At 42.0% G+C, this 60948-nt stretch overlaps 1 protein-coding gene across 1 annotated transcript; it reads right to left on the bottom strand.

Moving 5' to 3' along the window:
* Positions 1-1294: 1294 nt before the first annotated feature.
* fgf11b (fibroblast growth factor 11b) lies at positions 1295-29211 on the bottom strand. Its single transcript, XM_070843420.1, has 5 exons — positions 29019-29211; positions 12103-12213; positions 10810-10913; positions 1537-1735; positions 1295-1431 (listed from the first exon to the last, which is right to left on the bottom strand). The coding sequence occupies exons 1-5, from the start codon at positions 29209-29211 to the stop codon at positions 1295-1297; spliced, it is 744 nt and encodes a 247-aa protein (XP_070699521.1).
* Between the last annotated feature and the right edge of the window lie 31737 nt (positions 29212-60948).

Genomic DNA, 60948 nt, shown 5'->3' with positions numbered 1-60948 from the left:
GAAGTGTACGCTATACAGCTCTTTTTTTTTTTCAGGTTGGCTGAGTTCAGACCCACCTTGGATTTAAAACACGACCCAGTTGTTCATTTGTAGCCTTTAACGAGCTAGTGCAGGTAGAGAAGAGAGGCTGGAGAACTTTTATTGTCTTCACTGAGAATTATCTTCTGGCTTGGTGGTACAAATATTGCTTAGGAGTTGTGATCCTATCCACAAGAGTCTTGTGTTAAAAACTCTTGTAATTTATGCTCCATTTTATGGCTCTTTTTTCCAGGAAGAACAGTTGCTTTATTTAATTTTTTCATATGACACTTGTGCAAGCGGTGACTCTCTAGTGAGCTTCATAACATTTCTATTAAACTTGTCCTCTGGAATTCTGAATTTCAGATCTTGTCATAAACATCAAGACTCACCATCATCTTCAACCATCAATGGCTTGCTATTGTTTTGATCTTGTGTTTTGGGCACTGTTAACATCTCAAACATCTTTTACAGACAGAGTTTCCATGTCTATGTTCATTTCCGTCTGAGCTTTCATGAATTCAAATTTTTATCACAGGACTGGTTGAAACGTTTACAAAAAAAACGAACAATATTGCTTTTAGTTTTAATGCCACTGCTCTTTAAATGTAGCTGCAATGTTGTCCACACATTTTCTCATATGCTCTTCTTGCTCGGCTGACCTGACCTGACCCTGGATTCCTGCAGATATCATTCCTCTCTGAGCTGTTTCATCTCACTTTGAGCTTTAGTTGACCTTGGTGATTAGCTGAGCTGGTCGGCAGATGGTGGGTGGAAAGCTGGCTGAGCCACACTGGCCACCAACTTTAGGGCTCAAGAGTGGGCTCAGGGGTGAGGATTAGGATGCCGAGTCAGCGTCGGAAAAATGCACGAGTGATGAATATACAGTAGCGCAGACGGCGGTCAGGCGTGGGAGAGAAAACTGTGAGTGGGACAAAGAAGCTTGAGCGTGTTAGAGAAGTGAAGGAGACTCTGCATTAGGGAGTCACAGGAGGCAGAGGAAGAGACAAACAGTGGAAGGGGGAGGTGGTGGTGGTGGTGGTTGTGGCTCCGGGCTCTCTCTCTTTGCGGTGACAGGTGAGGGGGGGGGGACTCCTCTCTCGCGCGTTCCCGGCTCCTGATGGACTGCTGACCCTTTTGTCCCTCAGCATCTCGTAGTGCACTTCTGGAATGTGGTGGCCAGCGAGGGCCACTCCCTCAGCCGCCCTCAGTGCATAATGGGCGACTGTGTTCCCAGTGTCACTGCTGCCCTTTGTCCCACCCTCAGTCTCCTGTGCTATGAGGCATCAGCCTTGGGAGCTTCTTTCCGTCCATTCTTCAGGGACGGTGAATCTGACGTCTTCACTGTCTTCCGAGGAGGACTCACCGGTTCGTTGGCGAGCTCATGTAGCGATGGCTCCTTATACATCGCAACTGTGTGACAAAGATAGAAGCCGCTGGTTAGTAATTAAGGTGGTGATGACGTTAAATTAAAGAAACTGATTTGAATTGTGTTAAAGTGGCAGAAAGGACACACACCCTCTATAACTTTAGGCAGGAAGTGTGCAGCTCCTTTGGTCTTCTTGACCCGGTTGCCCTTCATGATCTGGCCATCACGGTTGATACCGATATACCAGGAGCGGCCAGACTGGGTCTGGCGATAGAGCATGGAGGAGTATGTAACGTAGTAGTTCTCGAACACACTCTCCTTGAACTTACACTCCGGAGTGAAGTGCTCCTGAGAAGACGTATATGCAAAAGAGGAAAGGGGGAGAGGTGCCTTCATGTTAGCAAACAAAGCAAGAGAGGAAAAATAATAATGTGCAAATGTCATCAGAAAACTGCAACATTTTTATAAGTCTTTGATCATGAACTCCAGAGCATGTAAGACTGCACGCTTGAAAAAAGAAAATACATGGACACAGGCAGTGAAATACATTAATTAGGTGACTGATCCCTCAGGGAATAATGGATAGAATTATATCTGGACTTGTGTATCTTTGAAAGCTTGAACATTGTGCTCCTTTGGGACCAGCAAGACAAGGATGCACGCTTCATGTAGATAAATAGCATTAACATCTCTGCTAAACATAACACATTCCCAAAGGAAAAGAGTGCAGAGGATGAAAAGCACCGAAACATTGACACCTACAACAATACGATAACAAATTCAATCTATACATTATATACTGTGCACATAGATTACTAATTCCGACATCAAATTGCCGTGACGGCTTCAGAGGCATCCCGAGTTCAGAGAACCAAACTTTCCTAGCCAATAATACCCAAGATCCTAGATAATGGGGTTGGATTTGTATTAAGCATTTCTACATTTGCTGCATTTAAAATAGTGATTTAAGTGAATACTGACATTACATCGTGCACCATGGGTAGTCCAGCTACCAATCTTTTTATTTTTTTTTTGCATTGCCTAGTTTTGAGAGAAGCTTTATTTGATCCCATAGACATTGGCGTATTGAGCCCACCATTCAACATACATTTCACATGTTTGACTCAAACAATTTTATCAAATGGCACAATTTGAGACGCCTAGTGGGGACAGGAAAGACGATGTTCTTCGGGCGCTATTAGGCAGAGCGAGGAGAGAAGTATTATTAGAAGTAGGGCTGCAACTAATGATTCTTTAAATACAGATTCATTTCTGTGTTAATCAATGAATTGGCCAGTCTATACAATGTCAGAAACGTATTCAGTTGTTTGTTTTGCTCAACCAGCATAGCGAAAACCAAAGATATTGATTTTTTTATTATATAGTGAGAAAACCAGCTACACATTGATTATAGTACTTTTTGCATTTTGGTTTAAGAATGTAGTCGCTGATTTGTTTCGATTAACTGACCAGTTATCTCCGCTGTAACTGAAAGGATAAAACACAGAGTGAAAAAAGTTTTTAAAAAACAGTTTAGTTGAGTGGAGAAACTCACAACTCATAGCCATTTAATACCTGTGATTAGGGGTTGTAAATAGACGCTGCTTTATTTAAACGGCCCACAATCCAAAAAGATTGGTACGTTTTTTATTCTCTGGGTATGTAGAAATAATTGTCAAATTCATCCTCTTTCATTTCCCCTGAAAAGAATTATCCCCTTGATATAGGCTGCTCTCATATACAGTCAATTGTCCGTGACTGGCCGAATCTGAGCAGACATTTCAAAATCAAATTAGAAAAACTTGGATCAAATCCAACAATATAGCCAGTCGTTGTAAATGATCATGTTCCAGCAGCACTTCCCTCCCTCTCTGTCCTCAACATAAGGACTACTGAACCCTGCATAATGTTGACTGGTGATATTAACCAATAGCGACAGATATACATCTCTCTTAGTCTCCATCAGGGTCTTGACAGGGTCCTTCCCCTGTCAGAGAGCAAAGCCAATCTGCTGGATTGATTAAGTGAGAGCAGCAGGGCAGAAATGGCTGAGTGGAGAAATTCTCTGAGACTCCGGACGACAGAAGAGGGTCAAAGGATCACAACTTGGCATAGATGCGCTTTAAAAAAGAGCCAAAAGTAGATTGACAGGGTACGAGAGACCTCCAGCTTCATGCTTATCACAGATCATCACCTTTCTCCTTCACAGGGAGGCTTTAGCTGAGAAGGCAGTTCAAGACTTCGTTCACTCCTGCCCGGCTGCTCCGCCACAGTTTATGTCCTTTTAACTAGTGTTGTCTCACCATTAAAAACAATCCCCCACTCTTACTTACACAAACTCTCCCACTACCACCAGCAGCACATCGCAGAGCTATTTTAAGATCCTCTGACAGGTTTGATATCTTCTGCTGTGCTAACACAAAGAGGATGGGATCGATAGATGATCTGCTTCATTCATTATTAATCAGGCCAGAGAGCGAGAGGGGTGGGAAGTGCGGGAGACAGAAGGGGAAAGGTAGGGGAGACAGGAAAGTGAGCAGAAGATCACTCGGAGAGGACAGAGGGGTTGCTGGGTAATAAAGGAGATTAAGAAGAGAGGGAGAAAGGGAGAGACCTGCTTCTTTTGCATCTCCCCCAGGACCAAAGCTGGAACGCTGGTCTGACGAGGGCTTTAGTCGCCAGCACCCCATGATCTGACACCCGTGTCCCTCTGGAAAGAGAACCCCATCACTCCAACAAAATCCCCTTCACTTCAACCTCTGAAATGACATCAGTGATAACCCCTCTCCCAAGCCATCCTATAATTACCCTTCATAATCAGTCCCCTGAAATTAGCCTAATGTTAAAACGCACTTCTTCTGTATTTCATTCAAGTAGTCTCTAAAGAAAAAAGAAAATGCTGATAGAAGAGACAAGACAATATAATGAATTTCCTGAGAATTCATGCCTATAAAGTGATTTTTCACAATAACCTACCACAATGGCCAATATGCCCGTCTGTAACCGAATCAAATTTGTTGCTGTAGTGATCCCCATCTCTGAAGCTCACCTTGAGGTAACCTCCAGACCCCCCAGGGTGTACTGACTCAAGATATCCCTCAAACCACCAGATTTACCGGTGCAGATGAATAATTGTTGAGGAAGTGTTGAGGGTTGCACATTTCTAAGAGCGATGGGGGAGTATTTCCATCTAAATGGTGGGTGCTCGGACTAGAAAATTAAATAAAAACCTCTTTCTTCAACCGTGACTTATTGAGAGGACTTGGGTAGCTTCCCTTCCATGTGTCTCAAGCCAAAAAGGAATTTAAATGAAAGCAGACGAGAAAAGGTAATATGTAGCATCCGTGATGAGAATCCCCAAGATGGGAAGAACCTTTTTATGATGCAGAGCAGCGCCCCGATCCCCCAGCCCCACAACCCCACCCACCCGCCCACACACACCACCTCCTTCCTCATCTCTCGTGTCTGATTACATCGATTCTACCTGCTTCAGGAAGCTTAACTCTCCATGCCAACATACACTGGGACTGCACTTAACACCAAATAAGGGCAGTGAAGTACTAATAATACACACTCATAGGGCAGAGTTCCTTAAATCTGACTAACCTCTTTCCCAGCATATAATTAGGATAGCAGTTATGACTAAAAAGCTAGTGAATCCATGAATAATATTTAATATCTTGTTTACTTTCATTTCATCATGCACCCACAAGCATGAAATCAGAACTAACTCCCCTGAAAATGTAGCTCCACTTCTGGAATTCAAAACATGTTGTAGCGTCTCTGACGTGCAATTATTTGCAGTCCCCTATTTAGACAGCAGGGGTCACAATGTCATAGAGGCTTCCTGCATTTATTGACTGTCCCATCAGCTCCCAGTCTAATCTATGGGAAACTGGAAAATATGCCCAGCTGCAGTAATCCCACCATATTACCACAGCACTGCAGCAAACCCACTAACATGACAATGTCAAAAATGTAAAGCTCATTCACAACAACCCCCTGCTACATGCACACAAGCATGTGTATATAATCTGTGTGTGTGTGTGTGCGTGCATATTCAACGCAGCACACCCCCGGCAGGGCACGTTGCTGATGTTGTTGTCGAGGCCAGATGTGGATGCACCATGCCACGTTACGTAAGTCAATAGAGCACAGACGTGCTTATTAAGAGGAATTTACAGGGGATGAGACTGGCAGTTAATACTGTCTAGCACCACACATGTATGGTCTGTCTCTAATGCTTTACAACAGCCCGGGGAGGCATGATGCTCGCATGACAACACCAGAGTGGATTGTAATGTGCAGGGACTCATGCCTCCGCAGTGCTGACTGACAGCTGGAAGGCACCTGTCAATATAATGCAGCAGAGAGAGAAGAGCTGGCTGACATTCCCTCTTTGACCCTCAGTGACAGAGGTGCCCCGCTCCACGCCGCCTGCTGCCTTTGTCAGAAGTCACCCTTGCTTTTAATTTTCTCGCTGAGATAGGACACAAAATTTGGCGGATGATTGTGTATCATTGTCATCACCATAGGACTACATCCAGGAGAGAATTTTGGAAGAAGAGCACAGTTACACGGTTTATCACGAGTCAATCAGAAAGAATAGGTTCTGCCTTCACTAAGTGCTCTTAATTGGCTGCCTGGCAAAGTGTCTGACTTTATCATTGCATTTCTGCACTTCATCTCTTTTCTCTTGCTCTGGCCAATTATTCCCTCTGCTACTTTTTTTCTAATGTCCACGTTTTATCCTGTCCTGTGATAAAAAAGCGATGCTATCTCGCTGCTGGTGTTGTCCTGCATCTCAATGCGATCCTCCCACGAAAAGAATAGAAAGGACGGAGCTTTTCATCAATAGGTCTCACGCTCTTGCTCTTTTTTCATCCCTCCGCTGTGTTTATCTGCCTGTCCTTGTCACACCCTGCATCACAGACAAGTATCACAGGCCGACACAGATCACAAACAATAGAACTGTCTGTGCTGTTGTGGTTAAAGGACTCCTTTAATGGATTAAAGGCCCGTGTTGTGTAATTGTGTGCTGTCGCAGACGAGAGTTTCACGACTATAAGGACAAACGTGCTGAAAGCGGTCCTGGATTTCATTGTGAGTCACATCCACAACAGTCTCTTCAAAGCTCTGGCAACCAAAGACAGCCTGAGACCAAATTCTGACAATGTGACTGCTGCTAAAACTAACCCTAACCCATATAAAACCACTCTGAATAAGGCATTAAGGCGAGAGCAGCACACATGGATGGATGAAGTTGTTGACATGTCTGCTTGCATATGTATTTTACTATTTACATATTTCTATGCATTCTAAGTAGGGACTGATCAAGTTTTTAAGGTTCATTTATTCGACTTTCTTCAACACAGGATTGCACAACGAAATGCAAGCCCCAGTCCCTTCATGCTACACAAAAAACTATTATTTATGCTGGAGTGCGGCGGATGAATTAAGGAGTCTTAGAGCCTGAGGAAAGAAGCTGCTCTGTAGTCGGGGAGTACGACAGCGGATACCTTTGTATCACTTGTATGTTTCTTGGGCGGGTGTTGTCTCTTAGTATCCTTTGGGCTCTGCGTAGGCACGTCACCTCACAGATATCACTGATGCTCAGTAGACAGGTACCAATGAGGGGTTTTAATCACCTGCTGCAGAGCCCACCTGTCCTGGGAATCCCATGCTGTGCACATCTGGCATGCTCTGTTGGCCCAGATCCTGATGAAGTCCAATATTTACATTTACCTAAATGTTGATTAAATATGTATCTGCTTCACTGAAGTTGCAGCTGTAGCTTACTAGATTTGACATACCTTGTTTTTCACAAGGTAATTGATCTGTATACCTTATTCAATCCTTCTAAGTATATAAGCAGAAAGTAGTGATCTGATATATATGAAGTTTAACAGCGGCGTAACAGAGTGGAGGGTCTTCCCTCACAAACAGAGACCACTTTAACTAGACAACAGACAAGTTTGAGTCTGGCCTGCCATGAACGTACCCACGGAATTAACATTAAATGGCAACAACGACCTGCCGCCAGCGTCTCTTATCGTTTTAATCAGTGAGAGAGACAGACAGCTAAAAATAAGAAGCTGCTACCTGAATGTTATAAAATCAAAAGCATGAAAGACTGTTAAGCGTCTGAGTTTAGTGAATCCAGGTACTCACTGGTGTGGCCAAATCTTTTTCACACACACTAATTTTCACTCAGATATGCAGCAGAATGCTCGCACTATAGAGCCAGCTGAGGTTATGTAGAGCAGCACTGCGACACTAGCCTGCTGAGGTGAACACAACACAATACAGTTCAGAGAAGAAAAAACTGGAGTCTGATTAGCTTTATTTTTGGCCGATCCTGCCCCTTAGGATCGGCTCGGGACATCGCCTAATCGAATGCCTCAAAATCGATGTCATACAGTCTGACACAACAAAGATTTGAGCCTTTGTGTGCAGGGAACTTTAAAATGATAAATGTGCATAAACATCTGCATGAAGGCACCTAATATTTACAATAAGAGTCAAAGCCCATGCCTAAATCTTGACTGGCACAAAAACTGCTTCTGTCAAAACTTGCCTGTCAACAGTCATGTCAGCCTCCTTCAACACAAGCTCCTCTCTCTCCCTCTCGCTCTCCCTCTGTCTATGAGTCTATGAGGAGTTTTCCAGAGCACATAGATTATAAAATGGGGCACGAATGAGCCAAGCTCTATTTTTATATCAGGATCAGCCATTTCCTGTTGTCACCTACAGGTAGTGAGACTGAGATTTATGTCTGAGACAAGGCAGCGATGGGCCTTCCTCTGCTTGTTATGGAGCCTATGGAGCCCCTCAACCTGACCGCTGCCTGTGTGCAAGGGGGCATGAGAGAAGGATTCAAGGCAGAACTCCGGGATATTCAGGAGAAAACAACATAATTACCATCAGCAAGCAGCAGAGGAGGCAGTATGTACAAGAAGATGAGAAAATAGCTGGAAGGAAGTGACTAGTCACTCTGTCAGTCACCTCGGCTCTCCTCAGAGTGACAGTGATGAGCTTATTTATCGTAAATGAAAACATTCCTCGTCGGTGTCACACACTCTCTTGGCATGCTGTTAAATGTAAAAGCAAATGTGAGCATGCGCGTAGTGCACAGATATATGCATAAAGGGCCATATCATGCCACCTGCACTCCCTCCTACACCAGTAAATGAGTACATCATGTACACAATAGCGAGGAACAGGGGGTCATAAAATCAAACATGCATGATATTATTCAATGAGACAGCTGGTCTATTGTGCAGCACCTATATCAACCCATTCTTGAACTGTGTGTGTGTGTCTGAGAGAGAGAGAGAGGAAATTCTCTGAAAGAGGTCAGTGTGGGATGCAGTGCGTCTATTGACTGGTGCCGAGGAAATCCCTTCTCCTTTCTGTTCACAGAGGCAAGGCATCAAAGTCTATGGCATGCTAATCAGGGGCTCAGATGATAATGGGAGATGGCATATGTGTCATGATTCAAGACTTAACTCTCACACGTACGGATGTCGCTCTCCTCCTATATCTCGTGTGCATAAAACCGCTCTTGCATTCACTGCTGTCGCATAAAATTTCCTGTTGGAACCGACGCACAGATGACTACCAAAGAGAAATACTTTTTAGAAATAATTTGTACATAAGCATCCAGTAAACTGCACAATAATAACATCCTCTGTGATATTTCATTTGTATTGACGTAAATGGCCCCAATGACTGTCTGGTGACAGTGTAAAGATATTTCACAGACTGGTCACTGTTATTAATAGCAGCACAAGTAAAGCTCTATTGCTATCTTGCTGTCATCTCATACAGAACTGGACAGTGCAGATAACAGCCACAAAAAGGGGGAAAATAGTCAAAATTATGAGCACTGTCCAGGGTGCTGATCACTCATGAGCTGAAATTAAGTATGTCCAGCGTGCTGATCAACATGGCCTACCTGACAGACTGACCAGCTGCAGAGATGGACTTCCAAGGAGCTGATCATAATACATTTACTGAACTAAATGAAGCCCGTTTGGCTACTTGCTTGACTCTTTATCAGAAACAGTTGAAATGATACTGAAGAGACTGATTCAGACAAAACAAGTGGTGATGCTAACACAAGTCTGGGTATTGCCCTTCAAAGAGTCTCTCACTTCATCCTCCTGCTACTGCTTCACACGTTTTTGCTTCCTACATTCGTAATATGATATCCTAGACTGGAAAGCCGCATGGAACTGGTTTAGCGCAGGTTAATGTCATAAATGAGTCAGACCATTCTTTTTAACCTGCAACTGATTCCTGGTTGTATTTTCCTCTTTATGTCAGCATGCTTGCAAGCATTCAGTCTTACTTTACCTACACATTAGCAACAATGTCTATTAAAAGTTTAAACAGTTAAAGGTCTTTAAATGGTACTTTAAAGTAGTAAACAACAATAAAAACCCTGAATGGGTCCAAGTTTATTGTGTTCAGTTCCTGCTCTCAATAGACCCCAGATTCTCAGACAATAGTTTTACACCCTCCCTATCTCAACTGCTCGCTCCCTGTCTTTCCAAAACTAATTGGAGCACTCAAGCAGGCACTTTACCAGGTAGTCAACCTATCTTTCGCTCCCCGTCTCTCTTTGTCTTTTGGCTTTTCTCTCTCTCATTCATTCATGCACACTTTAGCACACACAGCTACCACACACGACTCATTTATCTGTCTCTGAAGATCCTTAACTATGGCACTGCTTACGGTAAAGCTTCCACCTGTCGCAGTAATGCTCAACACTGGCTAACTGTTGTGTCTAGTTAAGCAGATCTCTAATGCCCGGATGTGAGCAAATTGGGACTGCACGACCACTCAACCGGAGCAACGCCGAACCACATCCAGCACAGTAGTAGCCAACATGATATCGTTTCTTACTTTTAGACTACTCAGCTAGTCTAGATTTTTCCATTTAATCCACAGAAAACTTCGCTAAGAACATTCCGATAATGCATACACAAGTATGCATACCTACCCAGCACACATACACATGCATTACGTACTGCATAGCTCCTGCTAAACTGGTAAAGTACTACATTGTACTGGAAGCTGATGATACAGTCAATAATACCTCTGTAGTTTCTGACACTTAAGTCCTTACACTGTACTTGTGCTTGTTATCCATATTATCCTGAATTATAGGAGACACTAAACTGAAGTCAAACTGACAGACAGCTAAATCTCAAAATCCAAAATGACAGTGGATGATAAAGCCCTGGCTGATTTTCTCCCTCTTGAATTTCATCATGTCAGTGATGTGGACAGTTAACAGCTTTTCACTGAGATTTTGTGTCACAGCAACATATTTTTTTCATAGGGTGGTTGCGATATGTGAGCAAATGGAAATGTCCTCTATGTGTGCACATTACTGACCCGTACGGCCTACTTACCGAGGTATAGAGGTATCCGTCACTATTCATGGCCAGGTATAACCCTGTCTTTGCTCCCTGGATTGCGACAATCCGCAGTCCCACTGGAATTAAGTTGAACTGCGCTAAATTGGGGGAAAAAAGCAAGAGAGATAGGAAACAATAATGAGAGAGCGAAAAAAAAATGGAAAGACAGGCAAGATTGTGCGATCAAACTACTATACTGCAAGCACCGGAGTCTACTTTTCTGTCTTTGCAGGCTATTGTTTTAAGCTGAGTGGCCGCAATGTCGTTGCCGCATGGTATATCTCTCTTAAGCCCAAATGCTGTGACCTCTCAGAGTTTATGTTTATACACCACCATGTCACCTTCATTACGCTGTACACTGCCTCTAAACCTGGATGACAGTGGAGATGTTCTGCCACACCAAACGGAGCTTAGAGCAAAGACAGTCAGAAGTGGATGGATAGGATTGCTGAAACTACCCTATAAATCAAAGTCTCATCTCAACACGAACAAATAAGGTAGATTGTTGAAAAAATATACAACCTACACAATCAAACCTACAGTCTGAAAAGCCCACGTCTGAGTCTGGAAGGTCAAATAGGCAAATACAGAGAAATGATGCTAAGATGGAAACACTGCATAGTTTCTGGTCTGAAAATTCAGACTGCTAAAGGTCAGGACGAACATTCACGTCGTCTCAACAGTGGCAGAATGCCTCCTAGAAGCACTTTGAACAGCAGCACACTGATGCGGATAAAATACTGAGTTGCAGATCAAATCAGAATCTGCATCTGCGATCTGAAACAGCGTAGATAGCTTTTAAGGATGAACATGTAGGCCAAACATTTCTGCATATGAGCAAGGACACATTAAATCGCCACGGTTTGACAGGGAGTCTGTTGTGGTGTTCCTTTCTATTAAAAGGCAAAAATAACTGTAAGGACAGTAACAAATTTGACAGATGAGCTGACAGAATCCTAACTTTTGCCCTCACACAACCCCTATAGCACAGTGTGGCATCTGCTGGGGTTCTGTTTAGCTCAGGGCGCACAGTGCAGCATTAACTTTGTCAAAGTTGGAGATTTGGCTCCCACTGAGGGTGTGAGCTGCTCCTTGTGAGCTGCTTGAGCTATTTGATGGTGAAAACTGCAGGTGTTACTTGCATTTACTACAGTATGGCTTCTACCCTGTTCCTCTAGCTGGTGCTAGAGACTAGACTGTGAATAATGTGTTTAAAATTACACAACATGACCACAAGCAAAGACATGTAGGCCAAAGACAGAAACGCACACACACACACACACTCACAAAATGAGCTGCTTTCATCCCTTGTGCTGTCCATGGTGCCGTCAGGCTGCATCTGCAGGTAGTACCCGTGTTGGCTGTATAGCCGAGTAACAATGCCCTTCAGCTGTGGCTCTGCAAGAGAGCACAGGGAAACAACATCGTATTAGACAGGTGCAGCCGCTAGAGGTCGAGAGCAGAAATGACATTCAGTGATTTACAGAACCTGAAAAAGAAAAGGGTTAGTCAAATATGTATGAGATATGTCAGAGTTTAAAGAAACTCAACACTGAGTTTGTATTTGATTGATGTTCTACAACGCAGATTGAATCACAGTTTGATTCCTGCTTGTTTCAATAGGAGACCTTAGCAAGACAGAAGTTAGATCGCAGGGGTTTAAGGGGTCTGCATAGAAAACATCGCAGGGAGATACTCAGGCCGAAGAGGCGAAGGCTATAAAAGGTTTCTTTAATAAGAAGTTGAGAAAAGCCAACATGGTTGGTTTGTTTATGAGGAAACAAGCCAGTCCAAGCTCTATTCGTTATGTCGTCAATATGCTTCGGATGCTGATAACAGTAGTAATAATGTCGTCATCATCACTGGGGTTTAAAAACCTGCATTGGAAGCCATAAAAGACCACAAGTCATCTAAATGTCACATCCAGGCAGGAAAGATAGTACAGGGAAAATAGGTATGAGTGCGTGTCTGTGTGTGTGTGTGTGTACAATGTGTGTGAATCAGAGAGAGAAAATGTCAGTACTTTCCTTAAGAGTTTAAATATTTACCTCAAAATAAATAAAATAAAAATAACCTATTTTCCAAAATAATCATGCTTGAATGTAGTAGATCTTGTTTTATTATTGTTCACATGCAGTTTCTCACAGCTGGTTGGAAGTAGAAAGTGTCTGGTAGCAAACAGCCACAGTGACAGGTGAACAGAAAAGTTACTATTGTTTAGTTCTGTTGCATGTGTACATGCTAATGCTGCCGTTTAACTCAAAGTGCTGCAGTGCCTACGTACATCCCCTTAGAGCTGCTAGCATGGCTTAGACTCTATCATACCATCATGCATGTCAAACTGGCCAAGAAGACGTTACACACAAGACTGTGAACTCATTCAGTGTCAGTCAGGTATTAGGTTATATGTAATATCGTAGGTTCTGCTCCTCCATTTCAGTATACAAAAAACAAAAGCGCAAACCGCCTTAATAATTACTTTCTCGTATTACCTCATTTAAAAAACTCAGTCATGTGGAAGGCCTGTGGGGCATCTGTGTAACGAGTTTCACAAAGGAGGGAAGATGTCTGGCAGAACAGATGCTGATTGATCTCCGGCATCATTACCATAATAGAGGAACACTTGTCCAACCTTAAAACACTTCACAGAAATGAAAGCAGGTATTTATGTTGAAATGTATCTTCCTTAGAAGTTAAAGATTACACTCTAGATGAGAGAAAATAGAAGAATATTCACCACAACAAAGTGAATTTAAGCTTTCAGCATTCAATGAGGATTTCTTAGTTAATTTTTGACTAACTGGCCTAACGCTGGGCGTGAGAATCATGCAGTGAAACTGAATTTCTGTAGCAGCAAGTAATTCAACTAAGTGATGAATAAAATGATTTTATAGCTAAAGCTTAAGCATCACTGTCCACTGTCTCCGCTGTCCTGCCACCAGTGGTATTTTTAGCGAGAGCTGGGGCCATCAGAAGATGAAGTCAAGTGAGAGAGTTAGTCTGTCTCCCGCTAAATAAAAGATATATAATCAAGGGCGCTGGGTGGTGGAGCAGAGGATGGAGGGTGAATAGAGAGGTTGAATGTTTCATGAGTGGAGTCCCTGCAGCCTACTTTGCGTTCATTTAAGAAACAGACAGAATCTTTGCAGCAGCTCTCAGTGCCCCCTCCCTTCCCCCCTTTTAGTTACACGAAGCACTCTCTGTGTTGTACAAATCTAAGTTGTCTCCTGAGCTCGGCACCTCGCTGCCTCAGCCAGCCTGCTCCAACTGCAAGGAGAACCCGGCAGGTCCCCCTGCCGTAGCTTAAAGCTCCGTCATGTAGTCTGGTCAGTGAACTCACCGGTCTCCTTCAATGCAGGATTAATGAGGGACATGAAACATGGATGAGGGAGCAGTTCATGACGGAGCCTCTCGGAGGACCGAGCTCCCCCTCTGCTAAACTTTGCCCGTGCCCTCACACACAGTCCCCAGGGAGGGACCCAGGGCACTGCGCAATCTGCCCGTCTTCTTCGGACTGGCACAGGGAGCAAGAGAGTGGCAGAGGATGCAGGGATGAGATCTGTATTTCCCGAGGGAAGCGTGCCAGGGCTGAGGCGTCAGTGAAACTACGACCTGCTCCCATTGTTACATGCGAGCATCTGCAGCAGCACTCCCCATCCTCTCTCTTTCAAAGCAGCCTGTCAAAACATTTCAGGATCCCTGCTCCTGCACTTTCTTCTTCTTCTTTCACCCCTTTTCCATTTCATAGCCTTTGAGTTATGTATGCTTTCATCCCACCTAATAACTTCATACATCACCCAATCAGAGCAGGGAAGCTGTTCATTACTTGTGTCCCCACAGATGCAAAACAGAGGGAGAAAGAGAGAGAGGGGGAGGATCAGGGAGGAAAGTGACTGAGATGACACTGTCATTTCATTAAGAGTGACGGCTCGTAGTGCTCGAGAAAAGGCACGTTTAGGCAGAAATTCAATAGACAGCTTTTGCAATATGGCTGCAATCAAAACTTCCACGCTTTGGTGTCAGGGGCACTAAAACTAATGTTTCACTTAGAGGAGCTGGCTCCAACTTCAAAATTCTCATCCTCCAACACCAACGCACAATAAATTCTGATCCAGTGTAATAAAAGCATGCTCCTAGCAACAACTATCACCGTCGTGTTTTACTGCAACTGCAAGAAATTCATAGATGATAAAACAAAACAAAAAAAACTGCTCCAGTGGACCCTTGCCGCCTTATTATCATACAAATATTGTAACTTTAAACTGCTTACAGCAGGCTCGAAGCTCTGGAAGTGTTTGTGATTTTGTGTATTGGAAGATGTCAAAAATAATTAAACTGTTTTTGTGTTTTCTGTTATCACTCTGATCAACAGCTGTATTTGCCCATACAACAAACAGTGCATGTGAACTCTCTTGGATTTCCCATAAATTTGCCTGAGAAGATGATGATGTCCCAGTTATAATAGCACATCATTCTTGATTTTGGTCCCAATTTATTCTTCTTTTTATAGAGACAGTCCAGTAATCCTGTCCTCTAGACCCCCCCCCCCCCAAACATCTGTGAAAAATCTAAGACTTTTACATTACAAGCCAACGTCAGCCCCCACCCCTTAAGCTGGCATACGGATACAGATACAGTATGAAAGACTGAGAGCGTGCATCTGAGAGGAGCAGTTGTAGAAATACTGCACAGGTAGAAATACCGCAGTTACTACTAGTAGCAAGAAAGTAATTCGCAGCGTTGACCAGTTACAGTTGTTGTAACTTCTATCATCCTCTGCAGCATCTGCTGAAGCCTCTATAGCCTGATGTTAAACTAGCAGTGGACACGGCTCAGAACCACAGTCTTAGCCATCAGTGAGACTGAAGCCACTGTTCCTGCTTTCAGTTTCAAGCGGTGAGAAAGCTGCTTTGGGGCGTTCAAGTGAAACACAAGCTGTTAAAGGCCAGTGTAGCTGTAAAAACTGGAGTTATGTATGTAACTTTGGTTATAGATCTGGATCACCGTCAGAGAGTGTACCTCAGCAGTGAAGATGAAGGTGGGGGTGAACTTGGCGTCACCTGCTAGTTTGGGGATAAAATGTTCCATGGTATACGTCATCGATTTTGCACGGACGTTTTTGGGCTATAAAGGACAGAATTAATGTTTTTTGATGAAAAAGGAACATAATATCTGTTTCAGCAAACACTACAAAATGATGTCCATGAGCAATCCATAGTCTGACAACAAAAGTGGATTTAACGCAAAGTCACTCTTCAGTAAGTTATTATTGCCTCTCATGCATCATCTGTCCCATTCTCGTGAACGCCACATCTCAAATGTTTTGAGGGGATTTCTGCAAATTTAACAAAATGCTTCCTTGGACTCAAGGAACCTAATTACATTTAGGTGGTCAAAGCTCAAAGGTTACTGTGACCTCACAAATCACTCAAGAATCCATACCCTGATAATGAGCAAATCTCACACAAATGTCTAATAGGATAAAATGATGAAGTGATGGCATTTTTATATCCAAAAAGTCAAAGGTCAACTTCACTGTGACATCATCCTGTCCTGTTATTCAACACCACAGCTCAGGAACAGAAGGGGAGACGTTTGGTTGGATACAGAATTGATGACTCTGATCTTCGATGCCCACCTTGAATCTGGGTGGTACGTCTTCTGTGCTGCTGGGGTAAAGATGTCTGTGAAACATCCACGTTTTAGAATCAGTAGCGCTGTCTGCTGTCACCGCTACAACATGTGGACCCATACGAGAAACTCTGTTTTTTGTCTCTCTCATACAGCAGAAGAAGAACAAAGCTTAACAAAGTCAAGTCAAATCGATTTTATTTATATGTCTCTGTATCACAAATTAAAGATGCACCTAAAGAGGCTCCACAGAAGGTTACAGGAAGCGCCACCCTCTATCTTTAGACACTTGGCTTGGATGAGGAACAATTCCTTCTTCACTACATTTACAAGTCGGGATAGACATGGAGGTGACCTGCTACTTGACTGGTTGGCAGAGCCATACAACTGGGAAACTGTAATTCAAGTCTTTCCATGTATGCTTGTGTCTATAGTAGTTTGAGGCTCTTAACAACATGCAAATGAACAAAACTGTGCATAATCACAACACTGACTCGACTCAGTGTCATCAAATAGCAGAGATGCACTGCATCCCCGTGCGTATTCTGCCAACTGCTCCTCTCTCACCATCTTGACAGCATCTGTGTTTGCATAATGAGCACGAACACACACACACACACACACACACACACACACACACACACACATACATAGACACACACTTTTTCTGCCATTGTTGTTAATGTTGCATTAGGTGTTGGCATTCGGAGCGAATACGCCAAGGTTTTCTCACATTGTTACCTAACCGTCTTCATCAAAATACAGTAAGCAAATGGCAGATGTTAAAGTAAGATGGAAGACAAATACACATCTGCGCTAAAGGTTGGAAAATCTATTTTATAAACAAGACCCAGTACTGAACATCTGCGTGCACCTGGATATTCTCTCCTCCTAAACAACTTTTACAGGATTTTCTGGTAGCTATGTATATAAAATCATTAATAGTTCTTTCCATTTATATGTAGAATGTTTTCTACCAAATACTTGAATAATATATGGCTCATGATGTCTTCCTGTGTGCTGCTTTGTTTTTTTTACCTCTCAGTCTGCTGCAGTGGATAAATTAAAGGGGAAAGATTTAGTTTTCCACTTCATAAAAGTTCTGAACTCTGAGTTTGGAAAGCTCTCTCCAGAACCACAGAAGACATTATGCAAGTTGTCACACGCCGAGCACTGCTCTGTCGTGACAACTCAACTGAATGTCTTGAGTGAAATGGCTGGATTGCCCCTTTAAACTCAACGGTTTGTGTCCGAGCCAGATAAGAGTGAGCAGACATTGCCAGGCAAGCCAACTTTCTCTCCCTTTCATAAGCCCTGGAGAAGCACACTGACAGATAGTGACACACTGTGACAGCAGTCTACCTCTGGTTGGATTAGCAAAACACACAGAGTTGTTTACATGAGCAAAAAGCCTGTGTTTGTATCACAAGGATACGTAGTGTGCACATGTAGTCTCTACTGCTCCACGGGGGTAAACAGAGAAGATGATAACTCGGAAAGCTACTGACTCAAAGGTCATGTTTAGTGATTTAAGTATGTTAGGGCACGCTTGTATTCAAACAGTGAGGACATATTTTATATGGCAGGGAGCCAAAAGCAATCATAGTTTTCTAAGACCATAACCCAAACAAATCTAATGCTTGTAGAAGTGCTTGCACTTAACTTGAGTTTTTCCATTTTCTGCTTTTTACTGCATGACATTTTTGTGACAGCTGTAGTTGCAACTTACTCCTCTGATTCACATTTTACTGAAAAACACGCATTAAGCTTAAAGCATAAAATCAGCAGGTTGTTAAAGATCAGTGGCTCCCAACCTTTTGGGCTTGTGATCCCTGAAAAAAGTAGTTTCTGTCACAACTCACACGTGTCGATGAGAGGTAAAGTCATCATGAAAAGAATGGATAAAAACAATTTATGCAGCAGCCCATTAATTGTGTCATGACCCCTCAAAGGGGCCAAGTCCCTATGTTGACAACCATTGGACTAATCTACGATACTGTAGGTAAAACCAGCTCTACCTCAATCAGTCACAACAGTACAATGCTACATTGACATTGTTGCATCAGTTATTATCTAATAATGTCATATATGGTAATATATTAGTCAAAGGTAACTTTTTTCCATTTAATGAGTGCAACCTTTTGATACTTGTTACTTTGCTTAAGTAAGATTTTGAATGCCAGACTTTTACTTAGCTGAAGAGTAAAAGTGCTTTACACACATGTATCGGTACTTTTATTCAAGTGAACGATTTGAATCCTTCTTCCACCACCGTTATACTGTACCAACAAGTGTAAAGCAACAATTATTGTCATTAATGAGTAATCCCCAGACTTTTTTTTCTCAATTAATCATTTTGTCTATAAAATGTCAGGAAATAGTGAGAAATTCCAGCGTGACATATTCAAATTGCTTGTTTTAGCCAACCCACAGTGAGCCAGCTGAAACCCAGAGTTGTTTAATCTGGACCTGGAAACATAATGTTTGGCATTTTTTTGCTTGAAAAATGACTGAAACGGATCAAAACTAATCAGTTCTAAGAGTCGCATAGTTGATTTTTCTGTTGGCCTACTAATCGACTGAACGTTTCAACTCCAGTGTGAAACAGTGTACGCCTTATATTAAATGCTTAACAGTGCAAACAGGAGAGCCCTGGTGGTTTGACATTCATGTGACACAACAATGTGAGAATGAAGTCCCCCTGAGGGGTTGAAAATGACGCTATGGGTCAAGACAGCCATTTTTTTCCTTTTTTTTTCATTTTGCATGAAAGTGAAAAAGAAGAAAATACGTCCAAGGACTCATAATGAGAATAAGTGAGTGGGTTGTCACTTAATGCGTGGTGGAAAATTAAACCTGTGGTTTTCAAAGCTTCAACTCAGAGGAACAGGCTTAGATTCCCAACTCATGCTAAGTTTTTTTCTGTCAGTGCAGTCTAACATTTTTCTCTGGTTTTCTCTAATCAACCATGACCATGCAGTAAATGGATCAGCAGTTAAATAAAACTCATCCCTTGAGCCAATTGAGACTCCTCGAAATAATAATAAATCCCACCATATGTATCCTATCTGGCCTGAGTCACCTAGTGTGAGGTGCATCCCCATTCTGTAGTAAAAAGAACAGCAGGGAGTGCAAATATCTTTCAGGGTGAGCACACCTACATCTGCCTAGCACAACTTTCACTAACTATGCCAGAAGCACAACCTGCAGCATCGACTGTCCCGGGAATTTCCTGTGGAGGGGAGGCGTGCGACTACATTCATCACTCCTGGGACACGTGTGGGCTTGAGTGACAGAAAACATTCGCTGATCCAGGTCAGTGGAGTGTGGGTCAAAGACAGCTCCCTGTCTGTTTATGTACATCAGCGCACAGGTGTTGTCAGCGCACCCGACAACATGTTGACTCATCAGCAGGCCCATTTCCAAGTGACCTCTCCGCACATGAGCGAAAATATGACTTGCAGTTGACAAGCGGAAAAGCAAGAGTGTAGGGAGAGTGTCTCAAGCTTTGAAAGATACTGTACATCAAGAATGTTTTTATTATCACATTTTATTGCAGGCAGTGTATGTGTAACTGTAACCTAATGATATCTAACTGTTTAAGTAACACTAAGTGCATTGTAAAGTGAGTTAGTTAGCTCCCTTGATGCATAAGTGTTATGAATTTCCTGCTTGCCGCGGTTTATTATGCTGGGGAGGAATATTTAATTTGTAGCTTTCCGACAAAGGTAAACATATTATCAAGTCTAACAAGTTTTGTAAAAGCTGGAGAGATTATAGTCATAAGAGCACTTTGCTCATTAAATCGGGTTGGTCTCTAATCCCAGCAGTAGCCGCTGCACGGTCTACACAGGGATGCCCCTCATCAATTTACATTCAGCACCGATAATCATTTTGAAAATCACCTGGGGGAGACTGGAGCCTTGTGTAATAGTACAGCCATTCACACCGCAATTATGTGTGTGTGTCTGTTTAAATGAGGTCAATGCGCATAAGAAGCCAAGGTAATCACTCCATGCATCACGGCTGCCATCAAGGACACTTAAACCCTTGGCTGCAATGTAATTGCTCTGAAGAATAAGCAGTGGTCGTGGTTTATCGCTAATCAGTGTAGTGTATGGCTCGGTGTTGGTTATCGTTACACTAATGTATTTATCTGGCTTGATTTGGGCTCAGTATGTCGCTTGCTGATCTCTCGCTAGCCGAGCTCCTCCTGATAAGGTTGGAGGTAATTACTGGGGGCCTGCATGACTGAGCAGCCAAGGGCATTTCTTCTTCTGCTCTGACCGAACCAAACAACAGGGGTTTTCCTTGGTTTATATTTTCAGGACTCCCTGGCTCTCCCCTCCCTTTTCATCACGCTCTCTTTCACTTTCACCTGCTCTCTCTGTACCTCTCTTGTGTATGCATGCATGCGTGCATAACAGCACATGTGTGTTTGCATGCATGCATGCATGCACATACATGTCTGTGTGTACTGCTTATGTGAAAGAAAGAGGGAGGCTGTCTCTCTTGTGCGGTGTTTGATTCTGCTTCTAATAAAAGGAGAACATGGTTACTCCTTTTTTTTCCTTTTCTAAACTGGGCCATGAGCTCTACAGTGCTGCTAGTAATTATCAACCTTGTGGGAAGACAGAGAGGGAGAGAGGGAGAGAGGGAGAGGAGCGAGGCAGAAATGAAGTCGTGAAAGCTGGTTAAACAGCATGGAGGCAAGACTGAGGAATGCTCTACGTTTGTCCAGAAATAAAAGGGGGAAGGATAGCGAGAGCAAGAGAAAAGGGCAGTGATGGAGCGATAGAGTGATACAAAGATACAGAGTGTGACAAGCGAAAGAGGGAGGGAGAGGAGATAGGGGAAGACAGGTTGAAAAAGGATGTCGTGGAGGAGGAAGACGAGGGATTGCAGGACGAGGGGCGAGGTTAAAGAAGGAATAGGAATGAATGAGGTGTATCACATCACCTGCAACTCCAACAATGGCCTCTTCATTTAAATTCAAGGCTTCATAAATCATTCCATGTGACAATGGCAGCAGTTCACATAAGTGAGACAGAGTTATTGCTGCTTATTAATGGTGCTGACAAGAGCATGTCAAACACGAGCAGGAGCAAATAGGACTCGCACTGCTTCCCTGACACATGTTCAATATTCACATATGTGCTTCATTAGCATTATGACAGGAACATATCAGTGACAGTTAACATGCTCAGCACAACAGAGACGGTGCAATGCACCTTCAGCAATGACATTTAACACACCAAATTTTATTTCTTCAGGTTGAAATAACTTACTCAGCTGTGCTTTCATGGAAAAACATGGAGGCACATGAGCACGACCCCAACAGACCTCACCTATCCTTTTTTTTTCCCATGGACCTTCCAGCAAGGACGCAAATAGGCATTTTAATATATGCAGAACAAACACAAACATTCCTCTGCACTCCCACAGGGGTCCAGACCTCTGTCAGATCGTGTGATGATCACACAAGTAAACAAACAACTAAGCCGAAGAGCACAGTGATGGACAGCTAAGGATTCAGAATTTGAACTTGCATTGATTTGCTTGCTGAAACACTCCGATACAGTCGTTGCGCAGCGCACTTTTCCCACACAGAAGAAGAAGAAAACCACGAGCAGAGACGCTTCAGAGCAGCTTGGCATGGGAGGGGAGAATCCATTGTAGATTTTAGCAAAACACTCTTTCAGATTAACTTCAGTCGGCACAGTTTCAGTGCTCGCACAGCTGCATAGAAACATGCAGACACAGATACACACAAGGAGTAGTGTTGTGAGCAAAGTCCAACACGTCCAACATTGTAAAATGAACACAAAATAAAAATTAGGCCTTTTCCACTGCAGAAACTTAATGACTAGACACACAAGACAACCTAGAACCTAAGACAGGTACTTAGTAGTTAGGCTAGGAGAAGCTCCAGGTTATGGCTCATTAAGTTCCTGTTGTGGAGAAGAGCTATTTGGGACAACAAAGCACTTAAAACCTGGTACTGAGGTCTCTCATGCATAATAGCTCTTAATCCTGAGGAGATTATCTGATTAAATAAGGTTTAATATGACATTTATGTACAAACAGCCTTGCACATCTTAAATTATGACTATGTGTGATAACTAGTAAACTGGATTCTTCCACTCTCTGCCAGCCAAAATGGAATAATTTGATTTTCAGTGTAATTTCTTAATGTGAATACTGTCTGTGCACGTGTACAACCAGATATATCTTTTTGGTATCTTATCAGAGTTTTTCCTGGCTCCCATTCATGCCACTTCTTCCTCTCACAATCTCTCTTCCTCTCCTTCTCCTTGTCTTCTCATCATTACCACTATGGGTGTCCTCCGTCCTCGCTGTCTCTCTCTTGTTAGAGGTAAATTCAATCTGTCCTTGTCAGCTTTAATCAAAGCACCCACAGATTCAATTTAGCAGGTTTGTGTGGGAGGTTAAGGTGGTATCTTTAGGACGACAGCAAACAAAAGGGTGTTCTTTGTACACACATCCCTCCGCCGCCTCACTTTGAATAAGACTTAAGGCCATTGTCAAGAGCCTCTCTACAGCTCAGTATCTTTTCACGAGCCAACTCTAAATTCCGACGGCGATAATCCTCATAGAAAAAGTCACTGATCCCCCGATCACCTTATGTCCACTGACGTTATCTGCTGAGTATCTGAAGCAGACCCTGCAACCCAGAGAAGTTAGACAAACCTTCAAAATTACAATAAATACATCAATTAGTCCCCTAATCTCTAATGGATTTTAACTTTAAAGAAGAAATGCTATCAGATTACAGCTCAAAACTTTGTGTCGTTTAATCTGACGTTTACATCTTGGACAAAGGTTAAGGAGTCAGCCAAGACCACCTGCTCCTGCGCATGAATAGCTGCATCCCCATCCTCATCTCTGGACACCATTTGGTGCCAGATTTTTAAGGTTCCTCTGATGAAGCAAGGGTCGTTCAAAGCTGAAAATCCCCAGACATCGGATGACCTCAAAAGCAATCAACCGCTAATCTTTTGTTTGTCTCGGCTAGATGCAGACAAACAGAAAGCCGTTGTCTGTGCCGGGTATCGCTTATGCATTCTTAATTCTAATGCTGTTACGATAAAGAGAGATAAGTGCGGGCAAAAACATAAATATATGATAATATAGAAGTGAATAACTGTTTGACATTGTATGTTCATGAAGGAGCCCGTTGCTCATAATAAGATGCTGATGGAGAAAATGGGTTTTGAGGGACTTTTTGTGGCATGAGAACATTGCATTTCCTATGCTAAAAAAAAACATCCCTCAAAGTGTATCTGGTGTAAGTAGCATATATACATTATAAATGGGTTCTATATTCAAGCCTGTGCAATCAGCATTAGTCGTCGACATGACCCACCCACCCAACTTTAACTAAAACACCTGCAACATTCATTAAACAGACCAAAAAATGCTCAGCTTCCAATTAAAAACAACCTACTTTCGAGACAGATTATTAAACAAGAGAAGAACTGTGTGGAAGCTGTTTCGCAGTGACAGTTAATATCCAGCCCCATGACTTCCCATCTCATGTTCTTCTCCACATGCCGCCTCTATGACAGCCTGATTCACAGCTCTTTTCTGTCCCACCCACCTTCTCTTTAATCTCCACCGCCATCTCTCCCCACTTCTCTTCCTGTATTTTTGATTACCACTTTATCTGTGTCCACCCCCATCACCGCCATCCACCCCCACCTTTTGATATAATTTTCTCTGACATCAGTAATATCTTTACTTTTTCTCTTTAAACCTCTGTTTACCTCTGCAGACTCGCCCTCCCTCTCTGTCTCTTTCTCTTTCTCTCTGTCTCCCTCACTGACCCCTGTCACAGTCAGTAAAGTTCTGATGAGAAGCTACCTAACACTGCATTGTCTGATCAGGTGTTGTTGAGTAAGCGAGTTTGCGGCCCTGATCTCTTGGGGTCAGCTTAATGCTATCCTCTGCTGGATCTCTCCTTGTAACCCGGTCTGCTGCTCGCCAGCCGGGGCCTACATTTGTGCTCCAACTGTCGACTGGCCCCTCGGATGCTTACTCCTACAACATACTACAGTGCGCCTCCATGCCAAACAGCCCACTCAATGCTACAAGATGTCTAGGTCTGCACTATATTTGCATGCACTAGTTTCTAATGACTCAGCTAATAGTGTTTCTATTTTTAATGCATTTTTACATTTTGGTTGCATTGTCTAGTGACAATTCTCAGGATAGTCAGGATAGTCGCTAAGAATTATTATTTCGTTCTATCACACGTCTGACAAATTTTGGATTTAAATGTATGTTTTTTTTCTATCGTTTTATTTTCATTCACACATATTTTTGTGCTTGGATTACTTGCTCATTTGATCTAAATTAGAGAAAGGTACTAAAGGTGATACACAGGGGCAAGCAGCTCGATATCCCTGCCTTTTCAAGTCAGATTCCACCTTGAACAAACGGAGAGGGTGATTATTGATTAATCACTATACATTAATGAGCTGAATTGATCCGAAAAGAGGGCAGCAATGCAGATCACTGACAGAGCGAGAGTTTTTTCATTGGTCAGGGGTCTCATATATTGTGAGAGGCTGTATAGGGCACCTAAAGGAGGGTGATGAAGAGGCAGGTAAAATCAGGCAGATTCTGTGGTTTGTCATGGATCTCATCCAGTGTGAGCTTTCTGCCAACCACACATATAAGCAGCAGGGCTTATGTCCATAACTATCATCTCAGGAGCTCGTTGCTTTATGGCAGTAGTAAATATAGCTTATGTGTGCTGGTGTGATACTAATATGACAGCTGAGGAGAAAAAAAAAACTCTTCTCTTAAAAAAACACAGCTGGTAGAGAGATGTACAGAATCCTGTGATGGATACGCAAATGCAGAAATGTGATTTTCAGGGAACAAGGTTTTAACAAATGGCAAATGATTATGTGCACTTCTTTCAAAAGATATGCACTTGCGTTGCATAAGCGATGAAGCGTAATCTCTAATCTCAAAACCTTTTTCCAACCCACAGAACTTTTAAAAGGTCTGACATTTACCAGTTAGCTCCCCCTTGTGGAGAAACTGCAGCCTGGTAAAGCGTAAATAAAGATTTGTGAGTTCATGTTAGTTTAAAGTTATCCTTTTGCAGATGCTGTCCGAGTTGCTTTGCCAGAATCTGTAGTCTTTACGCCCCCAGTGATGCTGGTTCAGCAGAGGACATACATACAGAGAGTTTTATGCTGGGGCAGGTGACGTTGTTGTAGAGTTGCATCAATCGAGCCAAGTGTTTGCCATGTTTTGCTCCATGTGGCAGTGTCTGCTGTTTTTTTTGGTCCTGACTAAAACATCTCAGCAACTGTTTGAATGCTTATCATGAATCTCTGGAAAGACATTCCTGGTCCCCAGAGGATGGATCCTAATGCTTTTGGTGATTGCCTGACTTCACCATCACCAACATGGACTGCCTGCTACGTGCTGCCCAGAGGATGAATCCTAATAACTCTGACCATCCTCTGACTTTCAACTTCCAGTCGTAATTTGTCTAATATTTTGGTTGATACATGATCACCTGAAAAAACGAATGGCATTCCCATAAACCTTGGCTTGTCCTAATTAGGAAATGATAGCATGCTAAACTGAAATGATAAACATGGTCAACATTATAACTGTTAAATATGAGCATGGTAATGCTACCATGATAGCGTTTGCATTTCACTCAGCTGCGAGAGCTGTTATAGTTTGTCCGTTGTTTTACTTTTAATTTGTGAAAAACAGCATAAGAATAACATTCATATAACCTAGACACCGTCAGCACATTTAGAACCACGAGAACATAATGTACAAAGCTCGTTCTTTCTCCACAGAGGTGCACATTGGTGCACGCAAAGACATACATGCTCAACAAACAGATTCACTAATAGAAACCAAAATGCTCCTAAACAGTATTATAAACCCTATAAAGGGAAATGCATATCGCCCAGAATCTTTTCATTCATGTTCATAATCAATGCCTTTGCAACTTCAACACCACACAAACATCCTTATTCCTATATCCTTATTATGTAAACAAGTCACAGCCAGTTTCATAAAAAACAGGGACTGCAAAGTAATAGTTCCAAATTATTCTGAGAAATGAAACTGTATGATTGCAGTATGTTGTCATTGTTATTTCACATACGCTAAGTCTGAAAATTGGGGCGTTATGTTAGGAACACCAACATGGAGGTTTCAGTACTGCTGGAATTGATGATTTGCTATAGAAACTGTCACTGTTCCCCCTGCAATGACAGAGGGACTTAAAAGAATCGAGACAGCACCAACAACTCTTCTGTAGTCTGTAACCTAATAATACCACAAAGGCCACTGGAAAAAAAAAAAAAGCAGGACTTCTCTCACCCCCAGACACATCCCAGGTGATCTAAATTTGAAGCTTTTCTGCAGTTTTCACAATAAACACTGTACAGCATCTCATCTACAGCGGTGGACTTCAAAGTTTCTGTATTGCAATGCTGTTTGAAGCATAGTAGACATGTGAACAGAGTGGTGCAGAATGAAATGAAAGTCCTCATCAAGCACAAAGCTCATCGCTCATCACTCTCACGTTCAGTCTTCTTAGATGCAGTTTTTAGCTTCGGGTGGGGATGGGTGGGTGGGGGGGGGGACTCTCTAAATCCACTGTTTCTCTCTCAATCAGCCATGAAAGCATGTGGCCTCTTTATGAAGGTGATGTTTGCTCAGCAGCATTTCTGTAATATGCATAATTTAACTTAAGCATACTACACTTACTAATTGTGCATGAATAAGGCAAACCATTTCTCAGTCATGAAGTAAATAATTCAGCAGTCTAGCAGTCACACCAGAGGAGAAAAGAATACTGCACAAATAAATGAAGAAATTATTCTGTCCCCTTACTTAACGCTTTCAGGGAGAAAAAAGCAATCATGTGAAAAAAAATACACAGGGATTTACATATTATGAAAATTAAACAAAATAACTTACTTTCTATTAAATGTTAAGATATTGTATAATTTATGACGATGGAAGAACAACACACACTGCCTCCACGAGTACAACATCAAGGAGATCGTATTCTTTTAAATGGACCAATGTGTGATGTAGCACATTTTTCTTTTACATTGTCAAGATCTTTGTTGGTAAGAGAGAAGGTGATGTTGGCAACACATCACACAAGACTCCATTCAGAGCCACGGTGTTGAAGTTCTGCTATCAAAGAGAAAGAACATCAGAGGAGCTGACAGTCACCCAGCAAAGGCAATGTTTCACCCACATTTGGGAGTGTGGCAGGTGTGAATGTCAAGAAAGCATTACTGTAAGATTTCACCTTGAAATGTTGACATAGACGAAGCTGGCGTGACGTGCTTGCTCTTTTTAATTGTTTGCATTGCTGGAATTTCATTATTTGAATAACACATTTTTACAGTCACAAAAATGACCAAACAATACTCAAACAAACAAGCAACAGCAAAGTAAAAGTAACAGTAATAAATAGCAAGTTAAAACCTGAATGGCCAGTGGATTTTCCCCTTCCCACCACATTTCCTGCTTTTCCTGTATGTGTGTCACTCACTGTATGTTTCAGAAATGTGATTGATAAAACAGAAATCTCAACTTCTATTAAAACTAGTTTCCTGTATTTACATCTGGTAACATTTCAAGTCTTTTAACTAATCATTTCCCCCCATTTCCTCATCATTTAATCACGTGCACGTGGTAATTAATTACTGGAAACTGCAAATGATGCTGCATTTGGAAAAAAAAAAAGTGTATTGGTGCATTGAATTCCACAATCTGCAGATGTGCATAAAACTAGACAGAGTACTTAGAGTGCATAAAACTGCTGATGGTTTTTTTTTAAGCTAATTTCACAATTTATTGTTCCTCCAGGTCTCTGTTTAATTATATGTTTGGGAATCCAAAAGCTCCGTTAGGTGCGTGGAAAGTCATTTCAGCATTTATTCAACAACTTGCTTTATTTTTACTGTGCAGAGCTGAGTGCAGCAGCTGCCTCTGGTCAGTGGATCAAACAGGTGAAGCTGCAAGAGGCGTCTTCCATGAAAACAACTGCTAATGTGCAACTGTTGGCTTTTGGGATGTTAACACGGTAACTTTTCATTGTGTATCTTTAGGTGAACAGATTGTTTACACGTTAAAATGAGCTGTCACGGTGGGTGAGTCCTTGTTCCCAATGGAAAGGTGTTTTGATACAATGTTGATCTGCAGTTTTAAGTGCACAGGAGACAAAACAGAACTGAACAATATGAAAAAGCACTCATGCAGCTCTTCGATTTTCAAATGAACATGTGGGACTCTTTTTCAAGTTGATATTCGTTGTGAAATTGACTCACAAGTAAAATAAATTAAATTTGAAAACTTGACATTATGACAACAAATTGAATTGTTGACTATTATAATATAGATTCAACTCATTTGCTCCATTTTCAGTTATTTCATAAGAATGTATCATGCATTTGATCTGTTTCCATTTCCAACCAAATATCCCAACATGTGAGAGAAAGAGAAGGAACAGACCAAGAAAGATAAAAACGATAGCAGTGACTCACCCGGTCTTTTCTCGTTTCGACCTTTTCGACCCCCGCATAGTCGTACTTTGGAGATCAGGACCAGGATCTGTTTCTGGCACAAGGACTTGTTGCTCTTAGGACAGGGCTTGCGCTTGTTGGCTACCGGTCGGTTGGCTTGGTCGTCCTTGACCGCCCGTTTCTGTCTAATGAGAGAGCTGGCGAGAGCTGCCATCTTCCCCCCCTCTCACCTTTGGGAGGGGGGTGTCTTCCTTCCCAGTACCCCCTTTTGCTTGTTTGGCTTTTTGTCTCCTTCAAAAAAAACTAGAGTAGGACGGACGTTTCAGAGAAGCCCCCACAGGGGAGATCGGGGTGTCTAAGTGGGTTAACAGGGAAGAGTTTTGTTTGAGGGTTCCCTTGGAGAGGCAAGTTCAGCTGCAGTCCACTGTAAAGCCTCCACGCTGACCAAAAATAAAAATCTGACACTAACAGAGAGCACAAAAGTGCCACAGTCACATTTTCAAAAAGAGCAAGCTTAGAATGACTGACTTTTAAAAAGGCTGAAGGATGGAGACATATCCCTACCCCTCTTCCCCACTCATCTTTCACATCAAAATGTGCCTCAATAGCCAAGTTCAAAATATTATATTGCAAAATACCTAACCTACTTTAAATAGACTGTACCAAAGAGAATGAGCTCAAATTATTTTACATATAAAAACACTTTTATTGAAGGAAAGTGAAATCATTTTGAATGCTAGGAATCTCTTAAAAGCGCAGGAAAAATCAAACTGTTTGTCACCATTTGTGCAGTCCACGGAGGTCCAACTTTGCCTCCCATTTAAATGTGGCAGCATGGAATGATGAGCTGAGAGTCCGAGCGGTAATCCAGCCGACTTATATCCAGAGGTAGAACAGCAGGCGGGACGTTGATGCTCTTTGTAGGAATGAAGCCGGGAACAGAGCAGAGACATGGACACAGACAGACAGAGATTCCTCTTCTGCCTCCGATGGCACGCTCCTTTCCCACAGTCCTCACCGAACCCCCCCTCCCTCCTCCACCTCCTCCTCCTCCTCCCCCTCCTCCTCCTCCTCCTCCTCCTCCTCCTCCTCCTCCCATCCAAAGTCAGCGAGTGGTTGTGAGAGTATGTGTGCGTGAATTCCAGCAGCCACCATCAGTAGAGGTGACATTCATGAGGGAGAGGGAGAGAGAGCAAAAAAGAGCGAGGGAGACTCGCAGTAGGGGGGAGCTTGGAGGTGGTGGTGGGGGGGGAGTAGAAGCTGTGATGTGTAAGAATGAGCTTGACTGAGGAGAGGGAGGGAAAATGTGTGTGTGTGTGTTTGGGGGGGGGGCGGCAACAGCCACTTGACAAAATCACTCCTCGCAGAGGCTACAATTTTGTTATTTTACAGCGTCTCTCCTAAAAAAAGAAAGAAAAAAAAAAACCTCAATCATTTTGACTGGCCTACTGAAACAGAGAGACAGTACCAGAGGGGGACGGAGGGAGAAAGAGAGAGTGCTTAAGGTGCAGATTGTGACAGTTCTCCGTCTCCTCGAGAGGAATAGCATCACCATGTGTTACCTCCCTGTCACATGCATCCACACACACTCACATGCACACAGCACATCAGCATATTTTGTAGTGGAGTCTTCCCTGCTGTATAATTGTGTGTCTCTAGTCAGTATTCCTCTTCGTCTTCCTTCCTGACATCCCTCATACAGTAGTAACATCCACGATCCTCCTGTGATTTGTTTCCTTGAGGTCTACATGTGAAATGGAGGCAAAAAAAAAAAAATGGACTTTGTTCCCTGAAACTGGCATTTAGTGTTTGACATATCTGACTGCTGGCTTACGCTAACCCAGACAGAGAAACATGAGCTTGGACAGATTGAGTTAGACAGCTAACCCTGCCAACACACACACACACACACACACACATACACGAGCACATCCACATGCAAACTCATATCACCCTTGCTCTGCCTCAGTCCCCCCCCCCCACCTGCAAAATACCCAGAAAAACAACAAACAGTCGCATACATTGAGTTCATGCAGCTCCCTCGTTTGTTTTACTCACATTTATATTCACATTCCAGTGGCTGACATAAGAGATTTCTCCAATAATTTAGGACAAAACAGACTTCCACCAGTATCAGTGGAGAGCACAAATCATGCTGACATACTTTTGCACAAAATAACGACAATGCCCTGCAGTCAAGCATTTCTCATCTTGTTGACTTGCAACAAAAACAAGGTTTATGCTTAGCGCTTTCATTCAGCAAAACAAAGACAGCCCGATTTAAGACAAACAGTATGTTTGGAGTGATAGAATATCAAGCAAGTCTATTCAAAAAGTTACATCGATTTCTTTAAAATGAACTTCTCAAGGGATGTTCAGTATATCAGTGGTATGATTGTGTATAAATTGCTGGATAAAAGTACACGGGTGCATAACTTTGACTTGGTAAATTAGCACCATGATGTCAAGAGCTCATTCGCTGTCAAAAATATCATCATCCACTACAATGAAACTGCAGCACGACCCAAGATAAAAAAAAAAACTATCAGCATTTCTGGTCCGGCCCCTCAGACCAGAACCCGATAAATCAACTTATCTGAGAGCCAATCAATCCAATTTTATTTGGCATGGCACCTCTTTTACAAGCCAATTGCCAGGGAAACCAGCAGCAGAAGCAACTTGAAAATGCAAGGTCGATTCAAATCGTTTCTAACAATGCCGAGCAAGGTCACTGTCTGTCAGGGCTTGATTGACAGGTGACAGCGGATGCTTGGTCTCCACGGAGGGTTGAGGGCACGGCGGGGGCGGAGGACGGGGGATCCGCAGATGAGGTAATGCGGTTTGTATTGACAAGGAAACAGAAAATATATTTCTCTCCTTTTCTAATGATTCACTACCCTTTAGTTCCCCAACCATCCTCGGCAACGCACTCGTCTTTTTGTTCTGGGTTGGGAATCAATCTCCTAATGGACGTCACATTACCCATATTGCCAAAGCTTGTTCTCCTTTTTGCTTGCTTCCAAATCATAAGTACATGCCAAGTTACACCAAAAGAAAGCTAAGTGGAGATTCTTGGGACATTAGACAGTCTCAAGGTTAAGTGTTTCCATCATTATAATGAAATTTCATGCCAAAAACTAAGTGGACTCATTAAGAGTAAAACCACTTTTCATGTCTTCCTAAGAGCTAACGCCTGGATGAACACACCCCAACTAACAACTAAACCCTCATTATGTCAGAACTCTATGTTACCGCCATTAGTTATTCGCAATTTATTACCATATGAATGTTAACCTTTTGTCTGGCTCAAATATCGTTTGTGCCCAGCTAGCTCACTCTTCAACAAGGTTCTTAAACTCACATCTAATGACCGCCAGCGTTCACAGTGCGGGCTACCTCAGCCCTATTGTCATCACTGAGCGCTCTTCTGTCACGTGTCCAGGAATGAAATTCTCATCATCTCAATAAGGCACAAAAAGCGGATTAAATGCAGATGTTTTGCTAAAAACAATCCATGCCACAATGCCTGCATGCATATGAATTTACATGGAAGCTGAGGGTATTAACGGGCATTATGGTGAAATGATTTTTCCCATCATTTTCCCAGGCTTTGGTGCATTTCGTGTTACCTAACAAGGACTTGTATAATCTTTACCACATGGGGTGAATAGATGAGTATACGTCAGAGTTTGTTTCTCTGTCCTTTTCACATCTGCTCAAGTACTGTCCTTAGGTATAATTTTAAGGTACTCCACTCAACTCCACTTTAAGCTACTCCAACTGCACAACATTTCAGAGGGAATTATTGTGCTTTTTAATCCACTACATACATTTGCTAGCTGTAGTTAATTATCATTCATATCTCACATTAAAGGCCCTTAAAACATATTTTCTCAATCAGCCTCTTATTCCAAGCAATGATTTCCTCCATGACCACAAAATGCCAGTGTTTTTTTTTTAATCATTTCACAAAAGAAATGTCTGCATCTGTGTGTTTCTCACTGGTTTAAATTGGCTGAGACTTTGTTGGAAAAAGGTGATGTGACATATTAAATGTAAATATGCTGATAGGCGTTTGCGTTTTTGCTAATGTTGCCAGGCCACTGTCAGTCATAGCCGACCAAAACACACCTACACAGTCCTGGTGAGTTTTTAAGTGTCCAACACTCAATAATTAATACCCTAAGATTTTTTTGTTTCCAAAACATCCACTTTGATACACGTTTAGTTAACAATGAATATATAATGTTATTCAGAAAAATCTAGAAAGTCCATAAACCAAGTTTTCAGGGGCTTTAACAATGAAACCAGTGGTCGGCGACCTTACTGCCTTATAAAAACAGTAGTTTCCAGTCGGGGCAGGTTTTAGATAACAGGCCGTTTCCCCTTTGAATTTAAACTGGAGGCCAAAGTTTTCACAAAAGAGCAGGAATTTGAAAAAAGTTTAATACAGATTGGAGTTTGTTTTTTCTTCTGTCCCACTGATCATTTCATGACCCCTCAGATTTCCCTCGTGGCACTTTGCAGGGTGTCCGACCCCGAGGCTGAGAACCACTGGACTGAAATACCTAACTGTATATAAGTAGTTCAAACTAGCGCAGTCGCCACCAGCTACAACTAAATATGCCACTTAAGCAACAATCTAATCATATAACACAGTATATAATAATACATGACATTGGATACTTTCCGTACATTTTCTCGATAATTCTTCAAGCCTCTAAAAAAAAAAAAGTTTTCACTGCTTTCGCCAGTTTTATGTGATAACAAATTGAATATGATTGGGCTTTGGGCTGATGCTGCCTAAAGTTGTGATGGGCATTTCTGACAGCCGTCTGTTTTTTATTCAATAAACAATCAAGTAAACAATGGAAGATGAATGATTCATCAAGCGCACAATGACTTCATTAATCCAAAAACAATGGCAGCTCCATCATTAATTCAAATAACCATTAGTTTTAGTCCTGCAGACAAAAACAAATGTCCCAAAACTATTACATTTATTCGCCTTCGCCATGTCACTAGGGGCAGCACTGTGTCCTTTAGTATGTTGCTCCAGCGTACGGTGATGTAATGCAGCTTTACTGTACTCAACAGCCCGAGTTTTGACATGCAGTCATGTTTACATAAACACCGATGCACACACACACACACAAAGCCAGAAAGAGTTAAGCACATCAAAACAATTGGCCTAGTTCTGTCTCTTTCTCCCTCCTCTTTTATCACTCTCTCTCTCTCTCTCTCTCTCTCCTTCAGTCCCCTCTCAGCTCATCACGCTGTCCACAGATGACAGGAGGTATTCTTCGTTAATCCCCCTCCATTATGCCACCATGTGGAATCTGAGGCCTGCCTCTTGCATACAGAAATAATATTTCCAATGCTCATGACCCATGGGTGAGTTGCTCATTAACTTTGAGCAGCACATATCATTCTCAGTTTCATTCTTTATTTAGCCCAGTTCAGATCAGTCTCTGGTAATTGAGTTTTAATCGTGAGAATTACTCTATGTGTGAGACAGATGCAGATTCTTTTTTTTTTTTGTCCTGTATACAACTGCTGGGGATTTTGCTACAGAGCGTAGTGCATGTCTGTAAAGCTTTGCTTTTAAGTCATGCCAATTGTGCTGGATTTTCTAAATGAATGCAGAACTCAGTATATTCATCATCATTGTTTTACATTCTGTGTTGTCCGGCTGTGTTTGGAAAGCAGCTCAGAAAGTTATTATCAGTAAGTTGCTCATTTTATAAAACTATTTCAGTCTCTATATCTCCAAATTGCATGTGTCACATGAACACAACAATGCTTGTCAGCCAAAGTTCTCCATTGTGTTTGTGTTCAGAAGCACATTTCCTCACTGATACTCTTATCATTTCTGTGTTTGAACACAGATGAGGGCTGTTCCCCAATTAACTCGCTGTTTACTGTATAGTTTGGAGCTGAGCGGGTAGTGCTGTGTGTAAAACTGTAAAGCTGCATCTTAACAGTGCAACAAAACTCACTGTAAAGCTCCAGATTTGGGTGATAGCTCATTACTGTACGTCGACTCTTCCGCATTGTCATTTGATACACGCTGCTGATACATTCTTATTCCAAAAAAATGTAGATTACAGCCATTTTTAAAAAATCAGTAGACCCACCATACTCAAAATCCACCACTAGTCAGAGCAACGTCGCTTCATTTGTTCCTTTATAACAATCACTAGAAACATTGCATTGTTTTCTTCGCTTGCAACCATTTGACCTGATAATTATTTTAAAGTTTTAACTTTTAGGAAGTTATTCTGTACAAATAAACCATAAGAATTAACAACCAGGAAAAAAAAACAACTCAACTCCCCCACATTCTGTTTGTAAGTAGGGCGTTATCTGCTCTCATTACCTTCATCTTTGCTGTTGCCTGAGGTAAAAATCTCAGCAGGTAAATCTGATGGATCAAACTTGCCTCTTCTCAGAGTCAGTAAAGATTGCTTGATGATTGCAGATTTTTGGGAGGCCTCTGTCTTAATGTTGTTAAAGCCCAGTGTCACCCCCCCCCCCCTTTCACTCCCGCCCGCCTGATCTCCTTCACCACTGGCAGCTACTGATGTGATGCCTGATAGACCTGCTCGTGCTCACAAGGGTCCTGAAAACCCTTAAACTTGTTTTTTCTTACCTTTGCACACAGAAGCTATACTTTAACATCTGTCTGTCATAATCTGGTATACTTCTGACAACTGTAAACAGCTTCTGGTGAAGAAAGTAGAAAAACTGGAATAATTTTTCATAAAATTAGCGTGGGTGCTCTCAGCTGTGTCTAGTGTACGTCCTCCAGCTTGGATCTAACAACATGGTCTGGATGGAGTACATTTATTTCTTATTATTGTTAAATTATTTATCATCTCAAAAATAATTGCCTGTCACTTAGCATTAGGGGTTGTTTAATTAAGTCTCATTTTCAAAGCACTTAACTACTTTAAAAATGGCCTCTGATTGTCCAAATGTTCCGTGTGTTTTGTTTCAACTCATTAGAGGCTTCTGGGAGACAAGTTTAATTATGGTCAGCTGCAACAGTAATGTTAAGTCTGATAATTGCAAGCCAGGGATGATCTCTGCACTTCAATCTCTTTTCCCCTGCTCCGCAATCTTCATCCCTCATTTCTATAAACTGAATGAAAAGAGGAATAGGCCTACGTCAGATTAGGATGACCTTTCGCTTCATGGATTAGGAATGGAAATGAAATGTTTGGGTTCAAATAATGACTCCTGATTTATGAACTAATCTAGCTAGAGTCGGATCTCATCATCCCTCCAACACTGATCTCAGTAAACACAAACAGTGTGCGGAAATCAAAGTGTGTTCACGTGTGTGTGTGTGTGTGTGTGTGTGTTTTCAGTGTGCACGAATGTATGGTAATATTGCTTTTTTTATTATGATGTATTCATGCATATATGAAGAGGATCCACAGAGAATCAAAACTGAGCAGGAATGCAGGAACAAGATGGTTTTATGCCAGAGAAACGAGGTCACACAAGTAGGTTTTAGGATTGGCTGTGTATTCAATATAAATATTGATTTTGTGTTTCTGGAGGTCTCTCAAGTGTTTCGTCAGTCTTTTTAGCATTTCACTATTTGACACTGCACATTGTATGAAGAGCTCATTCAGAACAGCCTATTTAGGATTCAGAGCACATCGTTTCATCATTTTCTCCTTCTACTGGCGCTGATGGCACCTAACCATGTCAAAATGAGTGAATCACTGTATGTGCATGCTTCTGGTAGTTATTTAAACAAAGTGTGATATAATATTACTCCATTTTGGAGTCTGATGTAGAAAGGCAGTTTTGTGTGGTGGATGAGGGAAATGGAAGGTAAAAGCTGGCGTGTCCTTGGGGTTATCAGATGGGCACCTCCCATCACAGATGTTCTGCTGAATTAGGATCATAACACCTCGAAAAGGCTCATAACTAACCACCCCACCTGCTCTCACCGCTGAGCAGTTTCCCTGCAATGCTACCGTTATTTCGCACAAACGTGTCTGCCAATCTGGAGTCAGACATCCTCATTGTTGCTCTTATTCCGTGTAAATGATGTTACACAGTGACACAGTGGTTCAGTCCATGCTCGGTTTGCCTCAAACGTGGGCAGATAACACTTTCTCTGGTGTTTAGGGTTTAATGCTTCGTACTCATCAGCCTTGCATTAACATTTTTCAAACAAAGGTTTTCATGGCGCACATGCCAAATCCATGACAAGATTCTGTGGCTTAGTGAGTCAGTGAAACAGCCAGCAGGCGGACTGAGGAGCACAAACAAACTGCACCTCGGCACGTTTAACATCAGTTAGGAAAAGCAATTTAAAAGCTGTTTTTCCTCTTCGTCTCTAAACCACTCAGAATTCAAATAACATGAAACATATTTGGAGTTTTTGGACTTCAGGCTGACTGGACTGAGCGTGACAACAGCGTGTGATGAAACGCTATTTCATATGCAAAAAGAATTTAGGTATTTTAATTTCTGTGCAGTCAAAATAATGTCAGGAAAATGAGTTGCATGAGACGTGTGCATGCTCGGTTGGTAATGCCACAACAAAAACCAAAGATTTCTGACGTTCATCAATATTTTCTTATTTGGGATTTGTTCTAAGGTAAGAATAGAATCAAGAGCACACTTAAGCACATGTGAGTCCCGACATGTTTGAGTAAAATAACTGAGTATTGCATTTTCTTCAATTCCACAGTTGTGTGATAATATGGAATTTAACTTACAATGCATTTTGTATGATTTATGATATTTTTTTGCAATTCTTTTCATTATTTCACAAAGAATTATGGTCTTTTAAGATAAATGATGGCTTCACTAATACTCACTAATACTGAGACTCCCATTCCTTTAATGGCAGGTCCAGCTCTCATAACTCTGGACAAGCCCATCCCCCCCCTCCAGTGCTCAGCATCTCTCTTCTGTGTTTGGCAATATTATTTTCTTTTGGCCTCAGATTTGAGATCAAACCATCAAATCATTTCTTTTTCTTTTTACTTTGTCAGTTGTGGGCAGCTGCCCTGATACAACAATCATTTTAAGAGTAATAGGATTTTTATGAGATTTTTCCATCTCAGTGCAAAGCCAAAGAACCGGGCACAGGAGTCCACAGCCGGGCTGATCGCTTCAGCCCACTTTCACCCTCAGCATGCATCCTACGCATCTTCTTTTTGCTTTATTTTAAATTTGATATCCACTTCTTACACTCCTAAATATGACAGCTCAATTCCTGCAGCAGCACCTCCACTTCAGGACTAATGTACTTTAATGTAAATCTAAGTTTTTTCTTAGATTTGGAGTCTGTTGCACCACTTTTGTTTGATCTCTCAACATTTCTTTTCAGTTTCTGTGCGTGCACACGGCCCTGCAGTTCCATGCCCTTTTATGGCGAGTGGAAGGGTGCTCAACTGTGCTAATTAGGAACAACTGGCATGTGCTTTCACCTTGCGAGGACAGTAGGATTTGCCATTATAAAAACAATTCAGGTTAAGAACAAGTCATGAATCTGACGTAGACTTTCCTAGTAACAAAAAACTTGAAGATATTGGTAAATAAGGCCCGGTGCTTTAGCAGGTGAAGCACCTCTGTGTGATTTCCTCCCTAAAGAGTACTCTCGTTTAGGCACATAACTTAGTAATAGTTCGGCTGACCCATTTCAACAAATTATCTTAACATTTCCACAGTGTGTTGCAGTGTTGTCCTGCTGTGGCATTCTTTTTTCTGCCCCTGATCTCAGTGCAAGGTGGACAGCTCATCTGTCACATGATACTGCTGGCATGGGCATCTGTTTATGGTCACTATAGAGTCTATTTCCAGCTGTCTTTCTCATCTGTCACACATATCAGGTGGTCACAGCAGCCAAATCCACTTAAAGCCTTCCATACTCGTGTAATTATTTCTAGTGCTACTTTTGATGTCCCTAGGGTTGAGTTAAAGGAAGGTGAGGTGAGGTGAAAGCAGCCATGTCATTATTTAGTTTTTAACCATTATGTACTCAGGGTAGTTTCACTGAGAGCAGTGCTCTCTTTTTCAGGCACACAGTTCAACACATTCACACCTCCAGGCTGCCCAGTACAACCAGCTTTATCTGCTGGCCACTGAGCAGCCTTATCGGAGCAGCTGGGGTTAAGGGCCTCCATGTTTGGATATTTTTATTTTCCCTACCTTAGGTCATTGACACCGATTTATCAACACTTTTGGGCTAAATAATTTAGTAGTGTGCTGTCAACAACAGTGCTGTGTCTGTGGCAACTCCGGTTAGTTTATTCACTGATTTTGGCAACACGGTAAGTATGCTTAAATTTTTTTTTTTTTAAATTAAATATATATTGAGAGCTTTATATAAAAGTATTAGTGGATGTGAGGCTTAGTGCAATGGGCATTTTTAGTCAGATTACAGCTGGAGACATAATGTGTTCACAGTGAGGTGGCACATGTAGGATTATGGTACGGCAGAGGGCTGTAAAGCTCGGGAACTTCCATGAAACAAACATGACCTTTACAGATGTGGAGAGCTATAAGGATGAGGCAATGAGAGGAAGAGATAAAACTAAGAGGGAAACGGCTGTGGTTGACCTTTCAAAGACAAGATAATCATCTGGAGAATGGATAACATGAAGAGTTTATTAAATTAGGTTGACAGCAGCACAGTCCTCAGGTGTCGAAATATACAGGATATTATTTCATTATTCTTATGGCAGTGTGGGTTAATAACTTAAGCTTTAAACAAAACCATTCAACTAAGGGTTGAGGCATACTTTTTCTTTCTATTCTGAGGTTTTGGACATAGACAAAGACAAAACAAAGCCCAAGGAAGCAAGTAATTATCTTGTCTTCCTCTGTGGTGCAGGGTTTCTGTCCAATATCCAAACTCTGTCATAGACTGTGGACTGTGGAGAGCAATGTCCAGAGACTTAACCTGTGCTTTATTAGGTGTCCAAGCATCAGACCCAGACAGCACCATATATGCTCCATATGATATATTGTAAAATATCTGGTCAGCACAGTCACAGATAGATTTCTCCAGCGTAAGCTTTATCAGGGGGAACATTGAAGTGGAGAGAGATTCTAGTTAAAAAAGCGAACGTGCATTTGGGGAATGTATAGTGTGAAAATCATGTGAAAACCCACTTGAGATTACAGAATACATGTTTGTTTAAGTGACAAATTAGGTTACAAAGTGGGAGGAGCTATTTGGGGTGTACATAAAAGGCCCATTTATTGCCTTCATAGACAACCATCTGTGACTCGCAGTAAGAACACGTCTGTGGCTTAGATGGGCATGAAACTCTCCTAGTTGAGTCATCAGAAAAAATTCTGAGCAACTGTTTGTTGATAAAAGTCACCTGAGTCTGCAGCTCCTGCTGTTCAGCCTGCAGCTTTGCTGTTCACTCTCATAGCTCGCATAGCGCCGTTTTCGGCCGCAGCAGACAGCTGTTTCCAGTAAAAAAAAAAAAGCTCTAAGAATCCACAGTACGCTACCTGCATAGCACCAAACGGCAGACAGACACAGTTAGTGATTAGCTGGTGAACATAGTGGAGCATTTAGCTGCTAAAGAGTCAGATATTTCCCTCAGGGGTTGCTGGAGACCAAAAAACAGGGCTATAGATGGAGCTAGAAATATGATAATTAATGCTAATGGTAATGATAATGTTGCTGTGTAACTGCTGGCTGAAATCAGTTGTTGTAGGTTTGAATCAGTTTACTATGATTCTGGGTCAGTTTTTGATGAATTCATTAACTATGGCACAACGATTTGTTCCCAACTGCAACAAAGCATTTTGAATTTGCTACAGCTCTGATTCATGCGTCTGACTGGCTTCTTTTCCATAACGACGGCTGCTGAGGAACGCGGGTGTTCTAGTACTTTGAGCCGTCGTGCCAGGCTGACGGACAAAGCATGCTTTTTCAGAAACTAAGTTGAAATAATTAAAAATAATGGGCATTACCAAAAACTATAGTGTATCGTGCCATTGCATTCACCGGGAGAAACCCCTATTTTTATGTTTGGGAGCATTACAGACATGATTAAAAAAAAAAAAGGGGAAATCAGAGAGGGGAAAATGCTCTTCTTACCACTTCTCAGCTCCAGCGATGACAGTGTGCATATATTGACAGCGTACATATGACTTTTACAGTCCTTTGTCTTGGTTGCAGATAATATGAAAGTTGGGGGATAACATAGATGACCTGAGTAGCAGCCATACATCATATTTAATGCCAAACAGTTGTGCCTTTAAAGGACTGCTGATATCATGAGAGGGCCAGAGGCAGAAGAAGCTAACTATCTGTTTCTCTTCACCTTTAGCAGGTCATCGATGCAGAGGTCATTTCAATCACACCAGTTCTAATTGCATCTCTTGGTGAATCCCTGAGACTCCTCTGCAGCTTGATAGATAGCTGAGCTGAGAGTTCCACATTTCACTGCTACCCTTCATAAAAGAGTACTCTTTGATGTTGTAGAGCTCCGCTGCAAGACAGCCTTTGAACCAGTGGGAAACTGCAGTGGATTAATGGATATTGCAGTCAAGTCTCTTGCTGGGGGCTTGCCTGTGCTTTTGTGAGCAGACCATGCAGATCTTTGTTATTATCAACTTACCACAAGCCATGCCCTGCATATGGCCCAGTCAGAGGCGATGCTGTGGGCTCGTGTGTTTGTTTTTCAGATGTAAAAGAAGGGTTGTTGTGACAAGACCATGCTCTGGGCAGCTGGAAACAGGAGCACATTGTTATCCATGTTTCAGACTCTCCGTGACAGTGTGTATTTCCAGGCTCCACGTGGGCACTGGAGTTGTAATAAGGACTGTAACAGCAGTCGTGAGTTGAATGCAAACAGCAGTTTGTTACTAGGTGTTATCCTTTGCTTGAGAGGTTCAGATCATAGCCACTTTAGACACAATCTATCCCCTGGAAGGATACAAATCTAACACTGTGCATGAAAAACACACAGACACAAAAAGATGCATGAATGTTTGAGCACAAGTCGGCTGGCATATGATAATTCATAACCTGCTGCGATATGGAAACACGCACACATGCACTGTCACACAGGCACATAGACAGTATTAAAAATAGTTTCCTGTTTGCTCTGTCAGATCCACCTAGCAGGTCACTGAACAAGCACTGTCCCACCTGTGAAGACCAATTAAATGACATGCAAGAGGGAACCTAATAATTGCCACTACAAATCAGGAAAGCAAAGCCTGTAATGCTAAGTGGCAAATCTCAGGCAGAACATTATATTTATGTTTGGTTGTGTTGCTGAGGGCTTTTCTTTGTGGGTATTAAGCCTGCATGGTTTGAGATTAGTCAGAAATATTTTTGATCACACAATGAGTGCCAGGTTTGATGTAGTTCAACACCTCTGTAAGCACTTGCACAAGCACAGATTTGGACTGTATGGGGGTAGCATGGGTTTAATTTAGTGGTCAGAGCAGGCTGTTTATCTCACGTGAGCCAACTTTAAATCCGGCTTTAGGTGCATTGAGTTACATGGCAGAGGATAAATGGAACTTGACTGCATTTGTATGTGTGCGTGTGTATTTGGTTGGCGGGGTGTGCCAAACCCTGTCATGTAGTTTAAGTTGAATTATGGGAATACATTATGGATGAATGAGTGGAGGAGCCAAGGTAAAGCTGAAAAAGACTCAGGCTAAGGAAAAAGAAGCTACAACAAGTTTTCAACTGGTGCTGTTTCTCATACAATGTAGGAAAATGTGTTTAAAAACGAGCCAATGGCACGCTCTGCCTTCACCTCACAGAGGGCAAGAGCTCATCCCAGCATGCACTGGTCAGTTTGGCAGTTAACACAGAGTAACACAATCAGTCACATTCTCACCTCTGAGGCAACAACACCTTCATGCTGTGAGGCAACAGAGCGCTGACCCACCATGATGTTGCAGATTGTTTAAAATGCAGCTTAATTAACACCTGTGCTGTGTAGGCTACTGATGGCAAACACTAGCTTTACGCTTCTGTAGCTACAGCTGTTCCTTTCATTGGGATTTCCCCTGAATTAACCTCACATCATGTATGTATCTGTAAATATGACATTGGATATTTGAGATCATGTAGTGAACTAGTGTATGGTGTCTAATACTCATGCCCCCGGTAATCAGCCGCCATCCATGCCACCACAGGCTAGGTGCCTTTCAGCCAAAACTGCTGTTTAATCCACCAACTCTGTCCTCTCAATTCCCGTGGAGGACAGCCAAATCCTTGTTTACCCCCAACACTCATCTGTCACCACATTAAGCCCGTCTCTCAACAGAAGCCCTGACACTGCCTGCAATTAAAATATTAATATGATACCTTTTACTCTCACCATTAGATACGCAGAAATATCCCCACAGATGCGTCTCCCTCACTCTGACACAAGTGGATGTGTGCCGAGTGCATACAGAGGGCAGCTGTGCCCTTGTGCACACACAAACACACGCATGCAGACCAAGGGACTATGTGTGTCAGCTTATCAGATGGGACCACAGTGTGCATGTGAATCCCACGATTGTCTCTCATTTCCGTTTGAATTCACTGTGTGTGAAGATGATGTGTCAGTCCGCCGACACTTCTGTGTGTTCTTTTGTTTTCATTTTATTTTAAGGTGAGTATCATTTACATATCACACAATCAACTGAGCAATTTCTGCACACAATACATCAAGGATTCAAAGAGGGGATGGAGCAGATTTAAACAAAAGCAAAGAGTATTGAGCCCTGTTAGCGACACGGTAGCGGCTGTACCATTGACTGTATATAAAGATGGACGATGTGTTTCCACGTGCTCCTAGTGCACATATGAAGCCAAATTATCACCAATATGGCAAGTTGAAGTCTCGATGTACCAACTCTACATACAGTTTCCGAGAAGAAGATGCAGCAGGACGACATCATCCGTCTGTGCTTTCTAAAACCGTTGCAAACCATTGTTGAAAAGTGGATAATTCAGTTTTATAATGTTACTGCATTAGGGCTGTGGGATATGACCAAAATCTCACATCTTGTTATAGATCATGTCATATTCAGAAAATGACACGTAACACAATACAGCTCACTTTGGGTAAATTATATAAATTGTTTATATAAAATGAAGGTGAGGAAAGGTGATGGTAGATTGTACAGAATTTCATATGAATCCATTTAGTAGAAGTAAGAGATATTACATATAAAATGTCAAAGTTGTCTGAAAAATTAGGGAATCACCAAAGTGCTTCTACTAATGGAGTTTTTCATACCGATGTACAAACATATCATAGCATTAACATTCAGCTCTGAAGCCTCCAAAACCCCATAACCCTCCCTGCAACTTGAATAAGTCTAATGTTGCTAATACTGACTCAGAGAACTCAATAGACATATCTATTGATGTGATAATGTGTAACGGCTTGAATCGTCCTCGGAGATTTCTCGTCAGTGATTGTTCGCTTGTTCGTTTAACCTCTGCGGCACATGAAATACGTGGCATCACAACCTTTGTTCAGTTCAAACCGATGGATTGAAAGTGTCAGCTTTAGCATGGAAAGCTGTTTGCCACCGCTGTCAGTGGGACAGAAGCTTTTATTTGAGGAACATGGGCACATATCGTAGCTCTTGCTTTAAAAATCGAGCACTAAAGATTTACATCCTGGTAATATGGGGGTTTAATAGCCCACTGAATCTACCTCTAAAGTAGACCCCATAAGCTTTTGGCAATAAGCATTATAAATGGAGATGAATCTCAAGTCACAAATTGCTGGAAAGAGGAGCCATAAAATGCATTAAACTCAAGACTTGCTGTACAGTGGCTTTTATATACCTAAAGAGAGGAGGTGCAGTCTCCATTAAAAATGACAATGAATTATGACCAGGTTTGTATCTTAACAAATATGTATTAACATCTAGTGCCATAAGGTGCTCTCAGATATGGCCTTTTTTCCTTTTCATTCATTCCACCCTTATTTTCACCATTCACATTTAGCACTGTGCTGCCTTTATTGGAACATTCTGGTCTGAGAGGGCTTCCTCTTCTAATTACTGCCCTTGTTTTCGGACTGCAGCCCATCTAGTGCGTCACGGCTTAAGGAATAATTTGTCACACCCCAGTAGGACTCTGTTTTCCTCTCTCTCAAGCTTTTGCTCTCTTTCTTTTTCTCTCCGTCTGTCCATGCGTCATCCACTCTGTCTCATTTTCTCACCTCTTTGTGTTGTACAGTATTAATAATCAAGACAAAGATGCCACTAATTCAGAGCTAATGAACATTTCAAATGCACCAATTAGTTTATCTTTAATTTGATTCCAAACACTTGGCAGTGAAATGAAGCGTGACACTACAACCTGACCGGCGAGAATGTCAATAAAGTCAATACAAGCTATTAAGCATTCTCCAGCGTAGTACAACCCCTGTGTGCGATCAGAGATGGCAGCGGTGCTCACAAAAGGGATCTAAATGTGTCTATTTCTGGTTTTGCACTTTAGTTAATAATGTAGTGTGTGGGGAGAAAGTGTTGGATCATAGACTGTGATGGTCTAGAGCTCCTCAAATAGCAAAAACACATGGTAGAAGAAGCACGACGGAGAGAGAGGTGATGCAAGCAGAGGGGAGAGTGGAGGAAGAGCAAGAGAGCGAAAGTTGGTAGAGAATGAAAAAATGATTACTTATTACCCCTTTGACTCTCAATCCTTTGGCTCAATCAACTTCTGAGTGGGATTTTTGGGTGGCAGAGGATACTGTTTCACTTATCAACAGCTACAGCGTGTGATTCTGCAGATGCATGCCAGTCACTGAATGAGACTTGGCATTCAAACAGTATGAGCTACTTTGTCCATTTGTTCATCTTCCACATTATCGTTTGGCTTTCATTGGCTGATGAAAGATTTAATACATGTGGTCGTAGCTCCCATTATACAGATCCTATTATTGCTTTTTATTCAATTATAGTCTCCTTTTCATTGTGGAAAAAAACCCGCCGTCAACTCCTGTTTTTCATCACAGTTCTCATTGACAAAATGAACACAAGTTTAACAGAAATAAATTGAATGAATAAATAAAGCCTTGGTGCATAATGTTTCTTGTCTTTTCATTTCATGTCTTTATGCTAACAGCTTATATGTGTAACCAAACATTATCACCAATATATACACAGTAATAATAAGAACAAGGCAGGAATGAGAAGGACTACCACACACAGAAATGAACAAAAAATGTAAATCGACCATCCATTGACCACTGTAATCTGCCCCTAAAACCCCAGCAGCTCCCTCTTTTCATTTTCTCCCCAGAAACTATTAATACTCCCACTGTGTTAATGGAGATTAATGGGTACGGGCAACAAACAGACGTGGTGGAGCAAAAGAAAACCCATTGCGATTGTTGGTGGAGGAGGATGCTGCGCCCTGTGAGTGGGCAGAAACAAGGACGGGCTGAAAGATGGATAGATTTCATTAGGTGTGGAAAGGGAAACACTAAGTTCTGAGGTGAAAAACACCTTCGTACATCTATAAAAAGACCCTCCCCCCTTAGAGCAAGGTGTTCTCCAAATAATTACACTTTATTGTCCCTTCTCAGTGTTAGAGGGTGATTGTCACGTGGCGGAGTGCGGCACGGTATACAAAAGTCTCTTTGTTCTGCATGAAGTTAAAGAAAAAGAACAAGGGTAGCCAAAAGGTAAAGCATTTCCCGAGATTGCGTAGCTCACATTTAACAAAAGCTGGTAGTTTGAGGCTGTTGAAGCATCTAAGACAGTGTCAAATGGCTAAGATGCTGCATGGGGCTAATTGACTGCAAACAGGCTCTCCTGCAGGCTGGGCGACGTCGGGCCAGTGGAAACAGCGTTTGAGTGACGGGGCCCGGGATGGTGTGCTCAGCGGGCATCTTCGGGGACACATGAGAGGATGGGGACGTGCTTATATAACTTGAGCTGTGGAAGATTGGGGCATCCGAGCCACACCACAGCCTGGAGAGGAGAGACAGGCAGCATTTTGTGTGGGTGGGGGATGGGTGGTGGTAGTTGAGGGGGTACGGCAGAGAACATTCCAGGAAACTCAGAGGCATAATCTTCTTATCCATGGCAGATTGGGTCAATGTGTGATGTGCAGCGCGTGCACGTGCGTGCGTCCATGTGTGACTATGTGTTTGTGCACGAGAGGTTTGTTTGTCCTCCTTCACATCACTTCTCCTCTCTCTGCGTCCTTCGCTCGCTTTCTTTCCCTCCGTGCATTTGACCCTAACCTTCCCTTCGCCCTTCCCTACACACACTCTCTCCATTTCATCACATACACTGGATCAAGATCCGCTCATCTGCTTTTCGTCCTCATTAGTGCCTCTTTTCTTCTGTGTCGGTTTGTTCTTTCCCCGCGATCAGAAGATGAAAGTGACCCAATGCAGAAGGCAGAACGAAGGGAGGTTTCTCACCCAGACTGCTGGTGTTCCTCTGCCCCTGGCCATGGTGGAGATTCGTGTGAGAAGCAGGAGGGGGGGTGAGGGGGGGGGGGGGGGCGGTGTGGGGTGGTGTCGGAAGGGCAACAGAGGGAGGGGGTAGGGTGCTGTGGACCAGATTCTGCTGATTGTAGGAAATTATATCCTCTAATTTCACCTGCAACTCCAAGAGACAAAAGGCCTTAGGGAGAGAATAGGATAAGGAAGTATTTCACAGAGTGATAAGAAGGAAACAGAGAGAGAGGGGGAGGGATGAAAGTGGGAGAGAAGATGGACACAGGGGGCATGGGAGAGGATGAAACACTAGAACAAGGTTTGGTCTGTAGCCAGTCAGGGAAGACAGAGAAAGAGGACAGAAAGGAGAGAGGCAGCCACTGAGAAGAAAAGTGGTGCTAAACCAAACCATGTCCTTAAGGATCACCCATCCAGCTTTAGCACACATGCACACACACACACACACACACACAGCAGCACACACGCACACACCCATGTACAAACACACACAAACACTTTTGCCCACCTATCCCCCCACGTTTCATCTTAACTCCTTACTAAAGCACCATTTGCCTTGCTGGTCTCTGTGTATCCTCCCATCTTCCCTCTCGATCCTGGTTTCCCTCTCCGTCTTGATAGTCTTACTCACAGACCGTGACTATCTCCCACTGACAGAGCCGCCACAGGATTAGAGGAAGACGAAGAGAGCCGAGCGCAGTCAGCCAGCACCTCCTGCTGTACACCAAGCGCAACTGACTCACAGGTCTGCTGCATCCTTGAAAAACACAGCAAGGGCATTTCCTGATCCAGACACTGGCCTATTCTTTCAGTCAGCTGTGGTTTCCACAAAAGGGAAAAATAAATTCACTAAATGTAGACATTAGACTCAAGAGTCAAGGTGATGATGATCATGATAAGAAAGAAGAAAAAACTGACCCGTTTTAATCACTGTGCATAACTAACTACTTATCATGTGTACTAATGGAAAATAAATGAACTGTTTTCCTAATAGGTGTACTGTCTGGGTCACTTTTCAAGCGAAAATGATGAACATTTGCTGTCACCAGCTCCTTAAATCTGAGGATTTGTTTCTTGTCTCTTTTCTATATTAGAGTAAATTAAATGTCTTTAAGTCTTGGACAAAATCAGCAGCTTGAATATATCACCCTGAGGTCTGTGAATTTGTCATAGGCATTTTTTCTTCTACAGTTTTTTTTACTCAAATGAAGCAAAAGACAAATAAAGGACAAATGGTGACCGTAACATGACACCACTGGTCCCCTTCGCTGTGGAAAGCAGAATACTTCAATCAAATGTGTCATCTGTTTTACTAAATCTATGGATGACCCACATGCCCTGTTACCCATCTGTTATACTAATACAACTGTTAAATATAACACATTGCTCTGCCCAGAACATCATATTGTAACGTGACTTCACTATCCGCATTTAATCCAGTCAGGATGGATTTCAGCTGATTTAAAAGGTCTTTGGGAAATTTGGATACAATGAAGAAACTGGGACACGGCAGTACACGCAGTACGCTTTGTGTTTCACAATTGTGATTCCAACAGCAGCCCTAAGTCGAGCTCCTCGAAACGAGACAGTGTTTTTTCATCCAAAGACTGAGCCTGAGACGGCAGAGCCTTCTTTCCAAAGGGTCCCACAGATGATCCAGCCTCCGGAGCTCTCTCAGCTATTGAACTTATCTTGTGGCATGTGACGTACTTCAAGCGTGAAAACACACTGACACAAATAGTCAAACATTTACTATTGCTCTTTTTTTATTGCAGTGTCCTTGTTGGACTTCTGTTATTAGTCTGGAGTCTGTGGGAGTCACAGTATGAGCCAGTGCTAAGTAATTCAGAGGGAAGAGAGTGTGTGGTGGGAGACGGAGAATGAGAAGCTGAACGACAGAGAGTGAGCTTGGCAAAGCTACAGCGTTTCACTGCAGAGGTTTTAAATCCTTTAACATGATTTCCCTCATCCTATTAAAGACATAGCTATGGATAGGGAGACTGTAAAGTGTTACGTACAGCAGGGAGGGGGACCGAGTGAGAAGGAGAGAAAGGGAGACAGATTAAATGGGTGTTAAATATAGGGAACAAATCATCATTCCAGTCCCATTTCTATCTGCAATCAGGCCTCTAAATGTTCTCTCTATCATCCCTTGTAGATTGGGCTGGATGACCTTTCATTATTTGCTCTGGTCATGTATTTCTTATTCTTCCCGTGGTCGTCTCCCCTTGGTTAGATTTTAGACATGTCAAAATGTACATTATCTTTAGCGTGTTTTGAAAGGCCAAAAAACATGAAGAATACTGGTCAGCGAGATCAACCTTTTTGGGTGCAGAGACTCCTCTGCAGTGATCTATATTAGCACAGATATGTAGGTGACAACATGCTGACATGTTGTAATGCTTTGGATAACAATGGCACCAAATAGCTGAGAGTTGTGTCACACTCATGTTGCAAGGTATTAAGATATTTTGGACAGGCGTCTTTATTATAGCAGTCGTTTTTGGTGTGATACAGTATTTGTTTTCCATTAGTTAAAGCAGCTATAATTGATATTTTCAATCAAGAATGTATCAGATGACAATGTAAAAAGACTGTGACAATGTTGGAAAGGACTTTCAGCTTATTGTTAAGCTGTCCACACAAAGTCAGTGACTAGCAGGTGAGCATAGCAAAGCATTCAGCAGCTAAAGAGCTAAATGTTTCTTTCAGGAGTTGGTGGAGAACAAAAACAGAGCTAAAAGAGAGTAAATATTGGACTCAAATGTATCAGCGTTGTGTTCACAGTTTGTTTGGACAGTCTCCAAGTTGCCAAATAACCGCATTTATTGCAGGTTTAATTGCCAAAGTAATGAAGTTGTCACGGTAGATATTACTAGAGGTTACTAGAAATAGGGAGGAGGTATCTTAGTATTATACTGCTGTACAATGAACCACAGGACAGTATGATACAATAAGCTGTTAAAATGACATTGTTGTCTTACCCTCGCTCCCCATTAGTGACTGTTGCTACTGTCAAACGTTCTGCTCAGTTTACAACACTGGCAGGTTTACCTCTCAGACCTCTTCCTTTCTGACACAGTGGGTCAGACAGAGGTAGACAAAAGCAGGCTTCTTATTGTCAGCTGTGTAGCTAATCAGGCTAACGTTAGCAGACGTGGATCCAGCTGACCTGCTTTGAATGAGAATCCTGTCGCCTAAAGGGGCTCACAAACTCAATGACGAGAGACTGCATACATAATGTCGTGTTGAAGGACTTGTGCTAAAGATGCATGTCCAAGGCAAAAAGTTAACCAGTTAATGATCTAGCTCTCACAGAAGACATGGAAATAAAGAAATAGCACTGTAATTGTATTGCACTGTTGAAGTCTTAGCATCGGTAATAACTAGCAGTATAAGATCTGAACTTGTTTCTATTTTCAAACAGTGTGTTTTCAGTTTTAACATCACAAGATGTTACCATTATATTCACAATACGGACCAACAATCATGGCTGCCTTTACACAACAACAATATCACCTAACAATCGGTCGAGACTATGGAGTCATTACTTGTTGGTCGTAGAAAGTCAAACAGTGAGTAGATGAGAGTGCAATGTACTGAATTGGCATCAGAATAGTCAACATGAGATACATGAGAACAGGACACAGAGAAAAACTTAGCTTCAACCTTCAGGTGAAGAGATTTTCTAATAATTGACTAAGGTTAGAGTTGTTTTTTAACTAATATAAATATAAGATGTCTATAATATAAAGATGTCTGTTGATGGGTTTTTTTTATTACATGCTTAGACGATCACTGCCAAAAAAAAATCTGCAGTTCTGTCTCTTGCCACTGCAGATATCAGTCTCTGGTTACCAGCTGCTGGTTTTGCTTTGGCTCTCCTCCATTTTGAGCTGCACCTGTACCTTAAAATATACTTGTCTGAGGTCATTTGCTGGATGCACAGATGTCATCGTGGCAGCTTGCTGATATAAAAAGCAGAAGCCAGGTCGTCACATTGTGAGGAAGACTGTCCTACTACACTGTCGCTGCTGTGTCAGATATTTTTAAGAGCCCGGGGCCGGTATTGTACAGTTTAAAGGCTTGCAGACTTTGCAAAGGAAAGAAAAAACACCCCTCCATATCGTGCTCAGAGTTGTGCTCTCAACCCCAGGAAGCATCACAATGAAACTATGTGTTTGAATAATACTTATGACCTTTAAAGGTTATAGTCCTTTTTAAAAAAGAAAAAAAAAAACAGTGAATGCCGACTTGAATTGTGTCCTCTTTCCAGGGACCTCAGACAAATACAAAGCACACGGAACAATAAAGTGAAACATAAAGATGCAATATGAACTTTTATCCAGCAGAGCGAGCTGTTCTCTTACAACTGAGCAGTGGAACTGCTTCATCTCTTCATAAATTCATCTCTGAACTGGATCCTATCGCTTATGTGTTGCCTTGATGCACAGATTTGTTACTCTCCATTACAGCAGCAGCCATGTCTCCAGATGTCTGTATCTCTACTGGTCTATGAGCTTCATAAACCAGTAGGCCTGCATGTACTTACAGTAAATATAATTTGTTGACATACATTTAGCAGCCTTCAGCTCTGTACGTCCTGCGTCGTGTCAGATGCAGATTTATAACGTCCAATGTTTTACATTTTGTATTGTTGTCAAACTGCAAGGATGCTTAGAGTTCAAGTTCTAAGAAGTTGGTCACATTCAAGATCATGTGAGGCTATGCTGCCAAGATCCGTTTGCATTTTAATATGAAAACATTTCACTTGATTATACTTTCCTATTCTCCTTGCAGTTACTGTGTCGTAACTAACATCTCATTAGGAATGTGGAAAGAAATAACCCTGGATATTAAGTTGAATTTTGATATAGTTTTTACTGAATGCACAGCCCTTCTGCTTCATCCACTCTTCCAACCAGAAACTACCTCTCGCTGCATTTCAACTCATACAACCCAAGGGCACAGGAGTGTCAGGCACAACCTTGATTCAGGAAACAGTGAGCTTAAATAACCCCAAACCAGCCTGCAATTTTAATTCAGCAGTGCAAAGTTTCACTATTCTCCCACCAAGTCAGGTGATGATGAAAAACTTGATCTTATGATGCAACATTTTAAAAAAAAAAAAACAAAAAAAACAACACAAAGTCACTCCCACTCACAGTTTCTGACAGAGAAACTCCAGGGCCGGTCTGGACGGACAGATACTGCTTTGTTGTTTGCAGTTAATAATATTCAGTAAGCAGATGATAGTCCTGCAGCTGTTGGCTCTTTAATCTCCTCCCTGACCTGTGAGAAGTGGTCAGAGCCCCGGGGACTTCAGCACCTACATTATCTCCCCTCTCGTTTTGACATGACACCTGAGATTTGCCCTCTGCACAAGGACTATTGAGAAATAGTCATACCTACACATAGCAAGAGCTTGTGGTTCGCAGCCTTTAGCTTTCCAGCGAGAGTCTGTTCTGCATCACATGTGTCGCAACAGCATTTACTGGCCTTCTGTTTTAAATTGTGTGCATGGTGTGCACACGAATCTCTTTTCTTTAATTAGCCATCCGTTTCCAGACTGAAAGAAGACACGTTTGACTTGCAGCTTGTCTTATGGAGCAAACAAAATGTTTTATCCTCATCCTGTCACAGTTGTTCACATAGTTGTTTGAGAGCATGGGCTTTTATCCAGAACACTTTCCTCAAAATATGCATCTCTTGTTCCGCTTTAATGTGTAAAACAACAGTAATTCAATCAGCTATCTTTTGAATGCTTTGATTTTTTTTGCATTCGTGTTGACCACCCTAAGGTTTCGCTTCTCTTTTAAATAATTATATTACATTTAAATGTTAGATAACCGCTGTCCTATTTTGACCCCCCCTCCTGTGATGATATGACATAACTGAAATAGATGTGGAGGTTGCTAGATTGACTTAATGCAAGCAATTCAACATCATTCACCTTAAACTGGTGTAAATCTAATATTTTCACAATATGGAGCCAATTACGTAATAAAAGCCAGAATAAAGGTTAAATCTGAAGACAAGTTTGTTTAAGAATCGCATGGATAGTTTAAGCAAATCAACAAAGATGAGGCTAAATAAATCATTCTGAATATAGCTTAAAGTCTAATGCAAACAATAAAAACTGATTAACCAATCAATCCAGAGGCAGTTTATGATTCTGCGACGGTAAACAATTACACTTTAAGGATTTAGCGTTCACTTTCGAAATGAGAGGCAGAAACAGAGTGAATGATCCTCAGATATGTTATTTAATTTGTCTGCAAGCTAAATCAGGTGAGTATATTGCTCATTTTGTTTTTAACAGATAAATCAGCACTTGATTATCTTTTCACAATTAAATAAAATTGGTTTTGGGCTCTTTTTATTTTAATAGCTAATTCAGGCAAATGTATTGCCTTGGCGTATTCTGCAACTGCACGGCATTCACGCTTAATGAACATGTATCATCACTGCACGTAGGAAGGGACTGGTGTTAATGAGGTCTGGTCATATTTATGTGATAAAAACATAACATTCAAAAAATCTGAGATTTTGCATGTAATTGCACGTATGACACCTGTTGTGAAAACTGACATTGAATTACAGGGTAAGAGTGTAGAAACCGTGATGCTTTGTAGGTCCAATCAAACTAAATGCTATTGTGATCAAATTAGACTCAGGTATTCATTTATCCCTCCATCCATTTTCCGTTGCATATTGCAGTTTGGGTTGTGTGGGAAGCAGTCATCCTCCTCTCCAACCCCATCTTCCCCTTCCTGGGACATCCCAAGGCCTTTCCAGGTCAAATTGGATATTTCATCCCTCCAGTGTGCTCTGGGTCTGGCTGATCACCTCCCAGTGGGCCATGACTGGACGACATCCAGGGAGGTATCCCATCAGATGTCACGTGGGCTCTGAGCTCTTTCTGTTTGTCCTGACCTGTGAGTCAGTCACCCTAACAAAGGAGCTCGTTTTGGCCACTTGCGTCCTTCATGTCATCATCTCACCGACCGTAGGTTAGAGCTGGAACGTAGATCGATGAAGTGAGAGCATCACCTTCAGGTTGAGCTCCCACTTCACCTTCAATGACGCCAGCATCACTATGAGCGTCACACCAATCTGCCTGTGGATCTCAAGCTCCATGTTACCCTTCCCTAGTCAACAAGGCCCCAAAATATGTGAACTCCTATTCCAAAGAGGGCAGTCCATCATTTTCCAGCAGAGCTACCATGGTCACAGTGCAATGAAGCTCACAGATGGACATCATCAACAAAAAGCTGGGATGCAGTGCTGAGTTCGCCAAACCAGACACTCACCAAACCACAAAAAGAAGTCCAAAGTTCAAACCCACCGAGAAAACACATGATGTATAACAACCACCGTATTCTCACAGTGCTGTCAACAGGGTTGCAGTCACGAGCCTTTGACAGCCTGATGGAGGAGCTTCCTTTCCAGCAACCAAGAAGTACAAAAGCTTTCTGTAGATCAGGAAAACAGGAATACACCAGCTTTAGTTTGCTGACAACCACCTGGAAAAGGCCCTGCCCTCTATCAGTATATTGCTCTACAATAAAAAAAGATAACACTTGATTTTACAGGTAATTTCTGGAAAAGAAATCTAATATGCCACTACTTGTTGGGGACACAGAGCTGGAGTTCTGAGTCAGTTATTTGGCTAAACAACTAATTTAAGAAAATGCTCACTCATTCATTCTTTACAAACATATAATTCAGCAAACATTGAGGACAAAGTCTTTATTAATGAACATTTCAAATTTGTGCATGTTCAGCTGCCCTGCTGAGCAGTGACAAAAATATTTGTATTATGCTAGCAATTAATTGGAATTAAATAATGCTGATACAATTGTTATTTGTATATTAACAATGGATCAAATTTGTATGTAATGGTGTCGCTCGCAGTAATGAATCCTGTGATGATTGTTGCATGACATGCAGTTTCCTTCAGCTCAGCTTCAGTTTGTTGTTTTGGTTTTTTACGGCCCACATCGTAGCTGGGGTAGTTTACTCTCGTGGTTGTCATCAATGCCTAGCATCGCTCACGACTGGTTGCTAAGTACACTGGAACATTTGCCAAAGAGCCAGATACTTTCCTCAGGAGTTGGTGGAGACCAAAACAGAGCTAAAAAAAAAAACTGTGCAAATATGGCATTTGCCAGGTAATGTAATGTTTAATTTTGTATTTATTATTATTATTATTGTTGCTGTTGTTATTATTAGTAGTGGTAGTTAGTTATAGTACCAGCTTTTTACTGCCTGTATAAGTATTATTATTTTTATTTTGAAATGCCTGGTGCCAAAAAGAAAAAAAAAAATCTGACGTCAGCCTGGTGCAGATCTCATCATAAAACAATCAAAGCAGTTCCCTCCCAGCCTCTGTTTCCGAAGCAGATTGTTTGTTTTTTTTCACATGACGATTTCAGCAGACCAAGCGCTCATTGAATTATGCGTCGCACCTCCTCGTCATGACAACTAGCTGTGAGACTGAACTATTGAAAGTGGTGTCCTATAAGAGAGAGAGAGAGAGAGAGAGAGAGAGGCGATGAGACCGCACTGAGAGAGAGAGAGAGAGAGAGAGAGGCTGCTGAAGCACAGGCAGCCGTGGGATCCTCTTCAGTGCAGGCTCCGGGCTTCAAAATAATTTCACCGCATCCTGACATTGAAAGCATTCGTGGTGCTTTTCTGAAAAAAAAAAACCAACCAAAAAAAAAAAAAAAACCATGAAGGCTAAACGGAAGATGCCCGCGCTGTTCCTCAGTCCGAGCCTCTACTTTGTGTTGAGAGCATCAGATGCCAAGTGAAACCGAGAGAGAGCACCACGCAAGCGCGCACAAGAAGTGATTGGACACCTGATTTTCGTGGGGTGCCTTTTAGAGCGCTATTTCACATTTTCACTCAAGCAATCCGTGTTTTTTTTTTTTTGGTTTTTTTTCCGTTACAAGGCCCTCTCGGTGCAGCGGTGCAGACACCGTGGATTATTATCAGCATGGACAAACGGGGAAAAGAGGACAGATCACTGCGTTGACTTTTGAAGCAGCGCGCAGAGTCTTGACGCTATAGCGTTACGCATTTATTTTACCGAGTGGGGTTTTTTTTTCTCTCTCTCTCTCTCTCCCCCCCCCCCTCTCCAACCCCCCCTCCTCCCTGTTTGAATTATACTCGCCGCTGCATCTCAACAATATAAAAGTCAAATATCTGTGGATAAGGAAGAGAGCAGGGTGTTGTCAGAGAGGGATGAGAGGAGGAGGGGGCAGTATGAGGTGTGCTTTTTTTGGAAAAGCCGGAGAAAGACAGACACCGAGAAGGTGTACTGATGTGCGAAAGCCTGCGACGCGTTGCTCTCTTGAGAAATAATCGCGATCAGGGAAGAAATGGCCTTGTTAAAACATCATCGACACACCGGCAGAGCCTTGTGAAGAAGAATCCTGCTTAGATGGACGGGCCATCATCATCGTCATCATCATAATTCCGGTGCTTGCATCGAGTCTTTTAGGTAAGCCATATGTCCACCACCACCACCACCACCTCCTAAACGTGACTGGAGATCTCTCCGTCTATCGTGGGTTTTATGTGTGCGCAATCTGTACGCTTTGGTGACTTCGCTCATTGCGCACGTTATCCATATTGACGCACTGTCACAATTTGGGGAATGAGATTTCAATGTAAAATCCGCACGCCACTTTGTTGCTATAGCACATATTTTCTTCCATTTCAGTGGGAGCCTTCGATTGGCCTTGCCTGTTGATAAGCTGTCACATCTTAACGTGATCAGTCCACTCCGTGCGTTCAGCATCAGTATTCTGTCGTTTTCCACCACGCTGCTAACAAGATGACATTCATGTGATTTAATTGGAATCAACTCATCATGTAGACCGTCAATCAGACTGGCTGCTCCTCTCTGATGGACTCCATTAGTGTCCTGTTTGTTAAGGCAAGAGAGTATTTTAACAATGCTTTTATTACATGTATGGACGACTGGATTACAGCTTAATTAGGCACACATGCTGCTATGCTGCAATATAACTAATCTCAACCAGAGTGTGTGACAGGCCTTGAACTCAGAGGATGTCTGAGATGAAGATGTCTGATAATGAACAAACCCACAACGGCTCGGAGACACACACAGTATGCACAAACACTCACACGGACACACAGAGCCGGTGCCCTAGAAGATGCAGATAGGATTGTGAATTAAATGCACACACTCTGATGATCCCGGGAAAGGCTCCATTAATATTCAGTGGTGGTTGAGCAGTGCTCAGTTAATGGCAGACAACAGGACCTCTGTTCTGACAGGTCATGGATGAGAAATGGTATATTTTCATTTTTAGGGGAATAAATGTGTTTTTTTCTCACAGATGCGGTGCCTGTAGCTATGGAGGAGTGACATTTAAAATCCATCAGAAAACCAATAAAGTCATTTTGTAGACTTTTGCAGAATTCGGTATTAGCCTTGTTCATGTGCTGTCGAAATAGCTGTCGGAATTGCTTTCTTTAGGCCCGCATCACGTCAACCTGGTTACTGGCATTTGAGCACTTACACAAATACAACAGAACATGGCTGAAGACTTGAAAGACTGGCACAGGGCTTTATGTATGCTACACATTTGCCCTGTTTTTTTTCCCTAACACATATTATCATGGAATGTCTAAGAATAAAGAACGTCTTATGTAGTTCAAATACTGGAGGCCAAAATTTGGCAGAAATGTTCCCAGAATCCCAAATGTACGCGTCTCTTGTGAACATTTCAAACCATTAATCCATCCAAGCTAATAATTTGATCTATCTATTTCTGAAATTGATCCATATTGTCTCGAGTTACTCACACACAAGTCAGCCTGGAAGATTTGTCGGCAAATTATATCAAAGGATGATCCTTTGCTGTACAGACGGATGTAGTGCAGTGACATCACGCACCTACTGTAATCAGCCAAACTATAGTTATATAATAGTAATACTTGCACTTTAACTTTCAAAACTGCCAGCATTTTCTTTAATCTCCAAAAAAGGATAATGTAACTGTCTGTGTCCAGATTTCTGTGTCCAGTAAACTACAGTTCAGGCCCAATAAAGCTAATATTGTGGTGCGCAGAATGCCATTTGGTTTCCAGAGAAACAGCATAAAAGATAAATGGAATAAAAAAGAAGCAATGGCGGCTTAATGGATTAGATGAAGTGGAGACTTACAATCCAGAACAAAGCGTGTTAAATCTTAATGTTTAATGAGGTATGTTTGGCTGATTTGTGGCTGAGCGAGGCCAATTGTCAAAGGGTGTTCAAGGTGGTGTTCTCTCTGGTCAAATCTGAGCTTTCTGAAAGGAGAACAAGGTTGATGTCCAGTTGTTGTATAGTTTGAATTCAGTATCTTTAAAGAAGTCTTTGTGCGAGAGAGCAGCCTTGTCAAATTATGTCAGTGCTTATTTCCATCACTAGGGCCCGCCATTTAAAATGGATTGCCAGATCATTTTACCTTGATATTGCACAGTCCCAGATTTTAGGGTATTGTAATTCTGGTTCTTGGTTGATTATTTCTTTCACTTAAAGCTTCATTTTGAACTGAGTACCTCAGTATGAATCACTTCAGGCTCAGTGCAAGGTCATGGATTGCAGTGCACGTAGTATAGATTAAAACAATATATAATACGCAGAACATGAATGTGACAGTTGGTGAAATGACCCTTTACGGTAGTCTGCTCTCTGCTGCCGCAGTGCTGTGTGGATGAATACAATTTTTCATTTAAAAACAACATTTGCTGGTCAACAAGCCTTGCCACGAGACAGCATGGGCTAATATGTGAACTTACTGTATGCTGGTGCTGTATGGACGTAGGCTGCTTGCACTAAACCATTGCGGCCATAGGATGTGCGACATACAGTTATGGTGATGAGTGATGGTGGATTGAAATGTTGTTTCTTCTTTTAACTGTGGTCATCTGAGTAGAAACAAAAGTATGATTAAAAAGTGTTTTTACAGGGTTTAAGTTACATAATCTGAACAGAAAAACCAACTGTGAATATTCAGTGATTTATCAAAGGCAGCTACAGTTATATATTATTTTATTCCAATTGTGCCTACATGTTTTCCTTCAGCTTGTTTACTTCTCCATTTACTTTGAACTCCATAGTGGGTGGTTTGGGCACTGTTTTTGGTCGCTGTTCATTTTGAAAGTATGCTCATAGTACTGTAGATACCAATGTCTCAGTCATTAGAAATGATGCTGCTGCTACCAGAGAATCTTGTCTTCTGCTGTGAAGTAAGCTGCCTCCAAGTCTATGGTAAAAAAAACTTGTAACGCCAAAAGCATTACAGAGCTGTGGAGTATTATTATCATGCCCTCACGTCAAGATGTCACATTGAAAAAAAAAGTGTTAATAAATGAGTGGTCCCCCAGCTATGACACATTCACACTTTGAGAAGTGCAAACATATCATATATTCTCATATAATTATATATTCGCATGTTATTACATGTTCTCGTATACTGGTGCTTTTACCTAAGACCAAACGCCATAAAGTGGATGAGGTGTTTAATCGACCGTTAACGTTGGGGCCCATAATCAATTTAATAATTAAAAATGATGATGATTTTTTTGCTGTTTGCAAAATAGTTGTACTGTTGTATCAAATTGTCATCATGCCTCCAGCACCTTCCATGATTCAGGTTTTTTTTTTTATCTGAGGCTGCTTCTGGGGTTCCTGTGTCGTTCCTGTTTTTCAAGTCACGACACTGTGAATTGCCTGACAGTCCCTTAAGGAGCGTTAGGGATTGTGCTCTTACAAAAAGTGTGTTTCGAGGGCTCCAAAAAGTCCACAGGAGAGCCTTTATGTGTGTGCCAATTAAAATTCTTTTTTTGTTGTTGTTGGACTGAGAGGTTGGACAATGGATATAACCACTAGCAGCTGTTTGTACAATTCTCATGAAGCAAGAAAAACTAGACTGAAGCCTCAGAAAGCACAAAAATCCAGGCAGTTTTGCCTTATATTTGAGCAGCTTGGAGGTGTGGCAGCTGTTACTATCCATACATCCCCTCGCCATCTGACCCGCCTCGCCACAGGTTCTTTACATAAAACATTTAGTGCATTCCGGGTTAATGGTGTAGCTTCTGTAATGGAGGCTTAGAGATTTTAATTTCTGTGTGAAGATGTCAAGTCAGAGAAGAGGGAGGTTAAAATGACCCAGCTCTCAGTCACGTCATGACCAAGGAGGAGAAAAGCAGGAGAATAACTTGACCTGACCCATTATCCGTGAGCAAAGTAAAGCTGGAGAAACGCCTGTGCAAATGCCATGGTAACCATCTTGTGTAACCTCCTTTGAACAATATCACATAACAGTCATCCATGAGATAAGCCAGGATAAGTGCTGTCCTGTCTTGTGAAGTCTGGGAAGAATATCACACCAAACCCCATTAAAATATCTGATAATTTAATGTGCCTTTTATTAGCGGCAGAGGCCCATTAAAACGGGACACGTGACCTTTCCTGAATCGCAAAG

The sequence above is a fragment of the Pempheris klunzingeri genome, chromosome 14 (assembly GCF_042242105.1).
Source record: "Pempheris klunzingeri isolate RE-2024b chromosome 14, fPemKlu1.hap1, whole genome shotgun sequence".
Classification (NCBI taxonomy): Eukaryota; Metazoa; Chordata; class Actinopteri; order Acropomatiformes; family Pempheridae; genus Pempheris; species Pempheris klunzingeri.
Note: the sequence above shows the minus strand (reverse complement) of the source record. Positions and strands in the feature narration are given on the sequence as shown.

Excerpts from the sequence above, each read along its gene's own strand:
- fgf11b (XM_070843420.1), bottom strand. The coding sequence starts at position 29,211 with ATGGCAGCTCTCGCCAGCTCTCTCATTAGACAGAAACGGGCGGTCAAG. Across the intron at positions 12,214-29,018 it reads TCGAAACGAGAAAAGACCGG|AGCCACAGCTGAAGGGCATT; the intron begins GTGAGTCACTGC and ends GCTCTCTTGCAG. Across the intron at positions 10,914-12,102 it reads GGATGAAAGCAGCTCATTTT|CGCAGTTCAACTTAATTCCA; the intron begins GTGAGTGTGTGT and ends CCCCCAATTTAG.